The sequence below is a fragment of the Brassica rapa genome, chromosome A01 (assembly GCF_000309985.2).
Source record: "Brassica rapa cultivar Chiifu-401-42 chromosome A01, CAAS_Brap_v3.01, whole genome shotgun sequence".
NCBI classification, from domain to species: domain Eukaryota; kingdom Viridiplantae; phylum Streptophyta; class Magnoliopsida; order Brassicales; family Brassicaceae; genus Brassica; species Brassica rapa.
In genome coordinates, this window is record NC_024795.2 from 29,365,461 (window position 1) to 29,429,876 (window position 64,416).

Below are 64,416 nucleotides of genomic sequence, written 5' to 3' on the forward strand. Positions count from 1 at the left end.
TCTCAAAGGAAGCCATGCAATTACCGGTACAAAGTAGTGTCAAAGATGATTCACCGAAGGAAACATACGAGACGGATGTGATAGAAGTATTGGGAAAACATTCTAACCTTAAAAAACATAATTCCCAACAACATATATATTACTCCCTCCGTTTTTTAATATAAGTCGTTTTACAGCTATGCACGTAGATTAAGAAAACCATTAATTTCTTATATTTTCTAAACAAAAACATCATTAATTATTTACCTAACCACAATTCAACCAATAGAAAAATATAAGATATATTACCATTGGTTATACAACATTAATTATTAATAAATTTTACATAGAAAACCGAAAACGACATATAATTTGGAACAAAAAAGTTTCTCTAAAACGACTTATAATAAAAAACGGAGGCCCAGAAAACACACACGAAATTAAAATATTTTGACTGAGCGAAAGAAAGCAATTGCAGAGACAAGTATTTCAGTTTAGACAAAACCACAACGGACACATAGTTGTCATACCATACGACACATACATCTTATACATAATAATTAGCAAAAGCCAATTAATTGGCTGACCTAGGCAACTTTGAAAGATGGGACAATATCGCTTCGCTTCTCTTGAAGTATTCCTCATCCTTCCTCATATCCTGTCAACACAGACGATAAAGATTAGAAGACATCATCGCAATTATGGTCACATCGAGGGCGGGCTTCTTTGATTTTATTTTATACCTCTTCCAGCCGCTCCAAAAGCTTCTTATCAAAATCACCAACTACATAATTGCCTTGACCAAAAACAAAACAGAACAAAAAGGGTATTAAAAGCTGATTTAAGAGGATAAAAGAATCTCTGTCACTCCACGTACCAGCGAGAAATCCGGAAGCAAAACCTAGGGTTCGAGTAACAACATAAATCCCCATAGCTGTTTTCTTCGACACTACAATCACAAATTATTGAAGAAAATCACACTCTTCTTCTTTTTCTTTTTTTTTAAAGGTCTCGAATTTGGTACAACTTTACCTTCGCACTTGGTTGAGGATGAAGAGAAATTGCGTCTATGCCCCGCCGATACCGATTTTTGATACACCTGTGTCGAGAGATATAACCGATCGAACAAACAAAAAATTTTAGAGGATAACTCAATCGAACAAATATAGGATTCAGATTCTCGACGCACCTGAGCAAAGATCGATCTCATTTTCAGCGACATGATTAGGAAATTTAGGGTTCGTTTCTCACACCGTCTCGTTTATTTTATCCCAATCTATTATTTGGCCCTAGCCCTACCTTACTTCAGTATTATATAAGCCCATTAAAATTTGTAAATGAAAGGAAAATTGTTTTGCCGCGAATTCTGGATGCATCTAGTTTTTAGAGTTTACTATAATATATCTAAGAGGTAATTTTTTATAAACGTTGGTTTGGTGCTGCACTCGAAAGCCATTGCTCGGTCTCCTTATGTGAACCATCTTCTTGCTTCAACTGGTGTGACTCCTGATAGATGCATGCGCATACGTGTATTTTCGAATAAAAAGACTGGGTTGTGGCATTGCTGAGAAACTCAGGGATTAAGCCCAATAATCTGTTTCCGCCAACGTCAAAAACACTCATGCAGGGAACCGCGCGATATCTCTCTGAGAAGCTCTCCGGTAAGCATATTCGAACTCAAATCAAGAAGACGAAGGTTCTTGCATTTACTAAGACCTACGCCCTTGAAGAAGTTCTGACCCAAATTAACCATCTCCAAGCTTTGACATGAACCCCAATCTCCTGGAAACCTCCCTCCTTGATAGAAATTGAAGTCTTCGGTCATGGAGGTTAAATCAGCGCCTTGAGGTTGATCTGACTCCCCTCTAACGCTGCTAATGTCTTCATACACATTGTACAGGTTCGACAGCACAAGAACAGACAAGGAAGAGCAATTTCATATTTGTTACACAATCTTCATCAACAAGTCCTAAGGACCAACCAGAAATAGAAATTAAGGATTTCTCCGGAGATGGGACGTGTTTACAGTAAGAGCAGTAAACGGATTTACAATTTGGTTACCATAGCTTTGCAGACATTCTGAATTTGCAGTTTGGAATTCCCTGTAAGCATTCAGCCTCTGAGTTAGAAAGATCTTCAGCAGCTGGTGAACTGGTCCATATTTAGGATCCTTCTCTAGTTGTGCTACAGCTGGCAATTCCAATAAATCACACTGCAGTTACAGAAACATTGATGTAATCTATAAGAGCTGTGTCAAAGCAAGAAATACGGATCTCAGACATCCCAATCACACTAAGCTTTTACGATTGATTGAGCTTTAAGAGCCGTCGTCGTGTTCTGCCGGATGGTCACCGATTGAGACTCAAAATTGGCACTTGATAATAATATTTTTTCACCTTATTAATTTCAGGATCAATGATTTGATTTGACTCGGCTTCTAGTTTACGATGGAACATATATTATTTGAGGAGTAGATTGTGAAAAATGATCTCATTTGGGCACTGTTTGTTTATTTTTGATTTAGATTGGTAACATGTTCTTTTTTTCTTTTTGAAATTAAGGTTTCTATTAGAAACTCGTAATGATCACAACAACAACCATGTTTATGGAAGATGTACATTTGATTAATTAAAAATCTTGGATTGTCGGAAGCAGCTTTCATTTCTTTACAGAATCAGCAGCATTTGGTCCTCCAAAGAGATAGCCAAGAGATGATACGCCACCAGGAGCTGAACGAACCTTAGTAGATGGCCTCTCCTGTGTCACATTTTGGCATTTCTATCAGTTTTCAAATTTAAAGTTTCATTTTTTTTTTTCATTCTGAAAATGTAACATAATATCTCTTCCTTACCGTGAGAAAGTTTCCAGAGTTTTGACCTTCTGATCTGAAGTAGTTATTAGGACTTCCTCTAACACCTGCAGCAAATCTATTATTATTATCAGTGACGGTGGTGGTCGTGGTCGTAATTGGTCTTCTTCCGGTTCCGTCTGTGGTAGTTGTGGTGGTTGTCGTGGTTGTGGTCCCCATTTTTGTAGCGGCAGAGGATGGAGAATCCCCGGAAGAACCAAAGAGATAACCGAGAGAGCTTTGATGAACACCACTATTTACTCCTCTTGCTTTACCCATCTTTTGCTTCTTTTTTTTTGTTTGATCCTGCTAGAGATAGAGAGATCTAAACAATTTGAAAAATGTTTACAAGTTTTAAGTTTGTGTTCAATGAGTTGGGGATATTTAGAAGAGGAGAGGTTCCAAATAGTATTGTTATATTGAGTTATTACAGACACGTGATAAGACAGATCAAAAGAATTGGTGTTTGTTTACCTCTTCTGGCTAATCTTCTTTGCTGCTTCTTCTTCTAGATTTGGCCTCAAATCAAGGAATAGAAACAAACAGGTGGAAAATGGATATTCACAGTAAGAAAAAAAAGTAAATCTATAATGGGCTTTATGGGCCTTCTTCCGACTTTTATATCTAATGAAGCCCCTCTCAGTTTTTGATTGACTATTGCCTCTACGTCTACCTATCAAAAACTTCGAAAAGTCTAGTGGTCTATGTGTTACATCATTTGGTCGCTTATCAGAAGGGTTGGATCTGAACTTCAGTTTGTTAACTAGACAATAAATTCATTAGTTCCATAGACATACCAAACTTTATTTAGTTATCCTTTTTGAAAAGAAGAAGCCATGTCTGCAAAACTTATGTATAACTTGTCAGATGAGAACCCAAATCTGAATAAACAGTTTGGATGCATTGATGGAATATTTCAATTGTTTTACCGGCAGCATTATCCGGTGAGACCAGTCTCCGTCTCCGACAATGTAGAAAAGTCTTCAATACTGGCGACAGCCGCACCGGTATAACTAAACCAAGAACCAATCCCTCTAAATCACTCATGGTTTACCTTAACCGATGACTCTGTTTCTTCTTATTGCAGCTAAAGATTCACTTCAGTTTCTTGTCCAATGGCTTCACCGGTTTCCGAAATACAACCGCCGTGAAATTTACATCACCGGCGAAAGTTACGCCGGACATTACGTCCCTCAGCTCGCTAGAGAAATCATGCATTACAACAAACGATCCAAGAATCCAATTAATCTCAAAGGAATCATGGTAATATTTAAAAAATTCAAAATCCTCTGTTTCCGTTACCGTTATTGAATTTTCGCGCGTAAAACCGTTTCGTTTGGAAGGTTGGAAACGCCGTGACGGACAATCACTATGACAACCTCGGAACGGTGCCGTATTGGTGGAGCCACGCGATGATCTCCGACAGGACGTATCATCAGCTGGTGAACACTTGCGAGTTCAGTCGACAGGAGGAATCTGATGAATGCGAAACGGTTTACTCTTACGCAATGGAGAAAGAGTTTAGTAGCATCGATCAGTACAACATCTATGCACCGCCGTGTAACAAGTCAAGCGACGGTAGCTGTGGGTTTCGGTGGTTCTTCTGATCGCGGGAGGATGCGTCTCCCTCATCTTCCCCACTCCGTAAGAGCCTCTTTCCTCTGCTTTTCTCTTTCGGTTTGGATCCGGTTCAATGTTCATAAGCAATGTAGCCGGTTATGTCTACTGAGAAGGTACTGAGGAAAATATTAGGGTATGATCGATGTACCGAGAGATATGCAGAAGTCTATAACAACCGGCCTGATGTTTAGAAAGCTCTTCATGCCAACACCACCAAGATTTTGTAAAAATGGACTGCTTGCAGGTTCATTCCATAACTAAGATCATATGTTAAATTTAGTTGTCGGTTTTAATTATAGTTAGTTTTTTGTTGTCAGTGAGGTGCTGAACTGAGATTGGAACGACACAGCTTCATCGGTTCTGCCTATATACCGGGAAATGATTGCCGATGGGATCAGGGTTTGGGTTTTCAGGTCTGTGGTTTTTCATTCTTTCATTGATATTACCTTGACACATTCCCTAAGTCGTTACGTTAGTCTTTTTGTTATGGTTAAGTGGTGACGACGTCGATTCAGCTGTACCGGTGACAGCGACTAGGTACTCATTGGCAAGACTTAGTTTGAATACCAAAGTTCCTTAGTATGTCAAGAAACAGGTACTTAAAAAAACAAGCTGGTTCTTATTTTGTTATCTCCGGTTTAGAAAGAAAACATGGAATTTGAACAAACATTGTGGACTTAGATGGGAGGGTGGCGGAAGTGTTCGAGGGACTAACGTTCGTGACGGTGATAGGAGCAGGTCACGAGGTTCCACTGTCCAAGCCACATGCTGCTTTTGAGCTGTTCAAGTATTTCTTGAGAGGCAAGCCACTTCCAAAGTAGGTGACCATTTCTATATGAACTGTTTTTAACCTTTTAGTTCAACTGCTGTTGAGTTTAAGATGATATTCTTTTTTTCCACTTGATATAATAAAATCTAGAGCCAATGCATACTACACATATTTATATGGACGAATGCAGAAGAAAGGAGACCAATCATTCCAAATAAGTTTCAAACCAATATTCAACTTCTTATTAAGTTGTATGAGAAATTATGGAGAACCAAACAAAACAATAAAACAGAGGATCTCTAGTATCTTCTTGTAGAAGAAAGAAAAAGAGTGGATGGTACATTTATTTTACCAGCGATGGGAAATTAAGAAAGATTACACTAAAAGGAAACCCAAAAATAATGAATCCATCGCCACCTTGTTCTTGCTCTCTCCCCATGGGTGTTATGTGACCGTTCTTTCAGAGGCTTAGTAACGGTTAAAGTAGGTTCTGCGTCTGAACTTGTTGTAGTCTGGCAAATCTTGGATCGGACCAATGGCTGAGATTGCAATGTCCTGCGCATTATCCCCAAAAACATTCCCTTTCATCACCCTTTAGTTTTAAACTCTGTGTAGATAGATAAACAAGACGAGGGAGAGAAAAGATAACTTACCTTGTCATAGACAAACTTGTTGGCCACACGTTTAACGGTGCTGGCATCAACAGCATCGATCCTAGCAAATAGTTCAGCGGTTGGGATTCTTCTCCCATAGGTCAGCAGCTACAAATATCACAAAGTCTCTCGGGTTGTTATCTTTGACCAACGCACATATTTTATAAAGATGTTATTGGTATCATACCTGACGACCAATATCTTCAGCAATTGGGCTAGTTCCATCCATGTGAAGCAAAAGCGACGATTTGAGCTGAAGGGATTATTTAAAATCAGTTAAACAAACAAGTGAGTTAGACGCTGAATCTTGGGAAAGAGATGGGTGTTAGTTAACCTGATTCCGTGCACGGGTCACATCATCGTCTGAAACTCGGAAGGCCAACTTCGTTACCTCATGCATAATGGCATATGATAAATCATCTAAGCAATCGGCCTGCAAAAAGTAGCTTACATTATGTTAAAAGTGATATGATAAGACTGCTTATCCCTAGAAAATTTCAACAAAAGAGATAAACAGCCAAGTTAGCTATGTGGATTATGTTTGGTTGACCTTAGCAACTGCGTACACGCCAAACAATCCAGTATCCTTGTAGTTGGTGTTGAATGCCATTATGCTTTCCGCTATTTCATTAATGGCAACCCTCTGGATCAGAGCAGAACTGCGCACACACAAAGAAAACTTTATCGTTGAATCCATGCTAAGCAATATAGACAGAAAGCAAAATCTCACCCCGTGTGTTTGCCACCACCAACATTCTTGTTCCATGAACCCAACATGGTTTGCATAACCATAAGAGCAACAGAATCTGGATCTGTCCAAGATGCTCCTTCAAAGGCAACAGCAAATTGTGCAAGGGGTAGGTCGTCATCAATCATTCGAACCTGACAAAATGAGATTTAGACAGCAAGCAAAAAAAAAAAAAAATTAAAGGAAAGATAAAATCACAAAGGGCTGTGTATTTTACCTCAGAACCAGTAAAACTAGCAGGTTCTTTGGCAACTAGTTGAGTGGTAGAAGTTGGATCAGATGACAACTTGTTAAATAGCTTCTTCACTTGCTCAACAACTTCCTCATGCTTGACAGCTCCTGCCGCAGCAATCACCTGAAAAATATATTTGCGTGAGCCAACATAAGAATACAAACAAATTCAAGAAATGTTATACCATCCTGGAAGCTGTGTAGTGAGTCTTAATGTAGTTCTGCAGATCTTCTCTGGTGATAGACTTGACATTCTGAGCAGGTCCCAGAATAGTTCTTCCAAGAGGTGTGTATTGGAACGCAGTAGCATGTAGATGGTCAAGAACAACTTCATCGGTTTGTCCCTCCACCTACAGAAGAACCAAATTACAATAAAACTAGAGCTTAACAGAGTGAACAAACAAATAAACCATAACGAATAGAAGTAATAAAAGACTCAAATATCACCTAAATAATGTAAAATTCAAACGTAGTTACTTCTTGACCATGCCAACATATGATTAACTAAGTCCATAAATCAATAAACGAAGAAGCAGATACATGTAAAAACGACACGTAATTTAAAAGTATATAGAACATAACAAAAGGCATAGAGAACTACAGACCATAAAGTTCGAATTTTTAAGACACAACTGAGTGAAGAAACCGAACAGACACATCAAGAAACAAAAGACTCACAATTACTCAAGACACACTGATTAATATAACATCTAACTTGAATATATATAGAACAGAACATAAAGTTCGAATTTTTAAAGAAGACGCAACTGAGTGAAGAAACAGACACAAGACTCACAATCACTCAGACAAACATAAATAAATTGTGATACAACATCAGAACATCAAAGTTCGAATTTTTAACAAGATAGAGTAATTACCTCTTGCATTTCCCTGAGGATGACATCACGCTCCCTGTTAATCCTCTGCTCCTCGAACTTAGAGTTCTGCAAGATATCAGCCAACACATCCAAAGCCTGGTTCACATCGGACTCCATCACCTTGGCATAGTAAGTGGTCTGCTCCCTCGACGTATACGCATTCAAATGACCACCAATGTCCTCGATCTCCTCCTCCAACGCCCTCACCGTGCGCCTCTCCGTGCCTTTGAATATCATATGCTCCAGAAAATGCGCCGTCCCGTTCGTCTCATCGGACTCGAACCTCGATCCGGCGTCGATCCACACCCCGACGGTGGCGGTCTTCGCGGAGAGATTCGATTCGGTGGCGACTCGGAGGCCGTTGGGTAAAGTGGTGACGCGCGTCTCGGGGGATGACAAGATGTGGTTGTGAGAGGCGAGGATTGGATGAGGGGATGCGTATTTTAGGAATCTCTGATCGGGATTCTCCAGCCTCTTGAGCTTCTCTTTGGTGATCTCGGCGGCGTGGTCGTAGGGCATGAGAATCGGCGTCGCCGGCGGGGGAGGGGAGTGAGTCGCGGAATCGAGAGCTGAGATCGAGGAGGAAGCTCGTGTCGCTTGATTGAGAGCGAGACGCCTCTGAGATCGGAGAGCGGAGGTCAATAGATTCTTAATCGCCATTGCTGATGGGCTCTACACTCTCTCTCTCTCTCTAGGGTTGGTGTTTTTTTTTTAATTACTTTGTCAAGAAAAATGGAAGAGACGACTCGAGATGCGAACTATTCGCCAGTAGTTATGCGATGATGATGATTCCGACAGCTTCTAGACGACGTCGTTTTATAATGGATAGAATAATAAGGCCCAATTAATAATTGTGGCCCATCAAAATGGGCCCATTTTGTTTCTCCGGATTGGGAGAAAAACCCTAAGCAAAATGTAATGACGACATATATATAGACATTGTTCTTGGAGATTGAAAGCCCTAGCCTTTCGAGGAGTAACGTGAGAAGATTCAGCTGCCTTGCGCAAACTTCCCAGACGAAGATCTCTGCTTTTAGATATGGCAACTGGTAAAACAGTGAAAGACGTATCTCCACATGACTTTGTCAAGGCTTACGCTTCTCATCTCAAGCGATCTGGCAAGGTTTGTGCTCTTCTTTCGTGTTTTAGGTGTGTTTAATGCGGACTTAGAACTTTTTAGGGAGTTAAATCAATCCAATTCTCCACATTTCGACGTTCTGTTTCTTCTTCACCATGTGTTCTTCTGTTATGCTGTGTTTGAGATTTTTGTTTTTTATTGTTGGAATGTTGATAAATGGATCTTACACTGTCTAATTAAAGTTACAAATACATATTTTATTAGTCTGTCGTATTGAAATTAGTTTCTTTTAGCTGGCAATGTTTGTTCATGCTGAGTTCATAACCACTTAATAGTGTCTTTTTGATCAATTGAAAATGTAACGAATGTTCATTGAAAGCAGGAATGTTTAGTGATTGGTCATCGTCATTACTAGTTTGTTTGCTGCTTCGTAACTTTGTGTTTTTTTTTCACCTGACTCGTATGCTTTCAATTACGCAGATCGAGCTTCCCTCATGGACAGACATTGTGAAGACCGGTAAATTGAAGGAGCTTGCCCCTTATGATCCCGATTGGTATTACATCAGAGCTGGTAAGCTCTCTCTTTCCCCCTAGTCTCAGCTTTATTTCTCAATACTCATATAAATAAAAGTTCTTAAGAAGACTATACTCTTTTATAATGGCAGCATCTATGGCAAGGAAAGTATACCTGAGGGGAGGTCTTGGAGTTGGTGCTTTCCGTAGAATCTACGGTGGCAGCAAGAGAAACGGCAGTCGCCCACCTCACTTCTGCAAAAGCAGCGGTGGCATTGCCCGTCACATCCTCCAGCAGTTGGAGACTATGAACATTGTTGAGATAGACACCAAAGGGTAATAAACTTTCTTCAAATAATAGCTATTCTTCTATATCCATTCTTTGAGCTTGACGCTGATGGTTACAATCTGTTCTTCTTCTTCTTCAGAGGAAGAAGAATCACTTCCAGTGGGCAACGGGACTTGGACCAAGTTGCTGGACGTATTGCTGTTGAAGTTTGAACATCTGAAATGTTGTTTTGAGGCTCTACTACTTTTCCGAAACCAATGTTCTGTTTTTAGTGTTTATTTTTTTTTCTCAAAGAACAATTTATTATCAATATCATTGCTGAAGACTGCTCCCATAATGTTTAGAAACCTTCTTTGTTTTGGTTCTTTGATTAAATATGAAGTATCATCATCTAAGATATTAGACAAAACAAAATTAAATCCTTTGTGATCGAACCTGCTGAGGATTTATACCAATCAATATACAGAATGAAAGACATGACTCTACCATTGTAGATTCAAGTTCAGGTTATAACTAAATGTAAAAACTGAAACAAAAATCACAGCAAGGTCCTTCACCTGGTAATTAACACACAGCACTGTAATGTCAAATGAATCAGACAGATTAAAACTTAAGTGTATGCATATAATGAAATCTCCATTTGATTACATGTCGTCCCATGCAAGAAGAAGAAAAACTGAAAGGTGAGGTTGTTGTTATAGTCCAAGGTTGGTAGCTGTTAAAACCAAGTGACTTGGTCTGTCTCTAGACAATTAGGCTGCTGCAGGCTCATCCCATTTCTTAATCTTCTTATCCTCTGTTTTGTTTCCTTTTTCCTTATATGTTATTGCCTTTGGAAACGGGAAGCAAGTAAGCTTTGTTAAGGTCCATTATAGCTTTGTTAAGGTCCATGTGTTGACCAAATCATGATGAGACTATTCTTGATGAAGAGGATTGTTGTTGGTCAGATTCTTTGTTGCTTTCTCCCTTTGTCCTATCTTTTCTCTCGGATCTCATGTTACATTATTTTGTACGATGATGACTTGAAAATAAATGATTTTGCTATAACAATGAAACATGAATAACAAAATTTTCATAGTTGTGATTAACATTATTATAGGTTCCTCACTATAAGCTTTCACATTCAAGCATACAAATTGGATTGAGAAGTGGCCTTCTCTTCTTCTTCTTTCCTTTGTGATTGATTCCAATAAGGGAGAAAGAGAGAGAGAAGAGAGATAGGGGCAGGTCCAAAGGCGCATAGATGGGAAGAATATCAGATAAATATGGAAAACTTTGACCCCGCCATTTTGATTGATTCAATACACTGACTCTCTTCATCTCATCTCATTTCCCAACTCTCACTCTTTACTTCTCTCTGATGCGTGTTCTTGTTTGATTCATCGGCTCACATCAGTCACATAGCCACAGTAAGTAATCAGTCACCTTTTTTTTTTGAGAGTTTTTTTTTTCTTTTTCTCCTTTTTTCAAATCTGGATTTGTTGTTTTAGACCAGCAGCTATACATGATGAGGACATGTGTTAATTCTGTTAAAAACCCTCTGTTTTATTGCTCTGTTGCATTTCATGCGATCCATTTATGAATCAAGATTCTGTTAAAGAAGATTATCTACTAACCTACTTATACCTCTTCAGGCTTCTTCCCAGTCACTTATTGTTCTTTTATAGTTGCAGATAAGAGTAAAGAGCAAAAGAAGACCCTGTGGGATTTTGATACTATTGATAAACTGCAAAGTCTTTTTGAACTCTTTTGTAGTTGTTTGGTTGGTTCTTTTTTTGGCAATAATAGATGGCAGAAGTTGATGATCAACTAGAGATCAAGTTTCGCTTAAACGACGGTTCTGATATCGGTCCTAAAGCATTTCCGGATGCTACCACTGTTGCTGCATTGAAGGAGACTGTTATCTCTCAATGGCCTAGAGGTCAGTTTCTTAATGGCTTACTTTACCCTCCTCATGCACTTTGCGTTGTAAAGGCTTGAATGTTTCCTGTAACCAATGGTTATGGCATGATTTTCTATGATTACTTGTGAGAATCATGTCACCCTTTTGGATAATCTTATGCTTTATGTTTATCCTAATGGACACTTGCTGAGCCTGTGCTCAAACAACTCTTTTGTCACTGATCAACCTACTTGTGTCATTTGTTCTTGTCTTTTCATGATTCGAGCTAGAGAAGGAAAATGGACCGAGGACAGTGAAAGAGGTGAAGTTGATAAGCGCAGGGAAAGTTTTGGACAACAACAAAACGGTTAAAGACTACCGAAGCCCTGTCTCTACTCTCGTAGACTCTGTAACCACAATGCATGTCATCATCCAACCTCTACTTACAGAAAAAGGTATTCGAAGAGAACAAAGCCTCTACTTAAGCTTCAAAACTCTCTTCTCGACTTGACAATTGTTTCTTTTTATATATGTTTGGGAACAGAAAAGAAGCCTAAAGATGGTGATCCCAAGATGAACAAATGTGTCTGTTCAATCATGTAAGAGTGTGTTTCAGATTTGTGGTTTGGCTTTAGATTGTTTATCGATACAGATACATGATCAAAAGGGTTGTTGAACGTTTCTTTTATAAAGTATAAAATCAAATCTCTTTACAAGACCGAATCGTTTCTATATTCTTTATAAGACTAACGATGAATACTATTTGTTCCATCATCTTCGTTTTCTACCAGAGACGGTCTTCTTAACAGCACCAACAGAGACTAAGAACTGATCAAGAGAAGAGAGAGTCCTCATATCATCCGGAGGAAAATAGCTAGCCGCTTTACCCATCAGCGAAGTGAAGAGAATAGAGAGCGAAGGAGGACGGTTCACATATCTCTCCCCTAGAAGATCATCAAGAAACCCGAACGCAGCTAGAAACTCTGACCTCCCTGCGTTTACCGGAGCCTCGAAATGAGCTGGGATTATCCTCTTGAATCTCCAGTCACTCGCTATCTCATCGATCCAATCCCTCACTTTCTCAGGGACTTTGCTAAAGACCAGAGTCTTGACAATGGGAGAAACGATCAGCTTCTGTGACATTTGCGCAAAGCTCGCGTTTGGCTCCAAGAGATTAGATGGACCAAGAAACAGGATTTGCAGAACCATTCTTTCCCATCCTGCACGTTAAAAGACACTCATTGAGATCTTTTGTTTGATGAATTTGAATTTCAAGAAGTTGATGACCGACCTTTTTGGCGGGTGTTTGGGGTGTCAACGACAGGGTCATTAGGTACTTGTTTGCCTTTGCTAAGTATCTTCACAGCCAGTCCGTTCTTAGCCGAGGCCAGCAAGGACTCGCTGCTGATACTCGACGGCGGCTTCCGTGGGACGAAGATCACAGCGTCAGTGACTAGTAGAGTTCTTGAACGCTTATGGTAGAACGCTACTTCCACATACGGTCCAATTCCTGTATATTACTTATTCCATAAGTACAGGGCCGACCCTCGGATTTTGGACGACTATAAATAATTTAATAAATGATTTTTTAGACGAATGTTTCATGAGGCTTGGCTAAGGACCGCCAACAGGATTGAAATAGTGAAGGAACGTACCGACTTCAGGAGAGCTTAAGACTTTCTGCTCGATCTCATCAGCCCACGGGGTAGATAAGTCTCCGTCTTTAATGGTTTTGGCGCGAAAGATACCGAAAAACTCGAGTGGTAAGTTCAGTGGCCAGCTCCATTGTCTTGGCGCCACCCATACTTGAGCCTTGGGGAACTTTCTAGAGAACGGACCGACGAATATCTTGTGCTCGTAAGCAAAAGTTGGCAGGACAATGTACTCAACCGGAGCTCCCAACTCCTCAATAAGCTGCTTCAACATAAAAGTAAGCAAATAGAGTTCAGACATCGTTTAAAAGTAAATTATTCACAACCATGTGTTTATGAAACTAAAGCATGATACTTTTATCATTTTAACAATTCTCTGGAGATAGTAATCAATCAATAGATTAAATAAAAAAAGGGGGAACCTGAATACACTCTTTGGTGGGAGCAATGGGAGCATGAACCCATAAACCACCGGATTTGAGTTTGATGACAGTCATTCTTATATTCGTTGAGACACTGCTGAAACCTAAAGCTTGTTCTTGTTCAAACATCCATATGCTACCTTTTACCGCCTGCATAACAAGCAAAGGATCGAAATTCGAGATTGCTAATTGAAAGGCACTGTAATGGATTCTCAAACGAGTTCGAAAGCCTAACCTCGGTTCTGATGGTGCGCCGGTTAAGGAAAGGACCAAGAGGAAATGGAAAGCCAGTAAAGTTTATGTAAAACTGTTTGCTTCTATCGCCATCTGTAACGACTGTCTTGCTCGTCGAAGCAGCAGAGACCGTAACCGGACCTTTCATTTTCCGGTTAACGGACATGGGTCGACCGATCTTCAAGGACACACCGAGAAAGCTAGAGTTTTGATTCAATGGAAGCTTGGGATTAGGAAGAAACGATGCATGTTTCGGGAGATGAACGGCTATGGCCGCTGCCGCCATTTCTCTTGCTTCCCTTCTTCTTCCTTCTCAGTTCGATGCTCTGTTTCTATTGTTCGTTCAGCTAATGGAACTAGAAGCTGTTATGAGAACACGTGGATGGGTGTAATGGATAGTCGTTCCTACGTGGATTTTATGACTGATATCGTGTGGACATAAACCAATGTGATGACGTCAAAAACAAAAGATAAAAGGAAATTTAAGAAATATTCGTGGTCAACAACACGACGTCGTCTTATCGAATTACAATATCCATTGGTTGGTTCGCGGAAATGGTTACGACGTGCTATTATCAGTTGCGTGTGCATGTTATTGCGGGAACATATGATCTGCTTTTTTGTATGCGACGAGCCATAACATATCTCGTTATTTTACTAAGAAGTACAACTAATATAAGTACTCACATAGTTTTGGAAATTTTGATATGATAGTAATTTATTTTTATTTTAAATATTCAAAAGATCTATATATATATATATATATATATACTCATTTCGTATGTTAATAAAGGAATTGAATCTCTGAACCCTTGAAAGAAGAAAATGGAAATAAATTCCCGCCAAAAAGGTGAGAAAATATTACTACAAAACAGAATAATGCAATAACCCAGAGAAAAATAATAATAATGTCAGGCATTAAAAACTAATTACTCCCTTAACTATATAACGCGTACCTTTAATTAACGTGTACTTCATCGTCAACATCGAGGTTGATTAAAGTAGTAATAAGATTCCAAACGTTAGTTGAAGAAATTACGGATCTTGAGAGATCTTTTCCCCGTAAAACGAGAAATATGTATGTCTGATTTGACTTGGAAACAGCCCCACTCGCTCATATACATTCATTCATAAAACTGCTATTCATAAAACTGCTATTTCTTAAGAGTCATTAAGCACTGAGCTTCTTTTTCTTTCTAGAGTGATCGATGGCTAGACTTGCGTTGATTGCTGCGGCAGTGGTTCTAGCTTTTCTTGCGGCAGCTCCGGTGACTGAGGTGGCCGCTAAGAGATGGATAGTGGGTGATAACAAGTTCTGGAATCCCAATATCAACTATACCATTTGGGCTCAGGACAAACATTTCTACCTAGACGACTGGCTCTGTATTATTCTCTCTCACTCTCTATCGACATTGATTCTTGTCACACTCTACATTATATGATTTAGATCTGATGTGAAATGGGTCGCTTACACTCTTTTAATACGTTACAACATCTTAAAACCTTCGTAAGATCTTGTCCAACACAATCAATCTTATCTTGTCTGAAAAGGACCACTAGATTCTTTCCTAGTCGTTTTCTTACAGTAAAAGGACAACTAAGATTAATGTTTATCCTTTCACGTATCTTGTTTGACTTATATAGTTTCTATCCATGTGTCTCTATTTGTTTTTTTTTTCTTTCAGATTTTGTGTACGAGAGAAACCAATACAACGTTATAGAAGTGAACGAGACCAACTACATAAGTTGCAATGCCGATAACCCGATCGCTAACTGGAGCCGTGGATCGGGAAGGGACGTTGTTCATCTCAATGTGACCAGACATTACTATCTCATTAGCGGTAGCGGTGGTGGATGTTACGGTGGTATGAAGCTCGATGTTTTAGTTGAGAAACCGCCTCCCCCACCAATCGCAGCACCTATCAAGAACAGCGCAAGACGAGCCTTCTCCAACTTTGGTTTTGCACATCGGTTTGTCATTCCAGTAGCTGTTTTTACAGTGATCGGGACAATGTGGGACGCGGTACTGCGGTTTTGTTAACGAGTCTTGACTTCTTTTTATGAGAAAAAACGATTGTTTAGATTCTTAGCAAAGTGAAACTCCTTCCTCCGTAGCTCTTAGTGTTCGTTACTCTCTATTATGTTGGTTTCTTGGATCTTCAGTCATTCGTTGTGTCAGTGTGTCTGTGCCTTGGGAGATTGTTCATGCTTTGCTTTTGTTGGTGGGAAATCAATTGTTGAAACCTGAAAGATAAGTGTAATTTGCTTTATATGATAAGGAAAAACTTTATTGGACCTATATGGTGGGAAATCAACTATTTGCTTTTGTTGGTAGTTGCCACTATTACACTTTATATGATGTAACATGTCAATGACATCTATACACAACTATATGATAAAATAATATTTATTTCTAAACTCAATAAGTGCATACCGATAATCTGGTATTCTGGCCCTTGAGTCAGACAATATATGTATTTGATGTTGGAACATGATAAAGTTTTTCCCAAAGACTTGTTAGTTGCTATTTTAAAATTTTATCCAAAAGTTTTTCCCCCAAATTCTACTGCTTAACAACATATCTATAGTTTTTCTCACATATATAGTTGTTTATTCACATTTACAGAAATTATATGTGGATGAGAACATATATAACTTCAGTATTAAAGTTTTTGAACAAACATCTAGTTTTTCAAATATTTGATGTTTGTCTTGTAGGTGATATAATAAGTTGCAATTTGGCCGCGTTATCACATGACTTCAAAGATGTTTTGGAAACAGTTTATCTTCGACTCTTATGCAAGTCATATGGAAACTATAAACAATTCTTAAAAATATGTATATTTTTTTTTTCATAATGTGGAAATTGTTATCTATATAATATACTTTTAAGAACTTTAAAGACTAGAGCCATTATTTCATAAGATTGTACCATAACTGTTCATGTTCTTATGTATTCCATACTAATCTACTTTGCTCCTTTTCTTTTTTGGCAATTTTAAAATATTTGGTCGATTTTTAGTTGCATGAAGTTCACATCAATACTATTAAAACAGAAGACCCTTTTTTGAGGTACCCTCCTATTTCAACAATATTTACAAGACATTGCCACTGGAATATTTTTAAATCTATATTTTTTTGTTATAAATATATTCATCGTGATCTTTTTTGTGGTATTAAATGGTGGGACCCGCCCCTCTATCATTTAGGATACAAAATGTTTTTGAAAACAAATTGGATTTTCTATTGTTCTCTTCGATTCTTCTGTTCTTCAGACTCTTCTTCGTCCCAGCCTGCTAAAAATATGCGACATTTTTTTTTGAACAAATATATGCAACATTTTCCGAAACAAAATTATTCTCAACAAACATGAATCATAATTTATCTGCACATTTCTAGACATCGAACATGAATCATATTATGTTATTATATTATGTTTTCATATGTCAATCATTTAAAATTGTCATAACTTTATCATTTTCTAATAGGGAAATAATATATTTTGTTTAACCTAAATATACTAATAAGTAATAATCATTGACCAATATCTCACATATATCGATCAATATGTATGAAAAATACCTAACAATATATTCTCATATATTTTTACAAAAAAAAAAAATTCTCATATTCCATATTTCCATGTCAAATCTTGACCACAGTTTTTTTTTTTTCAACAAAGAAGCAACCACAGTTTAAATAGTGCTTTTTTTTTTTTACAAATACATCCTACATTTATGGCAATTTTAATTTAAGAGGATAGTTTTTTAATAATCCCAAATTTATTTATGAATATTCCTAATCGTAACTAATGTACCTTATTGTACTCAAAAATCGGCATTGGAAATAGTTAAACTTATTTTAACAACAAATATTTTAATTCCTAATCTTCAAGAAAAAAATATTTTAGTTCCTAATCTTACGCTCAAGAATATCGTAACTATATCGATTATTCGAATGTATAACCCTTAAACCTGCAAATCATATGAATATAGTCATCACCATCTCCACAATTCAACTAAAAAAAATAAGCTTAAACGTGAAGATCCTACAGCTCAAACCTGAAAACACAGCCGTTGAGACCATTCACATGTCTGTATTGAGAATGTTCTTCTATTTTTGTTTTGTTTGCTTAGAATTGTTTACTTTTACTTTAAACGCAAGAGTACGAAGCTGTCTTTGGTAAGGAAGAGAGACTAAGGAAAGAAGGTAAATAAGCTTTGGCGAAACAAAGGACATTACTGGAGAAGACTAAACAAGAAAGGGACGAGGCTCTTAGCATCATTCTGCAAGGAAAAAATGATAAACAATGAGGAACTTGGACGCAAAGTTGAAACTGAAGAGATGTTGAGGAAGGAGAAATAAGAACACTGAATGTTCTAATGTCAGACGAGTGGTTGAATTTTATATTGATTTTATAAATTAGGGATGCAGTTGTAAAATGAACAACTGAGAGAGGAAAGAGCTGGAGGAATCAGTGAAGAAACAAGAGGAAGAGCTTGAGAAGACAAAGAAGGAGAAGGAAAAAGAGCTGCTTAATAAGCAAGTACTTGATACGTCTAATATGAAGACAAGGTAATTAATTTTAAGACTCAGTTCAGAAAACAAGAAGTTATATTAATCATCGTATCAAAATTCATTTTGACAGGTGAGGCAGAGGAGAGAGTCAGAAGAGTTATTCAAGAGAAGAACAGAGTAGCTTGAGAAAGTGAAAGGAGAAGCTAGCTCTCTAGGACAAAACTTCATAAGATTTTACAAAGAAGAAGCAAGAGGTAAAAACGTAATAGAGGAAGAACTCAGCTGAAAAAAACTTAGCTAGCTCAGTCTGTTTAGAGATTCTGCTGCTTTTCCGTAACTACACTCGCCGCCATGGAATACCTTCTGGATTCTCCGATGAGTATTCTGTTACTCCAGGTACTTTAAACAAAACCAAAACGCCAAACCGAGCCTGAAATGTGTATTTCTTGATATGCAATGTAATTTACACTAGCTAGAGTTTTTTTATAACAAAAAATATTATTTTTTGTTTTAAAAGGAAACAAAACTCTTATTGGTTTATTTATACGACCAACATAATAAATGACACATTACTAAATTATAAATTACAAAAAAATTCAAAAAAACATAATAAACTACAAATCGCACTGCATTTTTGAAAAGATTAGGACTCGACCAACAATAAAGACTTTCCATCTTGTGTAGTGTGTGAAAAAAATTCTTTACTAATATCATATGGTCCTATTTAAAGAATATTTGAACTATTGCAACAAACGACAGATTTATCAATATATTATATACCTCAGTATATTCTGAATATATTAACTTTATAATTTGTCACATCCATAATAAATTAAACATACCATCATTATAAATCACTATACCTCAGTATATTCTGAATACATTAACTTAACAAATTTTCGCACCCACAATCATTATAAATTCACACTTTACCATTACGATATATCATCGAAAAAAATATATCTTAACGTGTTTCACCAAAAAAATATTATAATTCTCATAATAGTTAGAATTGTTTACCGTTGAATCAGCTACGAAATAATTTTTATTATTTGTAATAGTATAATTAATCAGACGGCTAAAAAACGTGTTTTACCAAATCTACGGGTTCTATAACCAAAATAACATCTGTGAAATCAAGTCACAACCAAAACATTTATCATAACATATCGGAGTAGCTGGAATATGTAAAAATTTCATTAAATAAAAGTTTTATCATAAAGTTATCCCGCGCTTTCAAAGCGCGGGTCAAAATCTAGTGTTTAATTAATATGCATAGACTAATAGGTATGGTGTTACAAAAAAAAAAAAAAAAAAAAAAAAAAAAAAAAAAAAAAAGACTAATAGGTATGGAACATATAGTCTATATTATAATACAAGACTAGTCTGTATGAAATATAATACAAAGACAAATAGTAAAGATAAGAAGATTAATTTTTCTTTTCTATTTCTCTTCCAATGTATAAGGAGGATTGTCTTATTCTCCGTAATTATCTCTCTCTATTTTACATCCAAACCTATTTTCCTCTCTTTTGAGCAAAACCTAATTTCCTTTCAGTTTTTGAATTTTCTCACTTTTTTTTCATTTCTTTATGGTCTAATGCGGGGATTGTCCTCCCTGCGTTGGACCCGTTACCCGACTCGGGTCCATACTCACGCCACCCGGAACCTCTCCTTTGATAATTAGCTTTCGTTATTATGGGTTGCTTCCACTCCAAGCATTCTTCTCCCGCTGGTCCGCCACGCCATCTCCGCCGCCGTTTAGACACCGCTGTCCACCGGAGTCATCCCCAAAACAACCACAAACCTCATGTTCTTCCTAGTCCTCCACCTCACCGCCGTGTTGTTAACTCATCTCCAAAAAAACATCGCAATAAAGACGATGATGCTCCAAGATCAAGGACAACCGGAGTTAGCCTGAGATCAGGACTGACGCATGGTAATGTAGAGGCTGAGCAGGTGGCGGGTGGTTGGCCTTCATGGCTCAGCTCTGCCGCACCGGAGGCCGTTCATGGATGGATCCCATTACGCGCAGAGGACTTCGAGAAAAGAGAGAAGGTTCTCTAAACATACCTTGTAATGCAAGAAACAACCCTATTAACAATTAACTTCTACCATTTTTTTTGAAAAAAATCTTAGATTGGGCAAGGGACGTATAGCAACGTGTTCCGGGCTTGTGAGGTATCGACGGGACGAGTTATGGCTCTAAAGAAAATAAGGGTTCAAAATTTCGAAACTGAAAACATAAGATTCATTGCGAGAGAAATCATGATTTTGAGAAGATTAGATCATCCAAACATCATGAAACTCGAAGGGATCATCGCGTCACGTAACTCAAATAGCATGTACTTTGTGTTCGATTACATGGAACATGATCTCGAAGGCTTATGTTCATCTCCTGACATCAAATTCACTGAGGCACAAGTAAGAAAGACACACAAGAGAAAAAAAACATGACGTCTGGCGCACGTAACTCTGTTTTGTTTTACTGATAACCCTAATTTCCTTTTCAGATCAAATGCTACATGCAGCAGCTTCTGTTGGGAGTAGAACATTGTCATTTGCGAGGCATAATGCACAGAGACATTAAAGCAGCAAACATTCTGGTGAATAACAAAGGAGTTTTGAAGCTAGCTGATTTTGGACTAGCCAACATTGTAACACCAAGAAACAAGAATCAGTTAACAAGCCGGGTTGTGACGCTATGGTACCGTGCACCTGAACTTCTAATGGGTTCCACGAGTTATAGCGTATCAATCGATCTTTGGAGCGTGGGATGTGTTTTCGCTGAGATTCTTACCGGAAGGCCACTTCTTAAAGGAAGAACAGAGGTGAGAAAAGGGACCAAAGCTATATAATATAGAAATTACTCATTCCAAATAGAGATAATATTTATTTGTTTGTTTTATGTAGATTGAACAACTTCACAAGATTTATAAACTCTGTGGACCACCAGATGAAGAATTTTGGGAAAAGAACAATAAGCTTCATTCTCAAACTAAGATGTTTAGACCACAACATCAATATGAAGGTTGTCTGAGAGAAAGTTTTGAGGAGTTTCCAAAAACAGCAGTTAGTCTTCTGGAGAAATTATTATCTACTAATCCTGAGAAACGAGGAACTGCCTCTTCTGCTATCATGTCAGAGGTATTAAAGAAAACCTAAACAGAAATGAATAAAATTTAAACTGACACTATCTGGTCTTATTTTGTGGTTTTTGCTGTTATTTCAGTATTTTAACACAAAGCCTTACGCTTGTGATCCATCTACGTTACCTAAGTATCCACCTAACAAAGAAATGGATGCTAAGTACCGTGAAGAACTTCAACGAAGGTTTCAATGAATCGATTTTCATAATACTTGTATATATATATATATATATATATATGTGTTTCTAGAGGTTTAAAATATTTGAATTGCAGGAGAAGAGTTGTTATAAGGAAAAGAGATAACTTAGCACCCAAGAAATCAGGGAAATCACGTAGAACAATCAAAGAGCCTACTAACAAGTTACCAACCCAACAGGTATATATCGAAGCTGGAATTAGACCGGAATAAACCGATGCTTTAAAACCCTGGTTCTTTATTCGTAATTTGGTTAAATGTTAACGCAGGAAGGAAAGAAGGAAGCCGAGACAGAGATCATTGTCCAGACACCATCCGAGACATCTCAAGCGACGACTCGAAGCGAGTTCCCGTACACTGGTTTATCTCAAACCAAGGCGCCGGCAAGCGGGTTCGCATGGGCTGGGGCTAAGAAGAGGAAAGAAAACGACGCAGCTTCAACGCTGACGTATAATCAGCCTGCAGGATCTGCGAGTCATGTCAGTGGTATGAGCATGGCTTTTGCTAAGAACACTTTTGGGTTAACAATGAATGAAGACAAACCGAGCTTGCTTAGGCCGCACGTTTCTCTAGACTCCTCTGACGTGTTGTTGTTCCCTGGCGTGCATCACAAGAAGTCGGATACGGTGAGTCTATCATTTTGAATTTGGAACGATCTTTCATGATTTGGCGCCTTAATTTTATTGTATGACGATATCTTTTTAGGGTTTGACGAATGCTGGGGCGAATCCGAAGATTTTTCAAACTAATGGGATGAATGAGATACTACGGAGGACTGAAAGTGATGCCATTGTCGATGTTCGAAGACCGCCAAGAATAGAAAGAGGTTTAAAATGACAGAAATAATCAAATATTACGTTTAGCAAATGTCATATTTATATATATCTTCACTTGGCATCATTTGTAGTTCACACATTAAAAACTTGTCACAAACAAACAAACAAACAAACCAAGAGGGGTCTGAAAAGTTCATTTGCATATATATATATACATGCACGTTTGCTTATTATACACATAAACACACACCTATCATGTTCGGTGGTCACCATGTTGTGAAACAATGGTTCAGCATTTAAGAATGTAGTTGCAACATTGTCAGATACGTTAACATTGTCTCACGATTCCATGCAATGAGCCTATTTTCTTTCATTGCGAGAATGAAACAAGCGAATGTCCTATTTTCTTGAGACTGCCTAAAAGAGACTGGCTACAAAATTATGTACAAATGGCTCTACAAATATCATGTATGTTGGATAATTCCAAGCTTGTGGAAACTTAACATATTATTAGATGTTTAATACGTTAAGATAAACACAATAAGGAAACCTAGAAATAGGAAAAGGAAGTTTCTATTTAGGTTAGGTATGTGTTTTCCATATCCCACATGTTAAAGGGAATTGTCTTTCATATAAATATAGGTCTAATGGAGAGGTGTTCCATATGATCTAAGTGAAACATATTGAGAGCTTTAGTTTTGAGTAGTTTCTAAAGCTAATAAGAAAAGTTGTTCTTATAACTCTTTGTGTTTCTAAGAGATCTGAATTGGTATCAGAGCCTCAGGTTGGAGACTCGATCTAAGCTTAAGTTGTAGCTTAAGATCCTGGTGCTTGTGAACAAGAGATCGCGACGGCAAGATGGCTGACGTGACTAGGGCTCCACGCACGAAGGACTTTGGATCTACATCCATCCAATGTCCGATGTTGTCATCGACAAACTACACAGTTTGGTCGATGAGGATGAAGGTTCTACTACGTGTTCATGAAGTGTGGGACACAATCGAACCCGGTTCAGATGATCAAAAGAAGAACGATGTTGCGATAGCTCTTTTGTTTCAATCTGTTCCAGAGACTTTGATTCTCCAGATGGGAGAACAAACCGCATCAAAAGAGATCTGGAATGCCATCAAGTCACGACACCTAGGAGCTGATCGTGTAAGGGAGGCGAGACTTCAGACGTTGATGACAGAGTTTGATAGGTTGAAGATGGATGATGCAGATACGGTCGATTACTTCGCGGGGAAGATATCGGGCCTATCATCCAAAGCAACCTCGTTGGGAGAAAACATAGAAGAATCCAAGATGGTCAAGAAGTTCTTGAAGGGTCTTCCAAGACACAAGTATATCCAGATCGTAGCATCACTTGAGCAAGTCCTAGATCTCAACTCGACGGGGTTTGAAGACATAGTTGGAAGGCTTAAAGCGTACGAGGAGCGTGTAAGAGAAGAAACTCAGAAAGAACACCAAGGGAAGCTGATGTTTTCGAACAATGAAGAGCATAGTCAGAGGGGCTATGAGAATTCTCGTGGTAGAGGAAGAGGAAGGAACGGTAGAGGCAGAGGTCGAGGTAGGTCACACAACCAAAACCGTGCGTCACACACCGAAGATAACAACTCGGAAAAGAATCGCTCAAAGCTGATATGTTGGAGATGTGACAAGCCTGGTCACTACGCAACTGTCTGTCCCGAGAAGTCAGAGAAGGATCAAGAAACCAACCTAAACGAGACAGAAGAGGCCGATGCACTCTATGTACACGAGGTGGTGTTTTTGAACGAAGATAAGGTGATTCCGAAGAATCTTGATATCAACAAAGGCGATGCAAGTGTCTGGTATTTGGATAATGGAGCGAGCAATCACATGACAGGGAATAAGGAGTTCTTTTCGAGTTTGAATCGCAACACCAAAGGGAAGGTGAAGTTTGGTGATGGATCGTGTGTTGACATTGTAGGAAAGGGTGTGGTTACTTTTGTGTGCAAGACTGGAGAGAAGAAGGCACTCAAGGACATATACTACATACCCGATCTGAAGCACAATATATTGAGTCTTGGGCAAGCAACAGAGAACGGATGTGAGGTTAACATGAAAGATGTTTACTTAACGCTCACAGATTCGCATGGAAGGTTGCTAGTTCGTGTGACAAGATCTCCAAACCGTCTCTACAAGACCCCTATGGAGATAAGCTACCCGGAATGTTTACATGTCAGGGACGATGATGCTACATGGAGGTGGCATGCTCGACAAGGACATATATGCAATGGAGTGATGAACATGGTAAGAAAGGAGATGGTCGTAGGAATGCAGAGTGTAACACACGAAGAAGGCGTGTGTGACACATGTCTCACAAGGAAGCAAACGAGACACTCATTCCCGAGTGTAACACACGAAGAAGGCGTGTATGACACATGTTTCGCAGGGAAGCAAATCAGAGATTCATTCCCGACTAAGGCCATGGTTTGTACATCAAAGCCATTAGGATTATTGCTTGGAGATTTGTTGGAATAAGTGCACCACCAACGCCAGCAGATAATGGTGAGGCATTCTATCGGTTCAAAAGATTTCACACCGATAGAGGAGGAGAGCGTGCCTCAGCTATGTTCAATCTAGGTTGCACCGATAGAGGAGGAGAGGTTGCCTCAGATGTGTTCAATCTAGGATGCACCGATAGAGGAGGAGAGATTGCCTCAGATGAGTTCAACCTATCTTGTGAAGAAGATTGGGTTGAAGCTATGGAAGACGAGTTGGAGTCTATCACAAGAAACAAGATATGGGAGCTTGTAGATAGACCGACTGGTTCTGAGAAGAAAAGAGAAGAGGATCGAGTGTGTGTGTTACACAAGACGTTGCATGTGTTACGCCAGGCATCCAGAGCATGGAGTGTGAAACTTGATCAGGTTCTCAAGGAGATGAGATTTGAGAAGTGCACGAAGGAACCATCAGTGTACTGGAAGACTGAAGGAGGAGACGTCTTGATCATAGCCATCTACGTTGATGATCTATTTGTGACAGGAACTTCGCTTAAGATGATTAGGCAATTCAAGGAGGAGATGTCTAAGAAGTTCGAGATGTCAGATTTAGGTAAGCTGACGTACTACCTTGGCATAGAGGTGATTCAAGGAGCAGACGGAATCAGAATAAAGCAAGAGAGGTATGCTCAAGGAATCCTGTGTGACACAAAGATGGAAGTTTGTAACACGACTCACGTAGGAGTGTGCAACACGACTCAAGGAATCATGTGTGACACAAAGATGGAAGTGTGTAACACGACTCACGTAGGAGTGTGCAACACGACTCACGGAGGAGTGTGTGACACAAAGGTGGAAGCGTGTGACACAACGCACGTACCAATGGAGTCAAGGTTCTCAAAGGCTGAAGATGAACCAGAGATAAATCAGTTGGGTGTTGAGCAGAAGGCCGACATCCTTCCCAGAGCTCATGTACGCAAGATGGCGGATGTGACCAGAGTTATCATCGCAGTGAGCTTCAGCCACAAGACTCATCGCAACTTAAGTGAAGAGGTCATGAGAAGGTTCTACAAGAACTGGGCCGATTCTAAGAAGAAGCGGTACGGAAGCAAGGAGAGCATCCGGTCTAACCTTGAGAAAGATGTGAATTCTATGGGTGGATTTACACACCATGGTGTGGTGGAGGATGATTACTTGATGATTGAGTTCAAGCAGGAGTTCAAGAAATTGATCTCCCTAATTCAAGTTGGAATTAAGGGGGTGAATGTTGGATAATTCCAAGCTTGTGGAAACTTAACATATTATTAGATGTTTAATATGTTAAGATAAACACAATAAGGAAACCTAGAAATAGGAAAAGGAAGTTTCTATTTAGGTTAGGTATGTGTTTTCCATATCCCACATGTTAAAGGGAATTGTCTTTCATATAAATATAGGTCTAATGGAGAGGTGTTCCATATGATCTAAGTGAAACATATTGAAAGCTTTAGTTTTGAGTAGTTTCTAAAGCTAATAAGAAAAGTTGTTCTTATAACTCTTTGTGTTTCTAAGAGATCTGAATGTATAAGTCGAGAAACTTAAAACTATAAATTATGTACAAAGCTGCTCCTGGTTATTTCTTTTACTCGAGTTGCCCGGTCTTACATTATAAATTAAACGAGGTATTTTAGATGCTTTTACCAAAAAAAAAAAAAAAAAAGGTATTTTAGATGAGTCCAAAAACAAAAAAAAAAAGTAAGAAACTGAAAGAAGTTAAACGTTTAATGTCTTTGTGATTTGTGAACATTCCTTAGAAGGAGAAACAAAGGGAAGTGGGAAGATAATTCTTGAAGCGATCCGGTTGATTTATTCAGAGGACTCGGAGCTGAGCAAGAAAAGCAGCACAGAGATCCAAGAACAGGAACTGAGGACCATGTACCCTCTGCAGATCCAACAGATACTTGTCGTCCCGTGTTTTATACAACTGTTCCACCATCAACAACAAACATTCATCAGCCCCAGAGATTCTTATCATATCCATATTGAACTGAACAAGTTTAGTTCTATTTCTATTCCACTTCCAAATAACACTAAACACACATCATAAACAGCGTGCAAGCCCCATCTGAGTCATAAAAATGTGTGCTTATCAAGAAGTGCCCCAAATGAAGAAGAGGATTTATTACCTGAATTTCAAATTTGACAACATTTGGAGACTTAACAGCTGCGTCGTTTTCTACTATGCTGGAGTCATCTCCAAAGTAGTTGTTATCGTGCATCGAGTTACTGAGCATTCCATCTGAGTTGTTAGGAACCCATCTGCACTTCATGTTGTAAGGCCCTATCTTCTTCCAACACACACTCAGATCTTGCAGGGCTTTCAGTACCTCTGTCATTATTTCACGCGGATGAGCCCTAGACTGTTGGATCCAGTGGTTTGAATTATCAGTCAAACTAAACAGATTAAAAAAAATTCAAAAGCTATAAACTCAGAAAAAATATAAAGACCTGAAGTCCAAGAGCCCATTTTCTCTCAACAGGGTATTGAGATCTCAAGCCAACTCCTTGGAACTCCATCAGTCCTGGAAGCCGATGGCTAACTGGTGAAGCTACGCTTTCTGCTGGATGCATTCGCGGAGTACCTTCCTGATTAAATTTTAACATTCAAGGATTACTTTCAAAGATCTTTTGCTGCAGTAAAAAAAGGACAATGAGAGACCCACCATAGTCTCTTGAAACTCGGCCCCGAGATAACCAGCAGAGGCACGGAACCGATTGTCCAGTATCAGATAGTATGTCACAGTGCCCTGTTAAACAGCAGTCGACAACAATTCAATATTTACCTTTGAATAAAGTAAGAGATATAGCAAATGGATAAGAGGCTGAGAGAAACACATACATCATTTTGGGTCCGGTTGCGGAGAGACTCAATGAGGAGGTTTCTGTCAAATCCCATATTGATAACTTCTTGTAGAATCTCCTCGTCAATCTACAAAATGAAACCAATGCTTTTAAGCTATTTTGATAAAAGGGGAATAGAGACAATCTCTGATGAAAATAAGAGTAGATACGTTAGGTTCACCTTTTTGGCCTGCTGCACCGTATCCGGAGGAGGAACAGCTAAATACCTAGGAAGATGAGCTTGGAACCAATTGTGTTGCCGGATCTCAGGGATGGTTACTCTTTTCATGGGGTCCACCACGAGCATCCTGGGGATCAAATCTCTAGCACCACCAGATAAATGGCTAGGCAGAGTATATATCCCTCCCTAAAAGACGTAAAGAGAAAATATATAACTTGAAGAACCCAAATATAACTAAAAGATCTCAAGTAACAGGACATGTTTTGCAGTACCTTTATCTTCTTAAAAAGGTTTGGAATGTTCTCATCATCGAACGGAAGAGTCCCACAAAGAAGAGCGTAGAGTATCACACCACAGCTCCAGACGTCTACTTCAGGGCCAGCATATAGTTTACCCGAAATGACCTGAAACAATTGACTGATCTCGATTAAAACTGATCTCCAAGAATACTCCCTATATATAGACAGTGCTCCTCAGATACATGAAGGTTAAATAACTCACCTCAGGAGCAGCGTAATTGGGACTACCACAGCTTGTCTTCAGAAAGTGACCATCTCGCATAATGTTGCTCAGTCCAAAATCAGCAATTTTCACATTGCATTTGGAGTCCAAAAGCAAGTTCTCAGGCTTAAGATCTCTGTGAACAACCATATTCCGATGGCAATACTCCACTCCAGATATTATCTACATCAAAGTCAAGTCATGACTCATGGCTAGCTCTCAAATAAAATGATAAAAAGAAAAACAATTACCTGCTGAAAAAAGTTCCTGGCCTCGTCCTCCTGTAGTCTACCCTTCTCTACAATATAGTCAAAAAGCTCACCAGAGTTGACATACTCCATGACAAGATAGATATCAGTGGGAGTCTCAATGACCTCATAGAGACGGATGATGTGAGGATGCATAAAGAGTCTCAAGATTTTAATCTCTCTCCTCACTGCACCAAAGAGAAAACAGGAAATGAATGAGATTTGATCAAAAGAAAGCTAATCTCCAAAGCATATCGTGTACCTTTTTCCTCCATCTCCATGTTCTTGATTTTGCGACGGTTGAGGATCTTGATGGCAACTTTATGACCGGTCAAAGAGTGCTCAGCAATCTTAACCCTGCCAAAGGAACCGATACCGAGAGTCCTCCCGAGCTTGTAGTTTGGTAGAATCGATTCCACGCCGCCACCTCTACCTCCTCCTGATCCATCCATTTTCTACACAAAGAGCTAATATTAAATCTACTACACAAGACTTTGAAACAAACTGTAAAAGTAATGTTCAGTAGCGAGAATATAAACTTTTAATTATGAGTTAAACCAAACTCTATTCAATCTTAATTCTCCCGATTCTTGCTATGATAGAGCTTAAAAATAGCAATTTCTCAATTCGTTATAAGAACCCTAACAATCCAATAATTAGATCTCTAAGTAATTGGATCTCTCTCGTATCTGATACATAAACGACGGTTCCAAAGAGCGATCAAACACACTCGGATTTGCAAATTCAACATCAAAAAGAGAGACGATTAGTTTCCGAAAATAGAAGATTTCAGAGAGATCGAGCTTGGCAAAAATAAGATAAGTCGAAATGCAGCAAAGAAACAAAAAAAAAGGACCTAAATTTCTGAGCTAAGAAAAGTAGAAATTGAGATTGGAAACGGAAAGAAGATGAAGAGATGAGCTCAATACCCAGATTCTGAGAGATTCTCTCGCTCTCTTCTCCTTGCTCTTGCTTGCTTGCTTGTATGCACAATTTTTTTATTTTCTCTTGTTAATAATCGTTAATGTGGGGGACGTGGCAAAGAGTCATCAGCTGCTTTCGTCTTTTCCCAAAATATTCAGACACACTTGTGGTAATGATGATTCATCGTTACTTAATTAAATTAAAATTATATAATTAATTAATGAATCAAAATGACAAGAAAATGGATTCTTGATGTAACGTACGTTTTAGTGTCTTGTCCTTAAGCTCGAAACAGACTTTTTTTTTTGTTTGAATAAGATGCTATTTGAGAATTTAGTAAAGGGTGTGAGATTCCATAAGAGAAAAGATGTGGAGACGATTCATAGGTTGAGAGTAGATTCTTACATGGCTTTAAAAGTGTGTTGAGGAGCATCAATGTGAGAATGTACTCAGGCATTGTCCAAGAGAATGCAGTTGGAATCATTTTGGATTGTGAATTATTATTGGATACTATCTTTACATAAAGAAACTAAAGGGTAGATGGATGACATATCAAAAGACAATAGCAGACCAACAACAAGGGCAGAGTATAGATGGCGAATCAATCTCCGCCCAGACCAGAGTTGAAGAATAGGGCATGACTTCATAGGAAGAACAAAACAGAGCTTTTCTCAAATTGATTAAAATAAAAAAGACACCATAACCCAATAAGCCATTCATATGAAAAAAGGCATTTGAGAATGCCTTTCATGTTGTAAGAGAGAGCGTAAGACTGTTAGATCAAGAAGATGGTGATGACCAATATTCGAACCAAGGCCTTGAGGATTCGGAACGTTAAGCTTTCTTACCACAAAGCTATGTTCATATTGGTCCCTCTCATGCAGCCTACTATTTTCTTTAACGTAAAAAGGTGGAGGCCTTTTTCTTCACGAACGGATTTAACTGTTTTTAAGCCCATATAGAGAGCCTTATTACGCCCACTTTTTTCTTGTACACTCAAAAAAATGAATCCAAACTTGGCTTAATATAACAAAATCTACAAATTAATATCCAAGAAGAGTGCATTTTTGTATTTAAAGAAACGATGAATTTACCTTTGTTCAGTTTCTTATGTAAATTTAGTTTAATTGAATCTATTTATTATAAAGAAAATGACATGAAACTACCAAGCACTAAATTTTGTTTCTTTTGACTCAGACATGTCAACGTGTTGATTTTTAAGTACACCCTCTACATCTCTTTACATACAAATTTCAGAATGATGAGCAACAAAGATGAGGTAAAACCGTAAAAGTATTAAACATGGTTCATACTCCCTCTGTTTCATATAATTTACATGGATATTAAAGTATTGAAAACTAGTTTCAAAGTTAAAAAGAAAATCTGAAGACGTATTCAACGTAAAAGCATTGTATTGTAAATGGATTTGCTATCATGCAAATATCAAAACATTGGAATGTGAAATATTTTTGTTGTTGTAAAAATGGTCATTTTCATGAAGTTTCATTCCAACACCCTTTACGTAAATAAAGTAAAGAAAAAAAAAGAGAAAAGTATTGGGAAGCTATCGACATTACAAATGAAAGTGGACCATTAGATCAGAACATGGTTGATGAATCGGACGGTGTGGAATCAACCAAGTTGAGAATGCTATTCCAGTAGTTCTTGTTGTCCTCATAGTAGCTGTAGTCACTCTCATTGACCTCGACCGCGCCTGCAACGGTCTCCTCGTCTTTTTTACCGATGGAGAGACTCCGATCACCTGAATCACCGAGCAGAAGGAGGCTGGTGAATCCTTCTTCAATTCCTTCTGCCGGACAGTTGATCTGCCTCATCCAGTCGTGATCGGAATCTTTGACATCGGAGGAGGTGGAAGAAGACAAGGCGAACTCAGTCATGTTCTGAATCTCAGAGGATTCGTTGTTATTCTCTCCCGAAGGCATGATCATCAGATGGAGATTCTCGGAGAACGTCACCGTCGACGTTGGTGATTCAAGCTGTTGATCTCCTTTTCCTGTCGGAACATTCATCATTTGTATATATAAGTTATCAATAAATATTTAGTTTTGAAGATCATAATTACCTTGGTTTGGTTTTGTCCAATTTGTTGATGATGCCTTGTGAGACAAGCAATTATTAGGAGCCGCTGCTTTGTTGTTTTGGTAATGGAGAAGCTTTGATTCTCTAGCTAGCCTTGCTTCAGCTTCGAGACGAGCACTCTCCCATTGAGCCATGTGGCTAAGCGTGGCTGCTGCGCTCTTGGACTGACCTGTGGAAGACATTAGAGTCTCGTTTTTGTGCTTGTGAGTCACTGGATCTATCCCCATTTTAACCAGACGTTTCTTCAAGTGTGTGTTCCAGTAGTTTTTTATCTCGTTGTCTGTCCTTTTTGCTAAGTGAGTTGCAATCGCTGACCATCTATTAGAAAAATCAAGAGGATCACATCAGAGATCAAGAAATGACAAAAAAGGTGATTGAGTCTCACCTGTTTCCGAGGAGAGCGTGGAGTTGAATGATGGTTTGTTCTTCTTGTACAGTGAATTTGCCTCTCTTGATGTCTGGTCTTAGGTAATTAGTCCATCTCAGTCTGCAACTCTTTCCACATCTTTGGAGACCTACATGGAGTTTGGATAAATTAGATTTGAATAGAGGTAGAAGAAGATAAAAGAAATGTGGAAGTTAGTTACCAGCTTTCTCAGGCAAAGAGCGCCAGCTTCCATGGCCATGTTCTTCAATGTAAGCCAAGAGTTTCTGATCCTCTTCTGGTGTCCATGGCCCTTTCTTTAGCCCAGCCTTATCACAGCACGGCGATCTTCCCATTACAAATTATGCTAAAGCTACTGAAGAGAGAGGCTTTTTCTTTTTGTTATCTTATAACATATCTTCAACGTGATTTATGGTGTAATGTAGTGTATGAGGTAGTAGTAGTAGTCATTAGATGATCATGATGGTCCACAAAAGCTGCTCTCTTGGCTTGAGTCTTGATTTATAGAGGGAGAGACACAACAGAAGATGTCTCTATTTAGGTTCTGTAAGAGCCTCTTTCCCACGGTCTTTGACATGGATTGACATTCAATTAGATGGGGTCGAGATGAGTTATTACCCTTGTGGTTCTAACACTTAATTTTCCTTTTAACGATTCAACAGAGCACCCAAAGATTAGCCATCTTATTGCACAAAGTAAATGGTTAATTTTCAGAACCTGGAGTAAGTTTTCATCTATCCATAGATGCTCTAGGTTTCTTATGACTGGTATCCTAATAAAGTATGGTTTCTTGAAAGCTACAAAGTGATCATTGTTCTCTCTCTCTCTCTCTCTTAGCTATAACTAGTTACCGTAATTAGTTACACTCCTTTATCAAAAACGTGTTTGTTGATTTCTTTCTTTCACATTTTTGCTAGCTTTTACTAGGGACTCCACAACAGTAAATGCTGTTAAATGGCGGTGAAGAAGAGGAAGCTGGCACTATAACTGGAAAAGCAAATCAGACAGAGAGAATTGATGAGATTTGGAGTAACTTAGAGCAAATTTTTTGGTTACGATCTATAGACTCTAATAATAGTAGTTGCAAGTAATTAGTTGGTTGTCTATCATGGCATTAACATAGACTTCTTCTTTATTCAGAAGGCTATAACCGCGGTAAAAACCAAGATATTTGAAAATTTACTGCTTAAGCATGCAGGCCACAGTAACTTTGGAAGAGATTTTTAACCTTGTTACTAAACAGATAAAGCATTTTTGTGGTGGGGAGCAAGAAGAAAGGAGATAAACAACTTTTCCTTGTGTGATTCCTTCATCATTTAATGAAAGTCCCACTAGCTGGTACACTGTTCTTGGTGTCAAGTCATCAAAAGATCCATTTTATCACAAAGATAAACAAATAAAGACAATGAATAATCAAAAGCATCCAGCTTAACCACCAAATAGCTAACTGGGTGAGGTAAAAGTCATCATTTACGATTTAGTTTTTTACCGTTAAAACAGTAGCATATCACAAAAGCTACAAAAAAATTGATTATATATGATGTCTGCAACAACATTTATCATAAGCCTAGCTGAGGAAACTGATTAACTCAGATCATATACCTTGTTTCTCAACTGTTCATCATGCAACGTTTTTTACCAAAACGGTTTGAGTTTTTCTATATCATGCATGGACTGGTTAGTTTACAAGTGATCAAATGTTGTCGACAAAGGTAAACTTTGGCTGCCAAGAAAGGTAGACGATTTATGGTGGTGACGGTGACATTAAATAGATTTTACTAGACCAAACAAAGAAAGAGTATCCTAGTGTGTTCCATGGCATCAACAAGAGAAGGAATTTATTGAGGTGGGCTCCTAGCTTGTAGGGCGAGAAGATAGTATCTTCATCGACTCTAAGAGAAACCATAAGACAATCATAGGCCTAAAGAATTCTACCAATATTAGTATTAATAACACAAGAATTGGAAAAATATCACAGTGGCTGCAAAAGATGTAAAGTACAATGGTCCACCTCCTTTAAATGTCTTGCTGATTTTCATTGTGACAGCTTCTACTTATGGTCCAAACAGTAGTCACTAAGCTAAGCTTCACAGATGATGATGATGATTATGCCACTTGTGAAGATCACATCCATCCACGTAGCTGAACCTCCCAAGCAAAAATTGAGAGAAGTAAGAACCAATGAGCCAAGAAGAGAGGTAAAAGCTTTTAAAGTCAACTGTTAACCATTTGCTTTCCTTCATCATCAGTTTTTGGACCAGCTCAGTACCATGGTAATTTCTTAAATTTTCATATCAATGGTCCAAGTCTTTTGCATTAGTATGCTCGTTCACATGTATGAAATTCAGTAGGAGAACAAGAAGTCGCACACATGAAAAGCTACAAACTGTTACCATTTTCCAACTCAAACTTGGTGATTCTCAGCTAAACCAACCTTTCATCATTATCTTCAGCAAGACATTACCCTAAATCATCCAAACTAAAAGTAAACAAAAAGGAAGGAACCGAACATACAACTTTGACATTAACCACAGTAGGCCAAGCCAAGCATATGGATCATTTACTTGAGAGAACTTACGGCAAGAAATAAGCCACACAGATTAGAAAAAGAGTGCAACAAACTTAGTACAGTACTAAGTTAATATTAATACAATTTAAACCAGAATTAATGGAAGAGTACCTTCACAAAATAGTAGTGACGAGTGACGACTTTTGAGACCCTCTGGACCAATCCAAGACTAAGGATATGAGAGTTAAGTAACAGTTAGTTCATGTAGGGCCAAGAAACAGCTCAAATTTATTAGCTTTTAGGTTTGATTTGGAATTTCTCTAAAGAGGTCACATTATTTTAAAATAAATTGATCAAAAATTGTATTGGACAAGGCAAGCAAAATCCATTGAGAAGATCACAACAACAACAACAAAAGAAAGGAACAAAAACGAAGAAAACAAACACACAACCACGGCGAGAGATAACTAAAATGTACTGGACTATTGGGCCCTTAATATATAGGCTAAATGGGCTATTATAGTCACGTCATTGCATGGGTATCTATCTATCCGGAAGCATAGTAATTTGTTTTAGGGGACTGATTTGCAATTTTTACAGATATTTTAGCTGTACAGAGAGAGAGAGAGAATCCTTTGAGCGCCCGCGCCTTTTTACCGGAGAGATGGCGAGCTCACAGTTCAGTTCAGGTATACGCAGATACAAAACTGTATACTTTGATTCATTTGCAGGGTGACGTGAATCAGGCAATATCAATGGTTTCTTATTATGCTTCGTCTTCAGAGCCGGCTCAGATTCGAGGGAAGACTGTTTATATTCAGTACTCTAATCGCCATGAGATTGTCAACAATCAGAGTCCTGGAGAGGTCCCTGGCAATGTCCTCTTTCTTGGTCACCTTTGAAGGAGTCCAATCTCACCAGTGTTTTAGTAGAAACCCGCAATGTTCAACTTGGCTCTTATAATTTTTAAAATACAGTTATAGCCTAATACATAACTTATACTAGGTTTTAGTGAAAAATAATACAACGTTTATTTGTTACAAATTGGTTTTAGTTTAATTAAAAATCTGTATATTTTCCAACATGTTTATAACCAAAAACTGCATCAAACACTCAAGATGACTTGACCTTTGAACAACTTTATTTATTATTAATAATTAGTCGTCTGAGGCCAAAATTTCCAACAAGGCTCTTTCTAGGCAGCTTCTTCTTCATCGTCATCTTCTTCTTTTTTCTTCTTTATAAAGACACTCTCTTGAGTGCCTCTCTTTCTCTCTCCCCTCCCTCTTTGATGGCTTTACTTTCATCATGTTGGCTAATCATAGAATCCATTGTGATTCAGGATGGTTTCTTGAAATGGTCCTACATGAGATTATACATGCACCCTCTTGTTCTCTTTCTTTGTCAACTTCTTCTATGGCTCTCTGTCTTCCTTTTATGGCTTGTCCCATACTTTCAAGCGTCTTACAGCTCCTTTTTATCGTTCTTGGTCACGTTCTCAAAGCTATTTAATAGTTTTCTACGAGTTATTATGAGTAGAAGGGAGGTTACTTATAATGTTGTGTCTAGGCAAGAGAACAAGAACACCCTTGTTAATTTCGAACTTTCTACGAGAATTCATAATCCTGTTCCTTCCTTTAGCTTTTCGTTTAAACATCAAGTTGATAGTCAATTAAAAGTTCTTCTAGTTCTCCAAGAAGGCAAGATTCTTGAAGATGAAGATTTTTGCAGTCAACTTGATCAAGAAGATGGTGCTGTTCATTTTCTTGATGCTAAGGAAAGCGAGGAGGAAGAAGACACTATTGACTTTGTTGACGTTGTGAACGTGGAGAATAATCTTGAGTTTGAACTTCAGACCATGCCAATGGATCAAGAAAATATATTTCCTTTAGTCAACAATGAAGAAGAAGAAGAAGAAGAAGAAGAAGAAGAAGAAGAGGAAGATATTGTTACCTCAAACGTTGGGAACTATCTATCTTCTCTAGAAGCTAGTGATGATATAAATTCACTCAATAGCGATGGAGATCAACCCTCTCCTTTTTCTATATCAAGCTTGGATTCAGTACTACAAGAATCGATTGTAATAGAGAATCCAACTCATCGAGATGAAGATGATGAAACCAATGAAGTATACAATACATACTGCCAAAGAATGAGATGGTATGACATCCTAAGCCGCGATAGAACATATGGACTAAGTAAGTCTTTTATTTTATTCCCTTTATTGGTTAGCGACCGTAATCTACACTTACTCTACGCGTGTCATTTTATTACAAGTTACCATGTCATTTTATTACAAGTTACAGTTTATATCATATCATAATGTCATTGATGTTAAAATCCATTATTATCATTCCTAGGTGTGATGATGAACCAAGAAACGGCAAGTACTTTGAGCTTATGGGGAATAACAGCAGAGAAGAGGCTAAAACAAAGCATAGAGAAGGATCTTGAGCTAGTTTATATTGCTCAATCATGTTTATCATGGGAAGCTCTCCAGCATCAGTACTTAACAGTGAGAGATAGAATGAAAGCCTCTGATTCGAAAGGCGGGTCATATGAAGATGATATCTCTAAAGAATTTCAGAAGTTTCAGGTTTTATTAGAGAGATTTTTGGAAGATGAAAGGTGTGAAGGGAAAAGGGTATTGAGCTTTGTTCAAAGAAGGTTTGAGCTCATGAGCTTCTTTCAAGTCCCAAGACTTTCAGGTAACTGATTGATTTATTTATTTATCATAAACATTCACATCATATCCCTATTAATAATACTAAGAATTTTCTATAAACTTATATATATGTACTACTTTTCTTGGCGGGTTACATCGTGTATGAATTGAGAGTTCATACTATATAGTTTTTAATTACGTTGGTTGGAATCATAGAAACCATAATCTCATTTTTTGTTAGTAATATTATTATTTGATTATTCATTTATTCTCTTTTTTTCTTACATAATAGTATATAAGTTGCGGCCAATTATAAGTTTTTAACAGGTTCCTTGACAATCAAAAGAGTAATGACTAAGCTCCTTAAGAAAGGTTTTAAAATTTCAAGCAGCTTTCATTTTAGATACGACGAATCTATCAATTAGTTTTAAAATATACTTGCAAATAAATTAAATATCATACAATATGGAATTGTAATTTGCATTAGTGATAGTCAAACTTCGGTTCTAACATGTAATGTGTCGACATAATCCTTTGACGTAGGTTGGTAGATAAGTCACACAACTCACAACAAGAACACACAACCTTATCTATTTTAACGTGTCTTATTCAACTAAAATCTCGAAGAATTGTCAACTCTATATGTTAACCAAGAAAAAATGTGCGACCATGATTCAAAGAAATGTCAATGATTAATTTGTTCAATTCATTTTGAGTTTGTCTTATAATTTCACATTACATCCTAGATTTTTTTTCATATATAAATTTCCAAGTTTATTTTAACTAACGTATCTAAGCGTTTTGGTCATTTTTTTGTTGTTGTCATTTTAAGGATATAAAAGGAAGGGACCACAGGAAGGTGGAAGAGAGAGTAATGAGAAACAAGTGCTGAAAGCAATAGAGAGATGCATTACAGTCTTCTATGACTTTGTGAAAGCAGACATCAAGAGGCCTTTGGTTTGGGAAAGACTTAAAATCTCATTCGTCAACTCTCCTCTTATGGAAGTGGAAGATCCTAGAGACATTATGCTTTTTCTTAACCTTAAAAATTTACTCCAAAAGGTAAAAATCTTCAAAAAAATGTACTTTTCCAAATTTTTTACTTTTCTTACTAAAAATGTTAAAACATCTGGATTTATGAAGAAGGAACAATCATTGAAGGAGGCACAAGGGAAGAAGAAGAAGAAGATTTGGTTCAAGAAGAAGAAGAAATCTCCTTACATGAAAGAAGATGAAAACTCTATGTTAGTAACATTTATAAAGATAGAGTTAAAGCTTGTGTCTAGAGTTTTACAAATGTCTTTGGTCTCATCTTCTCACCTCAAATGGTGTCAACACAAGCTCAACAACATTGATTTCAATGGTGGCAAATTCTCTAGAACTTCCTCACCTGTTTTATTCCCATCTTAATATTATAAACTACTGTTTTCTTCACTTGTAACCATTGTTCCACTTTGTCAAGTCTATCACTTTAGTGTTACCTTAGAGAGAGCGCAAGAGAGATTTATAAAGAAGCTGACCCTTTACCACAAGGAGCTTACAAAGCATGCTAATTTGCCAAGCTTTCACAAAATCTACACAACTATGCTTCTTAACAATTCCAAAAGACAGATTCTTTACAGACACTAAAAGAAGAAAAAAAAAGAACTTTTATTTATTAACTCTCACCATTGATACTTAGCAGCAACAAGAACTTCTTCATAATTCTCAGCAGCATTATCCCAACTCAAATCTTGAGTCATCCCTCTTCTCTGAAGCCCTTCCCAGCTCTCCTTATACTCTCTATACGTCAACAAACAGTTTCCCAAAGCATGAATCAGCTTACCTGCTGAACGGTTCCATACTTCATCGCGTAAATACGTCAACAAACAGTTTCCCAAAGCATGAATCAGTCAACCCTCCCACCGCATGGACCACCGGAACGGTTCCATACATCATCGCGTAAAGCTGGTTTAAACCGCACGGTTCGAACCTCGAAGGCATAAGCAGAACGTCAGCACCAGCTGTTATCCTGTGAGCTGTTCTAACCGAGAAACCAACCCATCCTCGTGCTTTGTCCCTGTACTGATACTCCATTCGTCTGAGGACCTCTTCAAGATCAGGTCTCCCTGAGCCTAACATAACCAGCTGAACATCCTGGCTCATCATCCACGGAACCGCCACAGTTATCAGATCAACACCTTTCTGGTGATCCAATCTTCCGATAAAACCGATCAGAGGAACGTCCGGTCTAACAGGTAAACCGAGCTCTCTCTGTAACGCAGCTTTGCATTGAGGCTTGCCGATGTGAAGAGTCTCCAAGGAATAGTTTGTGTAGTCGTCAGAGTGCAGGTGAAGATCAAATTTTGGGTTCCATTCTTTTGTGTCGATACCGTTCACAATGCCTCTAAACTTCCAGTCGTTTTCGCTTATGATGTTGTGAAGACCTCAGCCTCCTTCTAAGGTCTTAACCTCCCAGGAGTATCCATGCCTAACGGTGAGAACTCTATCCGCAGCTTTAAGACCAGCCGCGAAGATGTTGAAGTGCTCTCCTCCCACAGGGTCGTACAGCTTGAAGCTGTCCAAGTAATGCCCCGGTAGATCCACGTATGAGAAATCATCTACCGGTCCTCGACCCTATTTTACCACCAGCAGGTTAAAATATAAGAATGAAGTAAGATCATTTTTATTTTTATGGAATGGAGAATTTTTACTAACCTGGTGAGCAATGTTGTGGATTACAAGAACAGAACGTGTGTATTTCATTAATCCGTGATCTCGGTAATAGGCTTTCAAGTAGACAGGGAGCAAAGCAGTGTGCCAATCATTTGCGATGAAAGCCAAATTGCCATCTCCATAGCAGACACCTCCACTGGAACATACCAAGGAACCTGGACACAGAAACCAAACCTGGTATAAGGAGAAAGCAAAATTATGATATTGGAGCGCCAGAGGTTTTACCTCAACAGCGGCTTTGCAAAACAAAACCATGCGCTTCAAGATATCCTGCATTCATTCACAAAAAAAAAACCATACTTTGTCGTTTGCATCAAAGAAGCCAGTAGATAGAATCCTTGTTCGGAAACTCGCTAGGCGCTACGCGTGCGGCACACCCGGGCCTAGCGATTTATTGAAAAAGCGGAAAAAAATCGGAGAGTACGCGGGACGGAATTTTTTTGTATTTTTATACATATAATACCATATTTTTATACATAAAATTAACATTTTAAGATGCAGTCGTTATATAATATGGTTTCACAATTGTACAGAGAATTTACGTAGCCAAAGTAGTTTTTGATGCATTGTAAATTGAAGAAGTGAAAGGTTTGATCATTTTAAAATCAGATCAATAAAAAAAGTTATCTTGTAAAGGTCTTATATTTATACGTTTATAAGTGTACAATGATTCTCTATAGCGTAATTGGTAAGTGTGCATTGGAAATTTCGACCTGGACAGGGTTCGACGCCCACTGTATACTGTTATGTTACATTTACGCATTTATTTAGTAAGGGTAAAATCGTAATTTTGTGTTCGTCTTCTCCCCAGACCTATTTTTTTTTCTGTTTGCGGCCGCCATTGTTTCCACTCGAGGTTTTGACGACTTCATCATATAATCAAATAGATTTAGCATTTGCATTGTAAAACAAATACTAATCACGTGTTTCCACTCCAAAATTAACAAAATATGAGCTTTTTCTAGTGTTTACATGATTTGGACAAAGCTGGGTTTTATCAATTCGACGTCCGCGTTTTCTTATTCTACGCTCTAGTTGGAAATTCCGCGTGTTACTGTACAATACAACCGAATCAAGCATAATCGCCACGTTCATCATCCGTAGAGCGTGTAGGCGGCCGCAAAATCGGTAACGCGGCCGCGTTTTTGAACAGAGGATAGAATTCACTCTCGTTTGTCTACAGTAACATTTTAACACCTATAAAAATCTGTAAAAATATTATTTTATATCTCCATGTAAACATAGGGTTACAATCGTCATTTTGCCACTCACTTACACACCACGCGCTCCACTTTCCACCTTCTTGGTAGATAACTAATTTCGACATTCTTTTTGGTTTTTAGACTAATTCACTCTTGTTTTTTTGTGTGACTGTTCGTGTCTATTACACTATAGACAATTATTCTACTAGACAATTATTCTACTAGTGCGAGGGATTAATTATTCTACTAGTGCGAGGGATTAACGAATGAAAGCTTACCGGTAGTGGACGCGTGATACGGAGGTGAACCGGAGGCGGAGGTGACAAAAGCGGTGGCGGAGGTGACTTGAGCGGAGGCTCAACGTAGAAATATGTTTTTTATTTGTTGTATTTTATAATTAATTAATAAAAATATTTTTTTTGTGGTTCATATTACTAATGAATAATGAAAATTACAACTGTATATCTTTAAAAATATATTGTGTTCTAAATTTAGTAAATAAATACTTAAATTGATTTAGGTGGCTTTATAGTTTTCTTATCATTTTTATTAATTAACTATTAATAATACAGTATTAATAAATCTACATCGTTTATACTTATTCCAATTATATAGGAATATCAAGGATAAAAAATGATGAATAAATAATTTTATATCATTACTAAATGGTAGATGATTTCACTTATAGACAATAAGTATCAATCAAGAAATTTTGTCTATGTATATATAAATGTATGCATTATTTAGCATAAGCGAATGCATGTTTGTTATCTGTCAACATCCTAATCTATAGAGGAATTTAAGTATACCACGTAATGTTGATACTATAAGATAATTGAGTTCGATTGCATGTCACGTAACTAAAATTGAATTCCGTAATTCAACGCTTCGTAATGTCGTGGATTGCATGTCCCGTAATCGTTAACCGAGAGAGCAAATGTGGATGCAAGCCCGTGTCCTCCATCGCTTATTGAGTAGAGTATGTGTGGGCTCTGGACACATCGTCAAAGCGGTGATGATTCACAAAGCCTCTCAACCAGCAATATCAACTGGACTCTCAAGACTTTAGATTCTTCCGGACTCAATCGTCCCCTTCTCTTCCCTGCACTTAGGGATTGACTTGAATGAGATTACAGGTTTCTTGAGCTTCAAAAACCTTGTTCCTCTCTTCACTCTGTTATCATGTTGATACGTACGAAGCAGAACGACCTCCGATCCTGTTTCACTATAGGAGAAGAGGACAAACATCTGAGAAATGATGAGAAGGACAGCTGGCTAGCGAGTAGAGTCGAGTAAGAATAAAGGAATAAAGGTCGTTATCAAGAAGATCTGCAGCACATGGCCTGTCGAGGATGTGCTGACGTGACTCGCAAACGTTTGAGGAAACGCAGAACGCTTGTGGGCATTCACGAGATCCTAGGAGTCTATAAAAGAGAGGAGAGAGTAGTTTGTTATGTTTATCATTGGATTGATCAAAGTTGTAGTAGGGAGAGAGAGTCCTTTAACGTCTCTGTAATACTTTGTTCAGTGAATACAAACAATCTTTTCTCCTAAGTTCTGAGAGTTCATACTTAAGAAATAAGTTGATCTTATTAACTTGGTATCAGAGCTCGTAGATCTAAGGGAAACGATGGCACCAAAGAGAAACAAGGCAGAATCAACCGCGGACCAGATGCAGCAGCAGATGGGTCGCATCTCACTTCTGGAGCAGAGCATGACCAAGGTCGATGCGATGGAGCAGACCTTGGCGGTGATGCAACAGCAGATGAGCGCTTTCTTTGGCCGGTTGGAGCAGGAGAAGAACGAGCAGGCGAGAGAGAAGGCTCGTTCGCTCGAAGCCGCCAAAGGAAAAGCTCATCAGGAAGAAGAAACATCAGTCGGAGAAGGATCTTCACCGGTAACGACTAAAGCCGGCCAGGTCCTGGATCAGACACCGATTTCGGTGGAGGAAGAAGGATCGGAGAGGAAGGGAGCGTTTTCTCAGGGATCCAGTCAGATGGAGGAAGACTATCGGAACAAAAGATTGGCCCGCCGGCTTGAGCTACCCTTGTTCGATGGCGAACAAGCAGATAGCTGGGTGCTGAGAGCGGATCAGTATTTTGAGATCAGTGAGTTCACGGAAGAACAGAAGCTGAAAGCGGTGAAGATGTGTTTCGTTGAAGACGCACTTTTGTGGTATCGTTGGGAGCGTGATAGAGACCCATTCCGGAGTTGGAGTCAGCTGAAGGAGAGGGTGTTGGAGCAATACTCGACGGCGAGAGATACGTCAGCCGGCGAGAGGCTCCTCCGCCTCCGACAGGAAGGGTCTGTCAAAGACTACTGTCGGGAGTTTATATCGCTGGCGACAAACGCACCGGAGCTGACGGACGCGGTGTTGGAAATGGCGTTCATGAATGGGTTAAAACCACGCATCCGAGCGGGAGTGAGAATGTTCGAGCCAAAGACGTTGCAAAAGATGATGAGTTTTGCTCGGAAGGTGGAAGAATGGGAGGGAGACAACGGGGAAGACGATTCGAAACCCTACCCCAGTTTAGCAGGCCGTAACCCGAAACCCAATAACCGCAGTGACGAGACGACTAATAAGTTGAGCTTTAATGGGCCTAATCAACAAAAGTCCAAGCCCAACTACACGTCAAGCCTGTCACCGCAGAAGGACAAAGGGGTTGCGGGAAAGACTACGACCTATCACAATAGGGTAAAGGCTCCGTTTCGCCGTCTGACGCCGGCAGAGATCAAGCAACGGAGGTCGGCCGGTCTCTGTTTTCGCTGCGACGAGAAGTTCTTCCGGAACCACAAGTGTCCCAAGCCGGAACTCACGATATTGATTATGCACGACGATGGGAAGGAAGAGGTGTTCGACGAAGAGCCGTGTGAGCTGCTAGATGAGGAGGAGAACGAAGTCGAGGCAGTGGTGGCAGAGGTCTCAATTAGCTCTGTTGTCGGTCTGACCTCATCTCGCACGATGAAGTTGAAAGGGGAGTTGGGAGGAGAGGAGGTGACTGTCCTTATCGACAGCGGTGCCTCTCACAATTTCATTTCGGAGAAGATGGCTAGTCGAATGGGACTCATAGCGAAGAACACAACACGCTACGGGGTAATGGTGGCTGGTGGAGTTAAAGTGCAAGGGAGAGGGGTGATTACGGGAGTAGAGTTGAAGTTGCAAGACTGTACCATTCACACGAGTTTTCTGCCTCTGGAGCTGGGTATAGCAGACGTGATTTTGGGAGTACAGTGGCTCGACACACTGGGTGAAATGCGAGTTAACTGGAAACTGCAGAGGATGAAAATCAGGTTGGATGGGGAGTGGGTTCTGATACAGGGAGATCCCAGCCTTCACTCAGCAGGAGTGTCTTTGAAGTCGATCTGGAGAACGTTGGAGGAAGAAGGAGAGGGTATTGTAGTGGAGTTTGGAGGATTGCAGGCTGGGGAAACGGGATTTCCCGTGACCGTCGATCAGGAGTGGCAGGCCGTGTTGGGACAGTACGCTGGGGTGTTTCAAGTACCCACAGGACTGCCACCATCAAGAGGGAAGGAGCACGCTATATTGCTGGAGGCAGGAGCCAGTCCCGTTAGTGTCAGACCATTCCGTTATCCTCAAGCACAGAAGACGGAGATTGAGAAGCAGATCGGTCTGATGCTGGCAGCAGGGATTATAAAGGAAAGCAATAGCCCATTCTCAAGTCCGGTGTTATTGGTGAAGAAGAAAGACGGAAGTTGGAGGTTTTGCGTAGACTATCGAGCTCTCAATCGAGTCACCATAGCAGACAAGTACCCAATACCAATGATCGATCAACTCTTGGATGAGCTCCATGGCGCCGTGGTGTTCTCGAAGCTCGACCTCCGCTCAGGCTACCATCAAATTCTGGTAAAGGCTGAGGATGTTCCAAAAACAGCTTTCCGCACGCACGACGGACACTACGAGTTCCTCGTCATGCCATTTGGGCTCTCCAACGCTCCAGCAACGTTCCAGTCTCTTATGAATGATGTATTCAGACCTCATTTGCGCCGGTTTGTCCTGGTCTTTTTTGACGACATCCTGGTCTACAGCAAGACAAAGGAGGAGCATGAGAGGCACTTGGAGATTGTATTGGGGCTGCTGGAGAAGAACCGTCTCTACGCAAACAGGAAGAAATGTCACTTTGGTTGTGAGAAGGTAGAGTATTTGGGTTATGTGATCTCAGCACAAGGGGTGGCGGCGGATCCAGAAAAGATACGAGCGATGGTTAACTGGCCAGTACCAAGAGTAGTGAAAGAGTTGAGAGGGTTCCTTGGTCTCACCGGCTACTACAGGAAATTCGTGCTAGGCTATGGGAGTATAGCACGTCCTTTGACCTCTCTGTTACAGAAGGATCAGTTTCTTTGGAACCAGGAAGCAACAGAGGCATTCAGGGGGTTGAAGGAAGCCATGACCACTGTCCCGGTCTTGGCGATGCCAAATTTCGAGGAGCTGTTTGTGGTAGAATCAGACGCGTCTGGTGTAGGGTTGGGAGCGGTATTGATGCAGCAACAGCGGCCTATAGCATATTTCAGTCAAGCGTTGACTGCTCGCCAGAAGCTCAAATCAGTCTATGAGAGGGAGCTCATGGCGATAGTGTTCGCTGTGCAGAAATGGAGACACTACCTATTGGGGCGAAGGTTTGTAGTAAAGACGGATCAGAAGAGTCTCAAGTTCCTGCTGGAGCAGCGAGAGATCAACATGGAGTATCAGCGCTGGCTCACCAAACTGTTGGGGTTCGAGTTTGATATAATTTACAAGCCAGGACTGGAGAACAAGGCAGCGGACGCCTTATCACGCAAGACTGAGGTCTCGGAGTTGTATGCGGTATCAGTGTCAACTGCTTTACAATTGGAAGAAATTGGCAGTGAGGTTGACAAGGATGTGGAGTTGCAGAAGTTAATAACGGAGCTCAGAGAGGACCCTTCTAAACACCCTGACTACTCTTGGGTACAAGGGCGTTTACTGAGGCAGGGGAAACTAGTGCTACCTAGAGACTCACCGTTGGTGGGGGTGATCCTTAAAGAACACCATGACAGTAAGATGGCAGGGCACGGAGGAATGTTAAAGACTCAGAAGAGGATTGGAGAGTTGTTCTACTGGAGGGGGATGATGACGGATATAAGGAGGTATGTGGCGGCGTGTCAGACTTGCCAGAGACAGAAATACTCCACACTGGCTCCAGGGGGGTTGCTTCAACCGCTGCCGATTCCAGGTCAGGTGTGGGAGGATATCTCGATGGATTTTGTGGAAGGACTTCCAAAATCGGATGGTTTCAACGCAGTGTTAGTGGTGGTTGATCGTTTCACGAAATACGCACATTTCATCAAGATCAAACACCCCTTCACGGCGCCAGAAATCGCTCAACTCTTTGTGCATGGGATCATCAAACTACACGGGTTCCCTCGCACAATAGTATCGGATAGAGACAAGGTCTTCACAAGTTCGTTCTGGAAGGAGTTATTTAAGCTGTCAGGGTCAAAGCTGTGCTTCAGTACCGCTTATCACCCACAAACCGATGGGCAGACTGAGGTAACCAACAGAAGTATGGAGACGTATCTGAGGTGTTACGCAGGGGATAAGCCAAGAACGTGGGCTAAGTTTCTGGAGTGGGCTGAGCTGAGTTACAACACCTCCTATCACACTTCGATTCAGATGTCGCCGTTCCAAGCTCTGTATGGAAGAGTACCTCCGACGTTGTTAAGGTATGAGAACGGGTCTACGGTTAATGCAGAGTTGGAAGAACAGTTGAAAGAGCGAGATAGGATGTTGGATAGCATTAAGGAGCAACTCCATCGCTCTCAGCAGTTGATGAAGGAAAAGGCAGACATCAAAAGGCGTGAGGTTGAATTCACAGTGGGAGATATGGTGTTGGTAAAGATCCGTCCTTACAGACAGCGCACTCTAGCCAAACGCATTAACGAGAAGCTGTCTGCTAGGTTCTATGGACCATTCGAGGTATTGGCAAAAGTGGGGCGTGTCGCTTACAAGTTAAAACTGCCCGAAGGTACCAAAATACATCCAACGTTCCATGTCTCACAGCTCAAGAAGATGGTCGGAGAGTTGGTGGAGACTGTGGCTATACCACCACAATTATCGTCGGAAGGGGTGCTGGAAACTGGGCCTGCAGCGGTATTAAAGAAAAGAAGGAATGAGAAAACTCAGCAGGAGGAGGTGCTAGTTCAATGGGAAGGGTTGCCGGCTCATGACTGCACATGGGAAGAAGTTAGTGTGATGAAAGATCAGTTCCCACAGTTTGACCTTGAGGACAAGATCAATTTCGAAGGGCCGGGTATTGATACGTACGAAGCAGAACGACCTCCGATCCTGTTTCACTATAGGAGAAGAGGACAAACATCTGAGAAATGATGAGAAGGACAGCTGGCTAGCGAGTAGAGTCGAGTAAGAATAAAGGAATAAAGGTCGTTATCAAGAAGATCTGCAGCACATGGCCTGTCGAGGATGTGCTGACGTGACTCGCAAACGTTTGAGGAAACGCAGAACGCTTGTGGGCATTCACGAGATCCTAGGAGTCTATAAAAGAGAGGAGAGAGTAGTTTGTTATGTTTATCATTGGATTGATCAAAGTTGTAGTAGGGAGAGAGAGTCCTTTAACGTCTCTGTAATACTTTGTTCAGTGAATACAAACAATCTTTTCTCCTAAGTTCTGAGAGTTCATACTTAAGAAATAAGTTGATCTTATTACATGTGTTTATAATCTACGCACAACATTATGTTCAGCTGTTGCTTTTGCAAACCAGACTTTATATTTCAAGTACTCTGCTGTGAGTTGGATATGAAATAAAATTGTTGACAAAAAAAAAGATATAACATGTGAATAACAATAATACACCACAACATGGCTGTCTAATACCATGTGCAAGTGGAACGGTTGAACATATCTCAAATATAAAAACAAGAAAAAATAAGCAAAAATTAAGAACAAAGTAAGAATTTTTTTAAAATATATAAATACATTATGATAAAAACTTTAAAATTTTAGATATATTCCTAGATTAGAGTTTATAATTTTAAAGAAACATCAAACATAATTATTAACTTTTAAAATTTCTTAATTAATTAAATCGTCAAATATACTATTAATATTTTTTGAACAGGATCTAGAAATAACAATTATACTGTTATAAATGACACTTCCGAGAAACATAAATTGTAACATGTGAATGATTAATGTATAAGAAATGACTCATAATGTTGTTTTATATAGGAAATAATTGAAATATGAGTGATTTTAAGATGGCAAATCAAAAGAGAAAACTTATTTGGGTCCAACTTAATCAATGGTAATCCATGAGGTTATCTTTAATATTAATGGTAATCACTGAATGATCACACAATAAAAACGCTGATGTCAGCTGAACCATCCCATTGTATTTGTAAACATGCAATTGTATGCCATAGGTTTTAGTCTCTTTGTTTAGAGTTGACGTAAGCGGAAGCCTCTGATAAGATCATAATCATAACCAGATTAAACCAGTGTCAATTTGGTCAAAGGAAATAAAGAAATGGCGTAGTGTCTCCCTACATTGGTGGGAGGAAGTCTTCCACTTACTTGTTCAATATGTTAGTTGGAAGTTATGTGGTTATTGTGTCTGTGTATTAAAGAAACGTAAGTCTTATTAAAGAAACGTAAGTCTTATTGAATGATATGAAGAGAAAATTGTAGTATCTTATAGTATCAACATTACGCGGTATACTTAGAGTCCTCTAGATTAGGATGTTGACAAATAACAAACATGCATTCGCTTATGCTAAATAATGCATACAAGGAGACAAAATTTCTTGATTGCTACTTAACTAGCTAATCAATTAATTAGGGTCTTCCTATAATCTAGCTAGCTAATAAATATTGTCTATAAGTGTCTACCATTTAGTAATGATATAAAATTATTTATTCATCATTTTTTATCCTTGATATTCCTATATAATTGGAATAAGTATAAACGATGTAGATTTATTAATACTGTGTTATTAATAGTTAATTAATAAAAATGATAAGAAAACTATAAAGCCACCTAAATCAATTTAAGTATTTATTTACTAAATTTAGAACACAATATATTTTTAAAGATATATAGTTATAATTTTCATTATTCATTAGTAATATAAACCACATAAAAAGAATCATTTATATAATATATTAATAAACATAAATGTACATATATTATTTTATGCATACTTTTATACAAAATAACCCAATATAAGTGTTGAAGAGTATAAAATTATGATCCGTAAAAAATAAAAATACATTCGTGTGGATGTTCGGGTCAAATTCTAAAAATGAGTGATAAGATCGACATCTCAAAAATAAAATATAATTACTCAATATAAACTATAAAATTATTATGTTTTTGAAATGTCATCTTAACCAATTATTTAATATAGATAAAGTTCTGAAATTTATATTAATATTTGTTTATAAAAGGTAAAACTAAATACCCGTGCGGGTGCACGGATCAAGCTCTAGTTTGTTTTTTATGCAGTGGCATAGACATGTAATTATTTAAGAAAAATCAGGGTTAAATATCAAATGTATTTCAGTTTTAATAGATTAGATTTCCAAAATTTATAGGTTTATATATATGTATACTCTAGATTAGGATGTTGACCAAAGGAAAAGATAGCAAACCTTAATCATATGTATACAAATCAGTAATACTGAATAATGAACGGATGACATAGTTCTCAAAACTATCATGTTCTCTTTAATTAACAAACGAACAAATTATCCGCGTAGTAATTATATTCCAACAAAAAAAAGCAATTGTACTGTTATTGTTATAAATGACACTTCCGAGAAACATAAATTGTAACATGTGAATGATTAATGTATAAGAAATGACTCATAATGTTGTTTTATATAGGAAATAATTGAAATATGAGTGATTTTAAGATGGCAAATCAAAAGAGAAAACTTATTTGGGTCCAACTTAATCAATGGTAATCCATGAGGTTATCTTTAATATTAATGGTAATCACTGAATGATCACACAATAAAGACGCTGATGTCAGCTGAACCATCCCATTGTATTTGTAACATGCAATTGTATGCCATACGTTTTAGTCTCTTTGTTTAGAGTTGACGTAAGCGGAAGCCTCTGATAAGATCATAATTATAACCAGATTAAACCAGTGTCAATTTGGTCAAAGGAAATAGAGAAATGGCGTAGTGTCTCCCTACATTGGTGGGAGGAAGTCTTCCACTTACTTGTTCAATATGTTAGTTGGACATTATGTGGTTATTGTGTCTGTGTATTAAAGAAACGTGAGTCTTATTGAATGATATGAAGAGAAAATTGTAGTAACTTGTTTTTTTAAGTATCAGCCTCAAAAAGAATAATCAAAACATTTATCAATTAATACGGCATGTTACTAAGAGCACCTTCTATATATGTTACTTCTTATTCAAGAACTATTGAACTGAAGTTCTACAAGTTTGAGATATCCAACAATAATATTTAATCAGTATTTTATATTTTAATGTTTGTCGAGAAATTTATTGAGAACTCTTCGATGGAAGTCCTATATATCTTAAAACTCTTCACGATCCCTCTAAACTTCCAGTCATTTTCGCTTATGATGTTGTGAAGACCCCAGCCTCCTTCTAAGGTCTTAACCTCCCAGGAGTATCCATGGCTAACGGTGTGAACTCTATCCGCAGCTTTGAGACCAGCCGCGAAGATGTTGAAGTGCTCTCTTCCGACAGGGTCGTACAGCTTGAAGCTGTCCAAGTAATGCCCCGGTAGATCCACGTATGAGAAATCATGTACCGGTCCTCGACCCTATTTTACCATCAGCAGGTTAAAATATAAGAACGAAGTAAGATCATTTTATTTTAATGGAAAGGAGAGAAGAGGGTGAATAAAATAATCTTACGAGTCTGTTTCCACCGTAAATGTTATTACTGAGATGCCGGAACACAGGACTATCAATGAAAACAAAATCCACACCATGGAAGTACATTACTTCCATATCCTGCAGTAAAGTAAAGTGTGCTCCATATGAATATACACTCTACCTCAAATATTTTAAATGTTAATTTATTAACAGCTGTTATACCTGCCCAGCCACCTCATATCTCTTCCGTACCCCTACATCTTTAGCTTCTTCATACTCTGCATACCGAGGAACCACAACCTAACAAGCAAAGTAACGAAAAATGATATTCACTAACAAGTTTGAGTGAGACGGAAACTTGCACTCTGTGATGAATATTACCATAACCCTATGTCCAAGGCGAGCCAAAGCCTTTGGCAAAGCACCTGCTACATCTCCAAGGCCACCTATCAAATCAAACAAAACAACAAGGGGGAGTCATGACCTGTTTTGGAAAATGGAGCACACTCTGCTGCTACCAGTATCACATTCATGACATTTGCTTCGGCCAGTGGAGATGGCTTCTCTTCATCCCTCACAGGTTCATTAGTATCACTGCTGGCTTCTTCTTCATGTGTTTTTTCCTCTTTTGTTTCCATGTACTCCTCGGTCTTTATACTTGGTGTTTTTGTCAGGTAAGAGGATAGTGGATCTGACCAAAACGCACCAGCACGAGAGTTACAGGATCAGAAGTGTGACAACCCGCCCCGTGGGACTACCCGTCCATGGGCCCCAGGCTCACAGCGCTGCAGCGCACCGACCCCAACCCCTCTATTATGAGTTCTCTCTAACTCCATAATTAGGTTGTTGGTGAGCCTCGAACCCAGGACCTCACCCTTTAACAGCATTCCCACAGGACAAGCTGTCACCAATTGATCTGCAGATCAATTGGTGACAGCTTGTCCTGTGGGAATGCTGTTAAAGGGTGAGGTCCTGGGTTCGAGGCTCACCAACAACCTAATTATGGAGTTAGAGAGAACTCATAATAGAGGGGTTGGGGTCGGTGCGCTGCAGCGCTGTGAGCCTGGGGCCCATGGACGGGTAGTCCCACGGGGCGGGTTGTCACAAGAAGTTTGCTTAGAAGACGGTTTATAAGGAGGATCTACACTAGAGGCTACTACGCTAGACCAAGGTTTCCCACTACTGGCTACACCGGATGGGGAAGAAGATTGCACAGAGGCTGAGCTTTGTTTGCTTCTCTCTAGAGGAGAAGTCTTGTTAGCTTCTGGTAATTTGTTCAAAAATGACTTGCCATAATTGCTTGGGCTAACACTAGCGTTTCCATTCTCCTCTTTCTTAATTGCACTCACAGAAGAAGAAGAGCCATAGTCTTCTTTGGCAGAAGGTTTTGCATGATCCAAGTTAGGAGTGGTGTCTTTTATAGATGAGACCAGCTTCCTCTGAAAGAGTAACAGGATTAGGTGAAGTGAAAGAATCTTAAAGACAAGTGGCAAAGAGCAATTCAATGCATCCCATCTTAAATATACTCAAGAGCAGCCTCCAGCAAAAGCAGATTAATTAGAGTAGAGTTAAGCATCGAGTTCATTCAGATCCTTGCACAATCACCATATCTTCATCACATTCTCACTAACAGCTCCGGAATATGAAAAAAAAGAAAGAAAGAATAAGACTTTTTTCACAATGTAAGTTGAAACGCAATCTATCAAAGTCAGTTCCAAAATTACAAGGAAGGATCGAAATATCTACCTGGTGACGGAGGTTTCTTAGCATATCAAGAACCTTCTTGCTCTTGTCGATGTGAAGAGGAACTCTTTGCCCAAATGGGGCCCTGAGAAGATATCACCATAAACTCACTTTCATCGCGTGATAATCAATGAGAGTATAATATTTTATTTTTGATAATAATAATAATAATATATACCATAAATATTCATCTCTTATATTTGTGGTTCATCTGATTATAATGTTTTTGTTACTAGTTTTATACCTGGTTCATAGTTGAACACCGTCCAAATGTTTTAAAAGATACACTATACAATAATAGACATTTTACATTTTAAAACATGAAAATTTATAGTAATCACCCTCCCGAAAAGTTTATTGCATTAGGATAAACACCTTCCCGTTTGGTAAATAATGTTGAGGTTTTATTTTTGTTTCACAAAAATGTCCTCTTATATTTCTAATGTAGAATTTGTCAAAAAAAAAAAAATTCTAATGTAGAATTTTAAATAAGAATTCAGTTTTTTTTCTTATTATTTTATTAATTAGAAAAATATATTTATTTAGTAACATAGGATAAATTAGAGTTTTAAAATACTTTTTAATATGTTTGGAAAATTTTCAAATAACACTTCTTATGAAAAAGATATAAGTATATATATCATATTGTAATGCTCCTAATAGCTTTTACCATATACATTACTCATAGTGAATTTCAGAAACAATATTCTTTCTTTTTTCTGTCAGCAAACAATATTCTTTTAAATTCAAATTTTGATCTCAATTTTCTTTTTCTTTTTTAAAGATTATCTCAATTTTATAAAAACTTTATGACATGTACTTTTGCAAGAAAAAAAAAATTGAATGCATATAAAGCTTATCAATTCAATGTTCATGCAACTTTATTGAAACTTTTGATAAACTGAAATATTTCTAAAGAACTTTATGTATTTCGAAGACTATACGTCGAGGAACCTACATGCTCTGGAAGTAATAACTGAGATATACGATTTTTATTCAGAACAATCAATAATACAATCTCTTTTGGAAAAAGTACAAAGGCTTTATGTTTGACAAATTAAATACAGCTTTATTCCCAAGAAACACCAATCACATATAGTTTTTTAACGTTTTAAAAAGGAAGAAGCAAACCATAAGAATCAAACTCGGCGAGAGATCGTCATTCTTTTAATCTCTTAGTTAGGAACACGACACATCTTGCGGATCTCCCCGGTACGACCAGTAAGAACCCCGATCCGACCCATTTTCACCATTGAGACACCAAAGTCATGAAAGAAGGTTGACCCACGTGCCTGCTGCAAGACATAAGCCCTAGTCTTTGAGTTGTCCAATAGAGCAGCATCCGACTGGAAAAGCCCTCTTCTCTTAGCCACTAACTTGAAGTAGCTCACGTCGAATGTCTTGAAACTTCCTGGATCCATCTCTAGAGCCGTCGTTGTATCTGTTGGCTTGCATTTCTTCCTGAGGTTAGCTGCGTACTCTGAGTCCAAACTCGGGTCGCTGTCTCCTCTCCCGGTGAAGTTGTAAAGACGGTTTGTCATTAGAGGACAATGTCCCATCCCAATAGTGTGTCCACCTTTATAAAAAAACACAAAATAATTTGTTTTCCATATACCAAACTAAATCATTCACTTGTCCGTACCTGAAAGGATGACCAAATCTTTCTCGCTGAGTCCCTTTGTGCGAAAATCAATGATAAGCTTGGCGATGTTATCAAAAGGTGATGGCAAGTTGACCTCATTGATATTAGAAACCCTACCGTCTCTTCTTCCCGTTTCAACTTCCCATGACGGTCCTTCAAGCTACATATATATATATATTCGTAGTTAATTCAAAGAAGTCTTTTAATGTAGATTTTTTTTTTTATGATTGATCATATGAAGGTTACTTACTGCAACCATTGCGTCCCTAGCGATAAGGGCTAAGATATCAGAGCATGAAACTATTCCCGGACACACTTTTTCTAAAGCCGCCTTGGAATCGTCTATGATGCCAAACCCTCGAAGGCTTAGGTTAGGAACCGCATTTTTCTCGGCTTGATTGTTCGATGAATCTAACAAAACTGATCCATCACAACCCTGTTGATATTTATGATCCACTCATTAGACTATCGCTTCACCCACAGTGATAACAAAGTGCGATGTAATGAAGTATATTAAAGTCAAGAGTCACTTACCCTAACGAAGCAGTCGTGGAAGAACATTCTGAGCAAAGGAGCACCAAGTGTAGGAGCTTTCTTCATGGCAGCAAACACGACCTTTCTAACTATACCCTCGGCATGTGGGCATGTTTTGCTGTAGAAGCCTACTTTCAAGCCTTGTGCATTGGCCTCAGCTAGCAACAACACTAAGAGAAAGCAAGAGACCACTAGTCGCTTCGATGCAACCATTAAAAAAAAAATGCTATTTAGCTATCTTAGCTTTTGTTTTTTTGCTCAATTGGTGATGAATTGTTGATGAAGACTGAAGGTATTTATACTGAATTATGTAAACAGAAATTGTGAATTATACTATGAGAGTTTGTGGTTAGAACATTGATATTAATTTAACATCAAAACGTAGTTGACTATCATAGGTCTGCGGTGGAATGCTTGTTGTCTTTATGATGTTTGTTATGCTCAAATCATTGCTCACAGAAATAAAATGAAGGCAATTTGACAAAAGTCGTCTCTTGTTTGTGTATATACTATTTGTATGTTTGCATAGATATAATACTTATGTTTTTGTTTTCAAATGCATGATGCTGCCACTGGCACCAGAAGGAAATGGCTGCCAAATTTTACAAAATCTCAAAAACACAACGTTAATTTGTGTGTTAACTACGGGAAAACACACAATATAAACTTTTTTTTGAAACAAGACAGAAAATATAAACATATGTTAAAATAGTATACTAATTAAACACTTGTAAGTATTTAATTAAATTTATATTTTTAATCTTATTAAGTATTTACATATATTAATTCTCGGACGTTATAGCAACGTGTATAACATTTGTCAACGAAATGTTTGAGTCTTGGACGTTATCGCAAACAATTATTTGCATGTTCTTCCAATTACAACCATCATTTGACCGCTACGTTTTAACCTTTTTTCTAGGTAGCAAGCGTCATGTCTTAGCATGCTATTACTCATGTGGATGAACAGATTAACTAGCAATCATAAAATCATAATCAAATAGAAATAATTTACTAAAGTGACGACGTAAACAGTATTACTATTACCTATAGAAAAGTTCGTGAAGGAATCCAAAAACGTCAATTTTAACACATACAAGTTGCAGTTTTATGAAAACTCTAGCAAACTGTTACGCTTAGAAGCGTTTTGAGATACAAGGTACAGAAGTACTACTGTCGCTACTGTCATGGTACAGCCGCAGAATCACAGCTGCGGTTTCTTCTATCGCTTTATTCGTCACATCTGCAACCCCCCCAAAGAATAACTATGATGATATTGAATGAAGAAAAATAGTAAAATCAGAGTGTGCAACAGCTGTTATTGTTATTACCTATTACCGCCCATCCAGGGTTTTTTGCATAGATCTTTGACGCGAAATCAAGTTCTTTCCGAACGAGATCGAAGCCAGAGTATCTGTTCTCTCCTTCCGTATCCACGCCTAACGTTTTAGCCCTTGTTCTCCTAATCGCTTGCAGCACAACAAGTTGAATCGTCAACGCGAAAACTTTCCTCGGTTCAACCTCGAAAAGCGTCTTGGGCGGTTCCACACCCATCACAAACGGCACATTCGCGACCTTGTAACCCTTTTGAGCAATGTAAGTGGACAGCGGCGTCTTTCCGGTCCGGGAAACACCGACAAGAATGATGTCAGCCTTGCCTAAGTTCTCGGGCAAAGTCCCATCGTCTTGCTTGATGGTAAACTCAATGGCTTCGATTCTCTTGAAATAAGCATCGTTGAGAGTCTTGACCCTCCCGGGCGCTCCACGGGTGAGACCAGATGGAGAAACACCCAAGTGAGACGCTATCCCTTCGATGATTGGTCCCAATATATCAACGGAAAGCACTCCCAACTGATCACAAGCTTCTTTAGCGGATTTGGACATAGAAGGATTGGCTAAAGTGTAGAAACACATCGCCTTTTGCTTCGCCGCCTGATTTATAATCTCTAACAGCTTCTCCTCATCCTCCACCTGCCCCAAAAAAAACAGAGATCTCATTTTAATTTTTTTTTTTTTTAAAAAGGATGAGACTTTAAGTGTTTAAGTACCCAAGAGAAGAGATGTGTGTTGACAGAACATCCGCGATTGACCAGTCGATCTTCGAATTGCCCCAACGCGGCGTTGACGGAGTGCTCCGCCGTCCACCCTGTCCCGTCGGAAACCAAATATATAGACTTTCCCGCCGCCACGTCATCGCCGTCGACCGCAGACGTCTTCCTATCAGACTCCTCCGTCGTTGCTTGACGGTGAGGTGCGTTGATCGGACGGTCAATGACCTTGACGCCGGAGCGTAAAGCTCGGGCCATGGACCATCGGTTCAGTTTGGAGCTAGCCTTCAGCTTCGGAGAGCGAGGACTCGAAGCTGCCACCGGAGGAGATTCGGAATCAGGTTCGGGATGGCCTTGTCGTGAATCCATCGTGAAATGATCAACACATTCGTCTGTTTACGTCTCTCCATCTTGTTTACGCCGGTCTCAATTCTTATCCAATCACGCCGCCCCAAACGCTTTTTACCGCTAAATTGAATTTTAAGCGTTTCAATGACCTTTTTGTTTTAGCGTTTTACAATTAGATTTTGACGGAAATGTCCTCATTTGATACTTGGGCTTTCAAAAGTCCAGTTCAATCTAGTGTGGCTTTTATGGTTGTCAGATTATTTGGGCCTTAATGCAAGAAAACAGCCCATATGGGTGGTGGAGGAAGCGTTTCTTCGACATGTATTATTGCTTTTGGGCTTCTTTGTCTGAAAACATCTATTCTAACAAAATATTAAGGGTATGACTGGTTTTCCCGCTACCACCCGCAAACGCAGCTTTTGCGGTTGGTAGCGGTTGCTGGCGTTTTGCAACAATCGCTCAAACCGCTCTAAACCGCTCCAAATCGCTCCAAATCGCTCTGAACCTCATAAATTCAAAAGCTGGTTCCAGCTAGCGTTTGCGGTTGCGGGCGTTTGCGGGAGGATAAAAAAAATTTATTTTTTTTCCTAAACAATATAAATACAAAAATAAAAAAATTCAATAAAAAAATTAAACTGAAATTATAAAAATGCTAAAATATATCAATTAAATTTTAATTAATATTATAAAACTTTAAAATAAAAATATTTTCTATATTTTTAAAAAATTTAAACTATAACTTTCTAAATATAAATTTTATATTTATTATAATATTATTATTTTTGATATTTTTATAATTGTATAAAATGTAAATATTGTTAATTTATTATTTAACTGCTGCTGCATTTGGTAGTTAACCAGTCATAAGTATCCCGCAAATGCACAAATTTCTAACCGCATAACCAGTCGTACAAATCTCTTAAAACCGCTAGAAACCGCAACCACCCGCATCCGCAAACTCCTGCAACCGCAACCGCAACCGCTGCGGTTAAACCAGTCAGGCCCTAAGTCATGACTTCTTGTCCATGTGTGATTTTTTTTATAAAAAATGGACTATCTGCTAGAGTTGGTCACATTACATTTTTTAATTATTGATAATCTTGATATTAAATAAGAGACATTAGTATAATCTGATGTATTCCCTTAATGATCGGAACCAACTTATCTCACAGTTATGTAGAGATCAATCAATATATTACCTCTGGGTCTTCAGACCCATTAGAAAAATCTGGGTAGGACATGTTTGAACCATCCTAATCATATAAAGTTAAAAGTCTTTAAATTATCCAAAAAAGATTATAGGCTTCAGTATATAAAATATTTACCAAAAATTCAATATTTTCGAATAGGTAAACACATGGATTTTGAGAAAATTTCAAAAAAAAATAAAATTATTGTTTTAATGCATAGTTGCATGCTGGACTAACATATGATGATGTTCAAAGAGGTTTGGGCCCTTTGTTGTATCCATTTTTCAAGAAAATAGTTATCTTGTAGTAGTTATTTGATCGATTTATAGAGTATTATGAAGTTTTACTAAATTAATTGATAAAGAAATTATAACGATTCTCATATAGCATAAAAAAGAGCTTAAAATACATTAATACAAATATAGAATGTGGTTAGAAAATTTTAAAACAACAGTAAAGATTATAGGCTTTAGTATATAAAGTATATACCAAAAACTCAATATTTTCGAAGGGGTTAACACATGAATTTTGAGAAAATTTCAAAAAATATGACAATATTGTATTAGTGCATAGTTTCATCCTGCACTAACCTATGATGATGTTCAAAGAGGTTTGGAGCCTTTGTTGTCTCCGTTTTTCAAGAAAATAGTTATTTTATAGTAGTTATTTCATCGATTTATGGAGTATTATTAAGTTTTACTAAATTAATTGATAAACAAATTATAACGATTCCCATATACCATGAAAAAGAGCTTAAAATACATTAATACAAATGTAGAATTTGGTTAGAAATTTTAAAACAACACTAAAGATTATAGGCTTCAATATATAAATTATTTACCAAAAACTCAATATTTTCGAAAAGGTTAACACATTGATTTTGAGAAAATTTTAAAAATATGACAATATTGTTTTAATGCATAGTTGCATCCTGCATTAACCAATGATGATGTTCAAAGAGGTTTGGAGCCTATGTTGTCTCCGTTTTTCAAGAAAAAGTGATTTTATAGTGGCTATTCCATCGATTTAGGGAGTATTATGAAGTTTTAGAAAATTATTGATAAAAAAATTATAACGATTCCCATATACCATGAAAAAGAGCTTAAAATACATTAATACAAATGTAGAATGTGGTTAAAAATTTTAAAACAACACTAAAGATTATAGGTTTTCAGTATATAAAGTACTTACCAAAAACTCAATATTTTCGAAGGGGTTAACACATGGATTTTGAGAAAATTTCAAAAAATATGACAATATTGTTTTAATGCATAGTTGTATCCTGCACAAACATATGATGATGTTCAAAGAGTTCTGGAGCCTTTGTTGTCTCCGGTTTTCAAGAAAATTGTTATTTTATAGTGGTTATTCCATCGATTTTGGGAGTGTTATGAAGTTTTACTAAATTAATTGATAAACAAATTATAAAGATTCCCATGTACCATGAAAAAAGCTTAAAATATATTAATACAAATGTAGAATGTGGTTAGAAATTTTAAAATAACACTAAAGATTATAGGCTTTCAGTATATAAAGTACTTACCAAAAACTCAATATTTTCGAAGGGGTTACACATGGATTTTGAGAAAATTTCAAAAAATATGGCAATATTGTTTTAATGCATAGTTGCGCACTAACATATGATGATGTTCAAAGAGGTTTAGAGCCTTTGTTGTCTCCGTTTTTCAAAAAAATAGTTATTTTATAGTAGTTATTTCATCGATTTAGGGAGTATTATGAAGTTTTACTAAATTAATTGATAAACAATATATAACGATTCCCAAATACCATGAAAAAGAGCTTACAATATATTAATACAAATGTAGAATGTGGTTAGAAATTTGAAAACAACACTAAAGATTATAGGCTTTCAGTATATAAAGTATTTACCAAAAACTCAATATTTTCGAAGGGGGTTAAACACATGGATTTTGAGAAAATTTCAGAAAATATGAAAATATTGTTTTAATTCATAGTTGCATCCTGCACTAACCTATGACGATGTTCAAAGAGGTTTGGATCCTTTGTTGTCTCCGGTTTTCAAGAAAATAGTTTTTTTATAGTAGTTATTCCATCGATTTAGGAAGTATTATGAACTTTTACTAAATTAATTGATAAACTAATTATAACGATTTCCGTATACCATGAAAAATAGCTTAAAATAAATAAATACAAATGTAGAATGTGGTTAAAATTTTTAAAACAACACTAAAGATTATAGACTTTCAATATACAAAGTACTTACCAAAAACTGAATATTTTCGAAGGGGTTAACACATGGATTTTGAAAAAATTACAAAAAATATGACAATATTTTTTTAATGCATAGTTGTATCCTGCACAAAAATATGATGATGTTCAAAGAGTTTTGGAGCCTTTGTTGTCTCCGTTTTTCGAGAAAATTATTATTTTATAGTGGTTATTCCATCGATTTAGGGAGTATTATGAAGTTTTACTAGATTAATTGATAAAAAAATTATAACGATTCTTATATACCATGAAAAAGAACTTGAAATATATTAATACAAATGTTGAATGTGGTTAGAAATTTTAAAACAACACTAAAGATTATAGGCTTTAAGTATATAAAGTATTTACCAAAAACTCAATATTTTCAAAGGGGTTAACACATGGATTTTGAGAAAATTTCGAAAAATATGACAGTATGTTTTAATGCATAGTTGCATCCTGCACTAACATATGATAATGTTCAAAGAGGTTTGGAGCCTTTGTTGTCTCTGTTTTTCAAAAAAATAATTATTTCATTGGTTTAGCGAGTATTATGAAGTTTTACTAAATTAATTGATAAAAAAATATAACGATTCCGATATACATGAAAAAGAGCTTAAAATACATTAATACAAATGTAGAATATGGTTATAAATTTTAAAATAACACTAAAGATTATAGGCTTTCAGTATATAAAGTATTTACCAAAAACTCAATATTTTCAAAGGGGTTAACACATGGATTTTCAGAAAATTTCAAAAAATATGACAATATTTTTTTAATGCATAGTTGCATCCTGCACTAACATATGATGATATTCAAAGAGTTTTGGAGCCTTTGTTGTCTCCTTTTTTCAAGAAAATAGTTATTTCATTGATTTAGGGAGTATTACGAAGTTTTAATAAATTAATTGATAAACAAATTATAGCGACTCTCATATAGCATGAAAAAGAGCTTAAAATACATTAATACAAATATAGAATTTGGTTAGAAATTTTAAAACAACAGTAAAGATTATAGGCTTTAGTATATAAAGTATATACCAAAAACTCAATATTTTCGAAGGGGTTAACACATGAATTTTGAGAAAATTTCAAAAAATATGACAATATTGTTTTAGTGCATAGTTTCATCCTGCACTAACCTATGATGGTGTTCAAAGAGGTTTGGAGCCTTTGTTGTCTCCGTTTTTCAAGAAAATAGTTATTTTATAGTAGTTATTTCATCGATTTATGGAGTATTATGAAGTTTTACTAAATTAATTGATAAAAAAATTATAAGGATTCCCATATACCATGAAAAAGAACTTAAAATACATTAATACAAATGTAGAATTTGGTTAGATATTTTAAAACAACACTAAAGATTATAGGCTTCAATATATAAATTATTTACCAAAACTCAATATTTTCGAAAAGGTTAACACATTGATTTTGAGAAAATTTCAATAAATATGACAATATTGTTTTAATGCATAGTTGCATCCTGCATTAACCAATGATGATGTTCAAAGAGGTTTGGAGCCTTTGTTGTCTCCGTTTTTCAAGAAAAAGTGATTTTATAGTGGCTATTCCATCGATTTAGGGAGTATTATGAAGTTTTAGTAAATTATTGATAAAACAATTATAACGATTCCCATATACCATGAAAAAAGCTTAAAATACATTAATACAAATGTAGAATGTGGTTAAAAATTTAAGACAACACTAAAGATTATAAGCTTTCAGTATATAAAGTACTTACCAAAAACTCAATATTTCGAAGGGGTTAACAAATGGATTTTGAGAAAATTTCAAAAAATATGACAATATTGTTTTAATGCATAGTTGTATCCTGCACAAACATATGATGATGTTTAAAGAGTTCTGGAGCCTTTGTTGTCCCCGGTTTTCAAGAAAATTGTTATTTTATAGTCGTTATTCCATCGAATTAAGGAGTATTATGAAGTTTTACTAAATTAATTGATAAACAATATATAACGATTCCTATATACCATGAAAAAGAGCTTACAATATATTAATACAAATGTAGAATGTGCTTAGCAATTTTAAAACAACACTAAACATTATAGGCTTTCAGTATATAAAGTATTTACCAAAAACTCAATATTTTTGAAGGGGGACACATGGATTTTGAGAAAATTTCAAAAAATATGAAAATATTGTTTTAATGCATAGTTGCATCCTGCACTAGCCTATGACGATGTTCAAAGAGGTTTGGAGCCTTTGTTGTCTCCTTTTTTCAAGAAAATAGTTATTCCATAGATTTAGGGAGTATTATGAAGTTTTACTAAATTAATTGATAAACAAATTATAATGATTTCCGTATACCATGAAAAAGAGCTTAAAATACATAAATACAAATGTAGAATGTGGTTAAAATTTTTAAAACAACACTAAAGATTATAGGCTTTCAATATATAAAGTATTTACCAAAAACTCAATATTTTCGAAGGGGTTAACACATGGATTTTGAGAAAATTACAAAAAATATGAGAATATTGTTTTAATGCATAGTTGTATCCTGCACAAACATATGATGATGTTCAAAGAGTTTTGGAGCCTTTGTTGTCTCCGTTTTTCAAGAAAATTATTATTTTATAGTGGTTATTCCATCGATTTAGGGAGTATTATGAAGTTTTACTAGATTAATTGATAAACAAAATATAACGATTCCTGTATACCATGAAAAAGAGCTTGAAATATATTAATACAAATGTTGAATGTGGTTAGAAATTTTTAAAAAAAACTAAAAATAATAGGCTTTAAGTATATAAAGTATTTACCAAAAACTCAATATTTTCGAAGGGGTTAACACATGGATTTTGAGAAAATTTCAAAAAATATGACAATATTGTTTTAATGCATAGTTGCATCCTGCATTAACATATGATGATGTTCAAAGAGGTTTGGAGCCTTTGTTGTCTACTTTTTTCAAGAAAATAGTTATTTCATCGATTTAGGGAGTATTACGAAGTTTTACTAAATTAATTGATAAAAAAATTATAACGATTCTCATATAGCATGAAAAAGAGCTTAAAATACATTAATACAAATATAGAATGTGGTTAGAAATTTTAAAACAACAGTAAAGATTATAGGCTTTAGTATATACCAAAAACTCAATATTTTCGAAAGGGTTAACACATGAATTTTGAGAAAATTTCAAAAAATATGACAATATTGTTTTAGTGCATAGTTTCATCCTGCACTAACCTATGATGATGTTCAAAGAGGTTTGGAGCCTTTGTTGTCTCCGTTTTTCAAGAAAATAGTTATTTAATAGTAGTTATTTCATCGATTTAGGGAGTATTACGAAGTTTTACTAAATTAATTGATAAAAAATATAACGATTATCATATACCATGAAAAATAACTTAAAATACATTAATACAAATGTAGAATGTGGTTAGAAATTTTAAAACAACAATAAAGATTATAGGCTTCAATATATAAATTATTTACCAAAAACTCAATATTTTCGAAAAGGTTAACACATTGATTTTGAGAAAATTTCAAAAAATATGACAATATTGTTTTAATGCATAGTTGCATCCTGCATTAACCAATGATGATGTTCAAAGAGGTTTGGAGCCTTTGTTGTCTCCGTTTTTCAAGAAAAA

General features: G+C 37.5%; 13 protein-coding genes across 16 annotated transcripts in view; 5 read left to right on the forward strand and 8 right to left on the reverse strand.

The window, feature by feature from the left end:
• The window catches only part of LOC103842894 (protein SPIRAL1-like 3), a 209,522-nt gene extending 204,351 nt beyond the window's left edge, over positions 1-5,171 (reverse strand). The window contains exons 1-7 of one of the 2 annotated variants that reach the window (XM_009119563.3): positions 3,302-5,171; positions 2,831-3,133; positions 1,169-2,736; positions 1,012-1,078; positions 857-928; positions 723-775; positions 409-637 (exon numbers count right to left, since the gene is read on the reverse strand). In XM_009119563.3, the coding sequence (XP_009117811.1) occupies positions 2,638-2,736; positions 2,831-3,106 (375 nt within the window). In that variant the 5' untranslated portion in view covers positions 3,107-3,133; positions 3,302-5,171 and the 3' untranslated portion in view covers positions 409-637; positions 723-775; positions 857-928; positions 1,012-1,078; positions 1,169-2,637. Of the gene's footprint in view, positions 1-408; positions 638-722; positions 776-856; positions 929-1,011; positions 1,079-1,168; positions 2,737-2,830 lie in introns of those variants that run through there. The other variant, XM_033285482.1, reaches the window with a different exon arrangement.
• A 260-nt stretch (positions 5,172-5,431) lies between these two features.
• LOC103842864 (probable mitochondrial-processing peptidase subunit beta, mitochondrial) lies at positions 5,432-8,490 on the reverse strand. The gene is made up of 9 exons (XM_009119535.3): positions 7,727-8,490; positions 7,034-7,198; positions 6,835-6,972; positions 6,600-6,751; positions 6,420-6,528; positions 6,204-6,302; positions 6,057-6,122; positions 5,870-5,977; positions 5,432-5,771 (listed from the first exon to the last, which is right to left on the reverse strand). The coding sequence occupies exons 1-9, from the start codon at positions 8,384-8,386 to the stop codon at positions 5,685-5,687; spliced, it is 1,584 nt and encodes a 527-aa protein (XP_009117783.1). The 5' UTR covers positions 8,387-8,490; the 3' UTR covers positions 5,432-5,684.
• Positions 8,491-8,602: 112 nt separating this feature from the next.
• On the forward strand, positions 8,603-10,001 carry LOC103842855 (40S ribosomal protein S19-1). The gene is made up of 4 exons (XM_009119524.3): positions 8,603-8,849; positions 9,285-9,375; positions 9,470-9,653; positions 9,746-10,001. Exons 1-4 carry the CDS (start codon positions 8,766-8,768, stop codon positions 9,816-9,818), a joined length of 432 nt encoding a protein of 143 aa, XP_009117772.2. The 5' UTR covers positions 8,603-8,765; the 3' UTR covers positions 9,819-10,001.
• A 238-nt stretch (positions 10,002-10,239) lies between these two features.
• LOC103842836 (membrane-anchored ubiquitin-fold protein 1) lies at positions 10,240-12,392 on the forward strand. Its single transcript, XM_033285520.1, has 3 exons — positions 10,240-11,527; positions 11,779-11,943; positions 12,033-12,392. The coding sequence occupies exons 1-3, from the start codon at positions 11,395-11,397 to the stop codon at positions 12,089-12,091; spliced, it is 357 nt and encodes a 118-aa protein (XP_033141411.1). The 5' UTR covers positions 10,240-11,394; the 3' UTR covers positions 12,092-12,392.
• On the reverse strand, positions 12,146-14,087 carry LOC103842846 (uncharacterized). Its single transcript, NM_001301911.1, is given in 5 exon segments — positions 12,146-12,708; positions 12,780-12,998; positions 13,144-13,402; positions 13,563-13,712; positions 13,798-14,087. Coding segments are annotated over 5 exon segments (1,362 nt in total). The 5' UTR covers positions 14,083-14,087; the 3' UTR covers positions 12,146-12,259.
• LOC103842826 (lamin-like protein) lies at positions 14,083-18,128 on the forward strand. Its single transcript, XM_009119495.3, has 2 exons — positions 14,083-15,179; positions 15,482-18,128. Exons 1-2 carry the CDS (start codon positions 15,005-15,007, stop codon positions 15,835-15,837), a joined length of 531 nt encoding a protein of 176 aa, XP_009117743.1. The 5' UTR covers positions 14,083-15,004; the 3' UTR covers positions 15,838-18,128.
• Positions 18,129-19,726: 1,598 nt separating this feature from the next.
• On the forward strand, positions 19,727-22,713 carry LOC103848771 (probable serine/threonine-protein kinase At1g54610). The gene is made up of 8 exons (XM_009125602.3): positions 19,727-20,372; positions 20,454-20,738; positions 20,828-21,145; positions 21,228-21,461; positions 21,547-21,647; positions 21,737-21,839; positions 21,929-22,285; positions 22,365-22,713. The coding sequence occupies exons 1-8, from the start codon at positions 20,013-20,015 to the stop codon at positions 22,494-22,496; spliced, it is 1,890 nt and encodes a 629-aa protein (XP_009123850.1). The 5' UTR covers positions 19,727-20,012; the 3' UTR covers positions 22,497-22,713.
• Positions 22,714-26,487: 3,774 nt separating this feature from the next.
• LOC103842817 (SNF1-related protein kinase catalytic subunit alpha KIN10) lies at positions 26,488-29,876 on the reverse strand. Of its 2 annotated transcripts, none has more exons than XM_009119486.3 (11): positions 29,637-29,876; positions 28,970-29,162; positions 28,711-28,895; positions 28,460-28,642; positions 28,231-28,362; positions 27,959-28,144; positions 27,776-27,865; positions 27,600-27,683; positions 27,385-27,522; positions 27,063-27,296; positions 26,488-26,860 (listed from the first exon to the last, which is right to left on the reverse strand). In XM_009119486.3, exons 2-11 carry the CDS (start codon positions 29,157-29,159, stop codon positions 26,747-26,749), a joined length of 1,536 nt encoding a protein of 511 aa, XP_009117734.1. In that variant the 5' UTR covers positions 29,160-29,162; positions 29,637-29,876; the 3' UTR covers positions 26,488-26,746. The 2 variants fall into 2 exon arrangements, with proteins under 2 accessions (XP_009117734.1, XP_033141017.1); XM_033285126.1 differs by lacking the exon at positions 29,637-29,876 and adding an exon at positions 29,564-29,582.
• A 1,169-nt stretch (positions 29,877-31,045) lies between these two features.
• Positions 31,046-32,704, reverse strand: LOC103842799 (transcription factor MYB106). Its single transcript, XM_009119465.3, has 4 exons — positions 32,319-32,704; positions 32,117-32,246; positions 31,715-32,049; positions 31,046-31,645 (listed from the first exon to the last, which is right to left on the reverse strand). The coding sequence occupies exons 1-4, from the start codon at positions 32,449-32,451 to the stop codon at positions 31,230-31,232; spliced, it is 1,014 nt and encodes a 337-aa protein (XP_009117713.1). The 5' UTR covers positions 32,452-32,704; the 3' UTR covers positions 31,046-31,229.
• A 694-nt stretch (positions 32,705-33,398) lies between these two features.
• Positions 33,399-38,726, forward strand: LOC103842783. 2 transcript variants are annotated; one of them, XM_009119456.3, is made up of 5 exons: positions 33,399-35,314; positions 35,409-36,823; positions 36,986-37,333; positions 38,123-38,352; positions 38,434-38,726. In XM_009119456.3, exons 2-5 carry the CDS (start codon positions 35,917-35,919, stop codon positions 38,698-38,700), a joined length of 1,752 nt encoding a protein of 583 aa, XP_009117704.2. In that variant the 5' UTR covers positions 33,399-35,314; positions 35,409-35,916; the 3' UTR covers positions 38,701-38,726. The 2 variants fall into 2 exon arrangements, with proteins under 2 accessions (XP_009117704.2, XP_009117697.2); XM_009119449.3 differs by having other exon boundaries at positions 33,399-36,823.
• Positions 38,727-38,835: 109 nt separating this feature from the next.
• LOC103842772 (starch synthase 2, chloroplastic/amyloplastic) lies at positions 38,836-53,056 on the reverse strand. Its single transcript, XM_033276655.1, is given in 10 exon segments — positions 38,836-39,906; positions 39,988-40,142; positions 40,145-40,160; positions 40,231-40,275; positions 51,100-51,198; positions 51,283-51,360; positions 51,442-51,531; positions 51,579-51,751; positions 52,139-52,499; positions 53,048-53,056. Coding segments are annotated over 10 exon segments (1,797 nt in total). The 3' UTR covers positions 38,836-39,135.
• LOC103842763 (peroxidase 27) lies at positions 52,171-55,713 on the reverse strand. The gene is made up of 5 exons (XM_009119431.2): positions 54,980-55,713; positions 54,696-54,881; positions 54,446-54,605; positions 52,807-54,379; positions 52,171-52,686 (listed from the first exon to the last, which is right to left on the reverse strand). Exons 1-4 carry the CDS (start codon positions 55,190-55,192, stop codon positions 53,979-53,981), a joined length of 960 nt encoding a protein of 319 aa, XP_009117679.2. The 5' UTR covers positions 55,193-55,713; the 3' UTR covers positions 52,171-52,686; positions 52,807-53,978.
• A 246-nt stretch (positions 55,714-55,959) lies between these two features.
• On the reverse strand, positions 55,960-57,693 carry LOC103842753 (pyruvate, phosphate dikinase regulatory protein 2). The gene is made up of 3 exons (XM_009119418.3): positions 57,028-57,693; positions 56,311-56,950; positions 55,960-56,222 (listed from the first exon to the last, which is right to left on the reverse strand). The coding sequence occupies exons 1-3, from the start codon at positions 57,394-57,396 to the stop codon at positions 56,116-56,118; spliced, it is 1,116 nt and encodes a 371-aa protein (XP_009117666.1). The 5' UTR covers positions 57,397-57,693; the 3' UTR covers positions 55,960-56,115.
• Between the last annotated feature and the right edge of the window lie 6,723 nt (positions 57,694-64,416).

Coding starts and splice junctions, on each gene's coding strand:
- LOC103842864 (XM_009119535.3), bottom strand. CDS start 8,386: ATGGCGATTAAGAATCTATTGACCTCCGCTCTCCGATCTCAGAGGCGT. Junction 6,752..6,834: donor CTAGTTTTACTGGTTCTGAG/GTAAAATACACA, acceptor TCATTTTGTCAG/GTTCGAATGATTGATGACGA. Junction 6,529..6,599: donor GGTGGTGGCAAACACACGGG/GTGAGATTTTGC, acceptor GTGTGTGCGCAG/TTCTGCTCTGATCCAGAGGG.
- LOC103842855 (XM_009119524.3), top strand. CDS start 8,766: ATGGCAACTGGTAAAACAGTGAAAGACGTATCTCCACATGACTTTGTC. Junction 8,850..9,284: donor ATCTCAAGCGATCTGGCAAG/GTTTGTGCTCTT, acceptor TCAATTACGCAG/ATCGAGCTTCCCTCATGGAC. Junction 9,376..9,469: donor TTGGTATTACATCAGAGCTG/GTAAGCTCTCTC, acceptor TTATAATGGCAG/CATCTATGGCAAGGAAAGTA.
- LOC103842836 (XM_033285520.1), top strand. CDS start 11,395: ATGGCAGAAGTTGATGATCAACTAGAGATCAAGTTTCGCTTAAACGAC. Junction 11,528..11,778: donor TATCTCTCAATGGCCTAGAG/GTCAGTTTCTTA, acceptor GATTCGAGCTAG/AGAAGGAAAATGGACCGAGG. Junction 11,944..12,032: donor ACCTCTACTTACAGAAAAAG/GTATTCGAAGAG, acceptor GTTTGGGAACAG/AAAAGAAGCCTAAAGATGGT.
- LOC103842826 (XM_009119495.3), top strand. CDS start 15,005: ATGGCTAGACTTGCGTTGATTGCTGCGGCAGTGGTTCTAGCTTTTCTT. Junction 15,180..15,481: donor CTACCTAGACGACTGGCTCT/GTATTATTCTCT, acceptor TTTTTCTTTCAG/ATTTTGTGTACGAGAGAAAC.
- LOC103848771 (XM_009125602.3), top strand. CDS start 20,013: ATGGGTTGCTTCCACTCCAAGCATTCTTCTCCCGCTGGTCCGCCACGC. Junction 21,462..21,546: donor CTTCTGCTATCATGTCAGAG/GTATTAAAGAAA, acceptor CTGTTATTTCAG/TATTTTAACACAAAGCCTTA. Junction 21,648..21,736: donor CGTGAAGAACTTCAACGAAG/GTTTCAATGAAT, acceptor TTTGAATTGCAG/GAGAAGAGTTGTTATAAGGA.
- LOC103842817 (XM_009119486.3), bottom strand. CDS start 29,159: ATGGATGGATCAGGAGGAGGTAGAGGTGGCGGCGTGGAATCGATTCTA. Junction 27,684..27,775: donor GCAACCGGACCCAAAATGAT/GTATGTGTTTCT, acceptor GCTGTTTAACAG/GGCACTGTGACATACTATCT. Junction 26,861..27,062: donor TTGTCAAATTTGAAATTCAG/GTAATAAATCCT, acceptor ATGGTGGAACAG/TTGTATAAAACACGGGACGA.
- LOC103842799 (XM_009119465.3), bottom strand. CDS start 32,451: ATGGGAAGATCGCCGTGCTGTGATAAGGCTGGGCTAAAGAAAGGGCCA. Junction 32,050..32,116: donor CACGCTCTCCTCGGAAACAG/GTGAGACTCAAT, acceptor TTTTTCTAATAG/ATGGTCAGCGATTGCAACTC. Junction 31,646..31,714: donor TTGGACAAAACCAAACCAAG/GTAATTATGATC, acceptor ATGTTCCGACAG/GAAAAGGAGATCAACAGCTT.
- LOC103842783 (XM_009119449.3), top strand. CDS start 35,917: ATGGCTTTACTTTCATCATGTTGGCTAATCATAGAATCCATTGTGATT. Junction 36,824..36,985: donor CGATAGAACATATGGACTAA/GTAAGTCTTTTA, acceptor TATCATTCCTAG/GTGTGATGATGAACCAAGAA. Junction 37,334..38,122: donor TCAAGTCCCAAGACTTTCAG/GTAACTGATTGA, acceptor TGTCATTTTAAG/GATATAAAAGGAAGGGACCA.
- LOC103842763 (XM_009119431.2), bottom strand. CDS start 55,192: ATGGTTGCATCGAAGCGACTAGTGGTCTCTTGCTTTCTCTTAGTGTTG. Junction 54,882..54,979: donor TCCACGACTGCTTCGTTAGG/GTAAGTGACTCT, acceptor AAATATCAACAG/GGTTGTGATGGATCAGTTTT. Junction 54,606..54,695: donor CTAGGGACGCAATGGTTGCA/GTAAGTAACCTT, acceptor ATATATATGTAG/CTTGAAGGACCGTCATGGGA.
- LOC103842753 (XM_009119418.3), bottom strand. CDS start 57,396: ATGGATTCACGACAAGGCCATCCCGAACCTGATTCCGAATCTCCTCCG. Junction 56,951..57,027: donor ACACACATCTCTTCTCTTGG/GTACTTAAACAC, acceptor TTTTTGGGGCAG/GTGGAGGATGAGGAGAAGCT. Junction 56,223..56,310: donor CCCTGGATGGGCGGTAATAG/GTAATAACAATA, acceptor GGGGGGTTGCAG/ATGTGACGAATAAAGCGATA.